General features: G+C 39.5%; 1 protein-coding gene across 3 annotated transcripts; it reads right to left on the minus strand.

Moving 5' to 3' along the window:
- Nucleotides 1-1189: 1189 nt before the first annotated feature.
- PI4K2B (phosphatidylinositol 4-kinase type 2 beta) lies at nt 1190-29098 on the minus strand. 3 transcript variants are annotated; one of them, XM_090267012.1, is made up of 10 exons: nt 28629-29098; nt 22437-22573; nt 20361-20561; nt 19632-19763; nt 18169-18322; nt 16884-16945; nt 13313-13412; nt 9471-9604; nt 8865-8924; nt 1190-2611 (listed from the first exon to the last, which is right to left on the minus strand). In XM_090267012.1, the coding sequence occupies exons 1-10, from the start codon at nt 28933-28935 to the stop codon at nt 2438-2440; spliced, it is 1461 nt and encodes a 486-aa protein (XP_090123138.1). In that variant the 5' UTR covers nt 28936-29098; the 3' UTR covers nt 1190-2437. The 3 variants fall into 3 exon arrangements, with proteins under 3 accessions (XP_090123138.1, XP_090123136.1, XP_090123137.1); XM_090267010.1 differs by having other exon boundaries at nt 18169-18307; nt 28629-28996; XM_090267011.1 differs by lacking the exons at nt 8865-8924; nt 9471-9604 and having other exon boundaries at nt 28629-28996.
- Nucleotides 29099-68233: the final 39135 nt, after the last annotated feature.

Genomic DNA, 68233 nt, shown 5'->3' on the forward strand with positions numbered 1-68233 from the left:
CTAGAAGTCGCATATATCACTTGTCCCCACCTCTCACTGTTCAGGAGCCAGGCACAAGGCCCCAAACTAACTGTAAAGTAGGCTTGAAAACAGAGAGCAAACTGAGCAGCTTTGCCACAACTTCATACAGGTGCCCAAGCAACTCTGGCAAAGAAGGCGGACTATAAAACATAAGATGCTGCCCGTCTCTTCATGTATCTATAAAGCACGCAAGACGTAATCTGATCAAAGAACATGCCATCATCATTTTTAAATAAAATTTTAATTCCATTAGTAGACTATTTTAAATTTATTAAAAATTGCGAATCAAACTGTTTTCAAGTATGCAAAACATCATGTTTCCACAGTCTTCAACTGCTGACAAATTTGGGGGAGAATAAGGCAGCATATAATTAAATAAAATTAAAATGTCTCCAATTATAAAGGTTCCAGTTAAATGTATCTTTTGGAATTATAAAGAATTAAACTGTACGACTAAAATATGAAGTAAGAAAATGGTGGTTTGGCATCATTTATAAACATAAACATATTTACAAACCTAAGTATTCAATATACACACTTCAGGAGAAATCTAGCCTTAAGACAACAATTTTTACTACTTTTAGTCTACCATTTGACACTATAAATATATTCACTGAAAAACATTAGCACAATACTTAAATAAGAATTAAGTTCATAAAAATTTACAAAATATAACCAATGTACTCTGACTTATAATCACATCTTAAATATTTCAACTTAGTTTTTCTGGCCTAGTCAGGCCATTAAAAAATATTCCCACACTATTTTAATTTTGGGATATAAAACAGTAGTAACTTACTATGATTTTCATTATAAAAATTAATATAGCAATTCTCAAAATACTGAAAAAAAACCATACTGTTTTATGAAAGCAGTACCCACATCATAACAACTTAGTTCTTTTAGAACACATCTTCAAAGGCACATTTCAATTACTAGTATGTATCTGAAGATAGTAGCTGGCGCTTTAAACTTCCAGTTTCCCATCATCTCAACATTAAGCTGATGAAGGGCCGGGGGAGGTAGGAGAACACTTCTACTTGGACAGCAGTATTCTCACTCATCACATCCATAAACATCGAGAGAAAGGAGGGAAGGAAGGGAGACCTGCAGACCCGTCTTCCACCCTAACGTAACCTTCAGGAAATACTTTTTACATGATACTATTTAATAAAAAAAAATTTTTTTTAATCACAAGACAGAAAGCTTAAAAATTTGGCAAGAGGCCAAAACTACAAACTGTCCAGTTCAGTCTGAGTGGTGGTGTTATTTGTTTGGAGCCTGAAGAAGAGAATGAAACTTCTGCTTCTTCAGAATCACATCTTTACACTGGGTTCATCATAATTTAAATCACTTAGTGAATTAAAAGTGCTACAAATTCCCAGAATGTCAGACATATTGACATTCAAAATCAAATATAAATGATTTTATGGTTATCTCTGCCAGGGGTTGCTGTAATTAGGGCTGATGTTCTAACTCTGACTGTAATTATAACACTGGGAATTTCAAGCACCTTAAAATACTACTATTATTTTTAAGAGTTTATATCCTAGGACCCCAAAATCCAATCCAATATGCACTTTGAGGTATGGTTTACTTTTCAGTGATGTTTAATACTAACTGAAGTATTAAACTGAACAAGAGGAGTATTCTGGAGTAGTGATCATGTAATTGATTATATGTGAGGAATAAAAGGGAATTTTTAATGCTATTCTGGAATTTCAAAAACATTAAAGATTACCTTAATTTTATATAATGTTCCTCAAGTCTTAGTTGAGTGTTTTCATTTTTTTAAAAAGGGATACCTTTAGATATTCTTCTCACTATAACAAAATAATTATTCTGAAGTACAAAAAAAAATGTCATCTAGGGACTTATTCAAGTTCTAAAATAGCAGCTTTTTAAATTAAGGCAACATTACGTTATTCTTACCTGTTTTTCTATTAACTAATCTACTAAGTTCATAGAGCAGATTTTTATACTCAAAGGCCTTTTATAATGTGAGAAGAGTTAACATGAACATTCGTCTCAATGTTTAAAAAGTATATAAAGTTATTTTATTCAAAGTCAAAAATACCTTATTTTTTTATTTGAAATTCTAAAATAATTACAGTCATTTCAGAATGTGTAAACCATGAAATTACCTTTTGAACTAACATCAATAACATAAAGTACCATTTTTCTACAAAAATACATTATAGGAGATATATCACTTCTTCCCTGAAATAAGAATTTAATATTTGGACAAAAAACTGTAAACTTTTGATTACATTCAAAACATAACCTTATAAAGACACATTATTTGAGGTTTTGGCAACCCGAGTACTTAACAGCAGATTTACATTACTATAATGTAATGTAAATATATTTTACATTTTAACAGCACAAGAATGCCAGTTTGTTTCTCTTACATCAGCTACCAGGAGGTAAAAAACGGCTTCCTGCAGTGGAATGTCTGCGTGAAGGAACTGCTGAGGTGGACAACCTGACCCTGAGTTCTCCCTTGACTGTGTTCCACAATCACGCACGGCATCTGTACCAGCTGGACAGGACTCTTCCCATCTCTCAAAGCCTGAGTAAGATTTAAGATCTGTGGAAAGAAGAAATATTTTCATCAATTCAAAAAAGATAAAAATCCTTCAGCTCACTAAGTTTAATCATTTATTCATAATTACAATTTTTATTTCATCCGTTTATGCCCAATAGATCGTGATGAGGAGTTAACTGCTATAAATATATATTATATAGATGTATGTATGTTTATACGTATGCACATATATACACACAAGTACACAAAATTAGAATTAAATAACTTTTGCCAATGGGTGCCTTTAAAATATTTTAGAATGTACCTTAGAAATGAAATTAGAGACTGAAAAAAGTGAATGGTTCTGCATATTCCATTTGACACAGAACCTAAATCAATACTGGTCTAAACAGTCTGGTTTTAACTACATACTCATTCAACAAATACATTTATTGAAAGCAAAACACATGCTGGGCTCTGTTCTAGTGCTAGGGATACAACTCCAGAAAAACCCAATCTCTGCCTCACAGGGCTTACATTTTAGCAGCAGGAGGACTCAGTAAACATTATGAATAAGTAAACTACACCAGGTATCAGGGGGTACGAGTGCCATGAAAAGTCATGATGCTGAGCCAGTGGGCAAGAGGGTTACAGATTCTGGGAAGGTAGCCATTTAAAATAAAGGTTTATTTAAGAGCTAACTCTTAAATAGGAAACATAAAGTTGGAAAAGTAAAATATATTACATTCCATGTTTACATATTCTTGGAATTGCTACTTGAGCATAAAAATAACGTTATGAAACTGAGCCCTGGCTGCTGTGGCTCAATGGATTGAGTGTCAGCCTGCAAACCAAAAGGTCCCCTGTTCGATTCCCAGTCAGGGCACATGCCTGAGTTGCAGGCCCAGTCCCTAGTTGGGGGCATGTGAGAGGCAACCACACACTGATGTTTCTCTCCCTCTCTTTCTTGCTCCCTTCCCCTCTCTCTACAAATAAAATAAAATCTTAAAAAAAGAAAAGGTTATGAAACTTAATACATAGCTTACAGCCTATTCTACTCTGTTCAGATAAAATTTAATAACTCATTTTATTTTTTCGCTAAATATCAAGCAAAAAATTCCCTTTGTTATACATTTAGTAATAAGGAAGTCTCCTTCAAGTATGTGGAAATATGTAATATACAGATGGTATGCACTTTACTGGTTCATTAAAGACTATTTAATAGTGATAAGCATAAAGGTTTCAACACAAACCCATACCAATAAATACACTTCATAATACTGTAAATAGTATAAACTAGATGGTTTAGATCCTAGAAGATTTTTTAAAAGATTTTATTTATTTATTTTTAGAATGGGGAAGGGAGGGAGAAAGTGAGGGTGAGAAACATTGCACAAGAGGTAAGTTAGTTTGGTTGCCTCTCCCACATCCCCAGCAGGGAGCCTGGCCCACATCCCAGGCATGTGCCCTGACCTGGAATCAAACTGGCGGCCTTTTGGTTTGCTCAACCCACTGAGCCACACCAGCCAGGGTTAGATCTTAGAAGATTTAAAGTATTTAACACATCAGGGAATTATTTCTAGCAACAGTAGTTACTCACTGCATTTGTTTTAGGATCCCTTTTAAATTCTTCCTTTAAAATCTTCTAGGATGGCATATTTAAATAACAAGACAAAAAAATTGTGAAATTTACACTTATAAACATTGTTTTTACCATCAAAATAAAATGTGAGCACCAGTATGGTTAAGGAATGAATGTTCTGGTTAGTTCCCTATACTGGCTGCAAAAAATCTGTTCTAAAAATGTTAGTCTAAACACACTAATTTAAGTAACGTCTAATATTTTCCTGACTCTAAAAACAATATATAATTGTTATAGAGATTCTGGAAAACAGAATGGTATGAAGAAAATAAAAAGTTATTCTATAAGATTAATAATTTTCAAATATATACTAGTAAAAATTATTCTATCCTAAAACTTTCCTAAATACTAATATTTCTTTGAGAGTTGAGAAGACACTTGATAATCTTGCATTTATTTACTAAAAAAAATATGTACTAAGCAAGCACTCTGTTGGGGAGACTCCTCCCCACGAGAAGAAGCACGTGAGCCCTAAAAATACCCACATTCTAGAAACAACAGCCAGTTGAAGAAATAATAGCAAGGTCGTGTGATAAACACTTTAACAACAGTAGAGCTATACTCTCACTTTACAAATCTGTTCCCCTTCCCTACATATCACCATTTTTTCATTTTTCAAAGAATGAGCAAATCTACTATTATATGTTTTTCTCCCATGACAACTGAGAAGAACCCAGTAGAGTTACAGCCAACCTAAAGCTCTCATGTGTTATATGTTGAAATTAGAGATTATTTTCAGAAATAGACTAAACATTGCAGGTAAAGGCAAACGCTTTAGAATTCTCCACCTATGCCACATTTGATAACTTGGTAGAGATGTGATAGTTATGTCAAGGGCAGATGGTATAAACTCAGAGACTTCTTTCCTTTAGACTAATTAATTTGCAGGTCCTTAGACTTTAGTTGGCATAAGAATTACTGTATTATCTCTATAAGCCACATATGTTCTACTTTATGGATTGTAAGCTATAACCCTCACCCAAGGATAGGTTTACTGATTTTGGAGAAAGGAAGGGAACAAAGGAGAGGGAGAGAGAGAAACACTAATTAGTTGCCTGTCATACACCCCCTGAGGAGGGCTCGAATCCGCAGCTTAGGTATGTGCTCTGACCAGGAACCAAACAGGCAACCTTTTGGTGTATAGAATGATGCTCCAAACAACTGAGCCACCCAGCCAGGGCTTAGGCTATTTTTTTTTTAAGTCATATGCCCAATATGCTGATTTTAACATCAAATTTCTGAGTAAAACGTGACACCAGTGGATTCCCAGCGAGTGCTGTGAACATCAGAACTCGCAGGGTAGCAGGAGGAGTCTAGGAAGACAGAGCTGGAGCTTGAAGGAAGGCAGTCTCCCGAAGAAGAGGAAAAGACACCGAGGAGAGACAGCAGCACAGCCACACAAGGGCACCACTGGGAAATGAAAATGGGAAGGAGGAGCATTTAGGAGCGGCAGGGCTTAGGGGAAGCAGCAAATGGCAGGAAAGAAAGGCAGGCGGACCAACTGGAGGCGGACTGTGAAGGGTCTTGCAGACTGCTCAAAGCTGGAACTTGAGCTTGTGCACACTGACGGATCGAAGAAGTTCGACATCACGAAAGATAGGATCAGATTTGCTTTGAGAGAAGTTGCTCTGGTCTAGTGTGGAAGAGAGAGAGGAAAAGAGGTAAGGACACCACCTAGATCATTAGCTCCAGAGAAGAAATGATAAAGGCCCAGGCTGCAGATTTGCAAGGCTGAGACAGACCCCCTTATTTTACAGATGTTATGTAACCCCTTTGAGCAAAGGGATTTCCTCCCTGCAACATGCAAATACCTATAGAGAGCTCTTTTGAGGATAAATGAAATGAAAACAAACATAAAAACATCTAGTAGAGTCAAATGGGGGTACTAAAGGGTTAAGTTCATTTTCTTTCTTCTTTTTTTTAAAAAGATTTCATTCATTTTTAGAGAGGGGAAGGGAAGGAGAAAGAGAGAGAGAGAAACATCAATGTGTGGTTCCCCCTCACACGCCCCCAACAGGGGACCTGGCCCGCAACCCAGGCATGTGCCCTGACTGGGAATTGAATCAGTGATACTCTGGGTCACAGGCTGGCACTCAACCCACTGAGCCACACCAGCCAGGGCTTAAGTTCATTTTCTTTAACATCAATTATGAATGAATCTGCAAATGAGGGTATGGCTTACAAATCACCCAAATACAAGTTCACTATGTACTCATAAAGCAGTTTTATTTATTAGTTCTGCCATTTTTTCAGATCATGTGCAAAATATATTTCACATGGCCCATCAATATTTTCTGAGGTCTAGTATTCCAAACTGGCACCAGGAGAAATGGAAATGAATGATTTTATTGAACCTCATATTGACCTACTACTCTTTAATGTAAAAGTTAAAACATGGTTTATCTTTAACTGTCATAAACATTATATCCCAGATTTTAAAAGAAATGCCTTCATACTAGTTTCAAGTTCCATTCTACACCTTTATGTGAAGAATTAGAGCATGTCACTGATTATATGTACAAAACTAAAGACTTACTATAAACTAAGGCAAAAACTTCATTGTATAAAGTACAAATCATGAAGTTAATTGTTAAGACTAGAGAAAAGGGGGATTTAGGGGATTATAAATGAGGGAAATAAGTATTTTGGCTCAATTAAGGAACTAGCTAAATGATGATTCTGTTATTTGGAACACTGGTTTTACTGTTATTTTTGTTTGTTAATCCTGTTTCATAAGCACTGATTTACTTTAGAATATAAATTACTACCTGATTTTCACAGCAAATTTTTAAAAATACTGTTAAAACTAGAGAACTACATAGTCATGTACATGGTCAGGGTACCCTACTCAATCAGAAAGGTCAAAACCAAAATTTAAAAAAAAGATAAAATTAAATTAAACCATATAGAGAAGGTATCGCTTTATTTTTTTCTTTCCCTAGATCTTGATCCTGTCATTTTCCTATTTTATTATACATATCTGCATAATGCTTTAAGTCCTTTGTGAATAAGATAGGATATGAATGAATAAAGCTAAAATAGCAGAGTGATACTGGTATAGCTTTGTAATAGAACTAAGTGCTGGAATATCTCCATATCTTATCAGATAAGCATTTTTTTCACTTAAATTCCTCATTTACAGCTTTTATTTTAAAAAAAATTCCTAATATAAAGGTGTATATTTAGGGATATGACAATTCCAGAAGATGGAGCATACTGATAAGTTAATTTGTTTCAAGTAAAAAGGTCAACTTAGGGCATACTTATCAATGCCTGAAAATTCAGCTCAAATACAGTAGGGACGGTGACACTCTACGACATAATTACAATCACTGACCATTTAAACCCTTCCTTCATGCCTGAGTTATTGAAAACACATCCGCAAAGGCTCCCTGAGTAAGCCTGCACCCCACTGTCCAGCCTAACCCTCTACGGTGGCTCTTAATCTTTGTTGGGACAGGGATGTCTTTTGCTGAGAGAGAAATCCAATAGCTCTCCCTGCTCCCCCATTCGCAAAGCACACTTATAAATGGAATTTAGCACACAATTTCAGGGAGTTCAGAGAAGAAACCCAGGATGAGGTCTCTTGAAAAATGTCAGTCTCACCAAAACCCCTTTTAATGCTAAATCTCTTAACTGTTCCAATCCCTTCTGTGTGGAATCTATATTCTGGTACCTTAGGCTCTCGTGATCTGTATCTTCGCTATTGCCCAGACAGTTCCCTTACTGTTTAATATTTATGACTCCAGCAAAGCACTGCATGAATACAGTGGAGCACAGAGATGCACAAGCTAATATCCATCCCCTTTTCCTGAGCTCCCTGAGAAACGGAACTGGGGTTTGCTCACTGCTTTATCTCAATGACTAGAACCGTTTCTGACACTAGTTCTGACAATAAGTATTTGGTGAATAAATGATTATCTAATTTAATTATATTTATTTATTATAAATTGTATAGTAGTGCAAAATCTAAACTTGTATTTTTGTCACAGGAATGCAGCAAACAGCTACTTTATATTAAATGTATATATTTTTAAAAGTTAATAAGTCACTAAAAGACATTGTTTACAGTATAATTTATTTTCATTTCAAGCTTTCCCTTTGGAATTTGATTCTACTAAGAGTGGAAGAACCAGGCATCATCTATAGGTCAGCCCAGCCTGCATGTCCACACCTGCAGACCTAATATTTCATCTCTCTCCTTAAAGGAGGTAGGAAGGGGTGAGAGGACTGAGTTACAGTTAGTACTCTTACGCCTCAATCAGTGCTCAACCTTGGTGACATGGTTATTTACTGACTGCTCCTGAAGGCCAAACATGTTCTATGAGGCAAATAATCAACGGGCAACAGTACATCTAAGCACGTGAATTTGAGGAGGAAAAAGATAGTAACAATCAGGAAAATAGTTACCAAAATGAGGACAAAGAATTCACAGTAAGGGGAAACTGGGTAACTCAGCAAAATCTGACAAAGTCAAGGATATCTAATTTATAAGACAACAGAGGAAAGACACGATTGAAATCAACTTCATTTCTAATCATCTGAGCTATTTTGGTTCACTTATAAAGACAGTGTCCAGAGTTGCAGCTCTGATTCACAATGGAGAAAAAAGTTGATTGCTGTTTCAAAGAGAGGTTTTTTTTTTCTTTGCAAGAACATAAAAAGGTGACCTACCTGACCCCTCATCACAGACAGCTGACTTTCAAAAGTGGCTTTGTTAAAACTTTTGTCAATCTATCACAAAAAGGAAAAAAACATCAATGTGATTAAAAAAATCAAGCTCTTTGAAACAAATATGTGAAACTAAATGAACTTTCAACTTAGCACCTAAGGTCATCAGAAAGCTTTCCGATTTGATAAAATAACATGAAAGAGTATTTTTACGTGAGGTATTTTTGTGCACCCCTAGAATAAGAACTTTATTTATATTCCAACTTGTTCCAGAAAGGATTTAAAATGACACTCCAGCCAATGAGTTTAGGCTTTTTTGAGAGAAGTGAATTATAGCATGTCACCAAACATTGGTTATAATTTTTAGTCATTTTATAAATATTCAACTTTGAAGAAAACAATTTCCCAAGTTTTAAATCTCACTTCAAACAATACTCATAGTTAAGTGTGACTCTACAAGTTTATGCTCCTGATCTCCTTCTGTAATGTCAAGTTCCACTGCACGCAGTGACACCAGAAGCGGTAAACTGCAAATTAGCTCTATTGAGAAGATCTCTTCTATTTTAACATTTCATTTTCTGTAATAATTAAAACTAAAAATTTATTTACCTTAAAAAGTTCATAAAGATCTTCACATAAATCTTGCACAAAGTTCAAGTCAGAAATAAATGGTAGAATCAAGTTTCTTGTTTCTTCAGAAAAAGGAACTTTTGCTTGAGGAAGCCACGCCCAGTGAAATGGATCTAACAGAAAAAAGCATTCTATTCAGTGGGGGAAAGGGTTTATTTTGACCCACGTTTATCTTCGTTCTTTTCCTACAATACTCAGGTTCTCAAAAAACAAACAAAAAACAGGAGAAAGAAGTTATCACAAAACAGTTATCCTGTGTTATCTAAATTATTCAGATTCCAAGTCTGGATGTTAATTAAGATGGCAAAACATAAAAAGCTATTACCTGAACTAGCTAGGTTTCTGAGTTTGTTTTTTTTAAATAACTTATTTATTTATTTATTTATTTATTTATTTATTGAGAGAGAGAGAGAGAGAGAGAGAGAGAGAGAGAGAGAGAGAGAGAGGAAGGAGAAAGAGAGGGAGAGAAACATCACTGTGTGGTTGCCTCTCACCCGCACCCCCAACTGGGGACCTGACGTGCAACCTAGTTATGTGCCCTGACTGGGAAATCGAACCAGCAACACTTTTCTGAGTTTTTTTAAAGAGTAAAAAGTTTTGATAATAAGTCTATTTCAAACAGCCATATATAAAAATGTGCATCTAAATCTCTGGTTCCTAAGTTTGGAAATTAAGAGATAGCTGTAATTTGGTCACAGCCCCAGATCAGAAATACCTTGGCTGTCATCTCCCGGCACTTCTAGCCACAAATCACCAGGATTTGGCCACCCAGACCCCTGCCCCAGCCCTGCCCAGCCCCACACACGATATTCTAAAATTTTCAGTCATTAATAGGTAAACAGGTGAGTGGCTTTAGGGATAAAAGACCCATCCATCACTGCGGGTTATTGTAGTTCTCTCCCACTTGGCCCATTATCTACACAGTTCCAGGACTGGAAAGATTTGTAAAGTAGTGGGACCTTCTATAGAGAGTGCATATTCAGTTTTCTGCACAAAAGTATACAGCTTATGACAACGTGATCACCCATAGAACTACTGTGGTACATCAAATGAGAACCCCCAGCTTTAGTGGCTCCTACCATTTGGAAAGCCCTGAGGAAGAAATCTGCCTTCAGAGTCCATTCCACAGGCCCACATCTCCCTGAAGTATAGCCAATGTCCTTTTTATCTTTCCCTGATCAATTACATAAAAGAAAAGTGTTTATTCGAATGTCTGCCTCTGCTTCCAATTCCCACTGCTCAACTTCACTACCATTCTCCCCCCAGGCCCACCAGTCATCACCCATTGGCAGTCCTCATCTACTTAATGTCCGCATCACGTAGCACTGTTTTCTATCATCACCTTCTTAAAATTCTCTCCTATGTGGCTTTGCAGATGCCACTCTCCAAGCTGACCGTCTTGTCCTTTAAGCCACTTCTCTGGTACGCTGGCTCTTCTCTTCTTCACTGGCACCACTCCCCAGGGGCCATCCTTACTCCCTTCTCTTATTCACCTACTGAACACTCATCACATACTCAGTATTCGTGTGCTTCGAACCACCCTAGTGATGGTGTTTGTTCATAATTTTCCTGGGTGATAGCACACACCAGCATGGCTTCTGTTACCAAGGTGACAGTTTAAAAACTATATCCTCTGTAATAGTTCCTCTTTCAGGTTTAAGACCTTCGATCCCCAACTGGGTGTCTGGTAAAATTTCCGAGATACGTGTAGGGACCTTAAACTGAGCACTTTTAAAGTGCAATTTGTATAAAGACTACAAATTATTAGAGGAAGAAGAAATGGAACAAAGACATCTCAACTCAGCTCAATAAAGAAAGAAAAGGAAAAAAGAAATAATTGGAACTTACGGTAAGCAAAAAAATAAGATGGCAGTAAAAGTTCACACGTACCAGTTTGTTTATTGAGACAAACTACATAGTTAAGTGTACCTATAAAAAGACTCTCAGGCTAGGTTTAAAAAAATCCAGCTAAGTGATGTTTATAAGTCATATACTTATAAAGTTAAAAATAAAAGAATAAAATAATAATAAAAAGAAATGAGGTACACCAAGTTACAACAGACAAAAAGGGAAAAGAGAAAAACACTGGAGAGGGATAAAGTGGGATGCAGTTCACAGTGATAAAGGAACATGCCACCAGCAAGATAAAATGCTGGACCTGCAAGAATGGGAGATACAGAGCAAAAAATGTATAGAAATGCAAGAAATTGACAAAATTGCAACCACATCGAACTTCAACTTTCCATCAAAAATTAACAGGTTAAATGATCAAAACCTAAGTCAAGAATGATTTGACTAACAACTAACAAGCTTTAATTAGGAGACAGATACAGAACTTGGTGTCTATTCTTCCCAAATATGTACAGTCCTTCAAACTGGTCATATATCAGATTACAGACACATTCACAGATCACAAAGCAATAAACCTTGAAAATAATAATACAGTTAAAAAACATCAACTGATCTAGAAATTTACAATCAAACAAAAACACTTCTAGATTACTCCTGTCAAAAAGAATTTCTACAAGTATGAATTTATAAAGCAGAACAACAGAAAAGCATTCCCAGTCTACGGTTTAGCCAAAAAGATACCTAGAGAAAAGCAAATAGGAACGTAATATAGGGCGAATACAAACAAAAATTATAATGATGGAAAACGTAAATCAATGAAAAATAAAAAGCAACCAAATAAACTGAAAATCTGATCAATAAAAGGCCAATTAGCTAAAAAACATACACACAAAAAAGTAACAAGGCCGATGTTTTATAACAGACAAGTATTTGGCAACTCTAGAAGGGAAAAGGCTACTAATAAAGAGTAGAAATTTAAAAGGAGCATAGTACTAGATACAGGTATTACTTTTAAAATTTATTACACATATTTTAAAATACACAAAAATTAAAAAACTAGTAATATGAGCTTCCATATTCTAAATAACAATTCAATTATTCCCAAATTTTTATAAAATTGATTTCATCTATCCCCAGTCTGGCTCCCCAAGTATTGTAAGGCAAATTCCAAACATTTCACTTCATCCTTAAATACTTAATATAACTAGAGGAAATTTTCTTACTTATAAGAGAATTCTATATAATAAATAACTTTATACCCACAGATCTATAAGACATGGACAATTTTAAGCAAAATAAAATGTCTAGCCCTGACTGGTGTAGCTCATTTGGTTGGGTGTCATTCTGTAAAGCAAAAGGTCACTCGTTTGATCCCTGGTTGGGGCACATACAAGAGGCAATAGATTGACGTTTCTCACATAGATGTTTCTCTCCCTCTTTCTTGCTCCCTGTCCCTCTCTCTAAAAATAAATAAACCTTAAAAAAAAAACGAAAAAGAAAAAATGTCTAAAATTGACTTAAGAAGATATAGGAATCGGACCTTTAAGACAGAAACCAAACTAGTAGATTTGTAAGGCATTTAAAATACCACTCACTAAAAAGGGGGGTAGGGGAAGTAAGACTTAAATTGTTTTATCAGTGAGTATTACCCAAAACATTAAAATAAAGCTCTACCAAAATACTAATTTTCATGTTATAATTTATATATATTTAAAATTGGAAAGTATCAAACTTACAAGGCTAACAACACAAGCCAAAAAATCAAAACAAGCCAGTTATCCAAAGCAAACAATACATGGCAAGACCCCTGTAGCACACATCTCTGCATCTAGTGACCAAAACAGTCCTCATGAACAATACTTACCCAGCTGTTTTTCTTTTCCTGCTAGTTTAATGACCATAAATTTTCTTCCCTTCCTTTTCTGGAAAAGGGGTAATTACAGAATCTCTAGAATGTTTTAAATACTCACATGCTCTCCATTCATCAGGATGTTTAAAAGGAAATGCTAGACCATTATCAATTGCAGCTACTTTAATAAGCGATTCTTTATCATCAATCGAATTTGTTTCCTAAAAAGGGAAAAATGGTCTGTTGATAAAAAAATGTATATAAATATTTTTAACAGATAAAGCATTTACAGTAATTATTGAGGTTTAAACTTTTATCTGAAGAGCCTATAAAAATAAAAAATAAGTTCCCAGAAAATACAAATTCACCGTTGAAGGGCAGAGACTATCTTAAACATAAGTAAGAATTTCATAATTAGTTGTTTTTTTTTAAATTTGATATTATAAGTTTACATAGTAATGGTCCCCCCCCCTTTAGGGAAGAGCACTAATAATTATTAAGACTTAAATTTGTTATTTTGGATAATTTGTTTCCAGATGCATTACTTAAATGTATGAAAGTTGCAAAACATGGATTTTTAAAGTATATTTTATTGATTATGCTATTACAGTTGTCCCAATTTCCCCCATTTGCCCAGTATCTCCCTTCCCTCTAGCAATTGCCCCCCTTAGTTCATGTCCATGGGTCGTGTATATAAGTTCTTTGACTTCTCTATTTCCTATGCTATTTTTAACACTTCCCTGTCTATTTTGTTCCTACCAATTACGCTTCTTAATCCCTGCACTTTTGCCCCCATTCTCCATCTTCCACCTCCCAGATGATAACCCTCCAAATGATCTCCATATCTACGATTCTGCTCCTGTTCTGGCTGTTTGCTTAAGTTTTTTTTTTTTTTTTTAATTAACTTGTTGATAGCTGTGAGTTTGTTGTCATTTTGCTGTTCACAGTTTTGATCTTCTTTTTCTTAAGTCCCTTTAACATTTCATGTAATAATGGCTTGGTGATGATGAACTCCTTTAGCTTTACCTTGCCTGGGAAGCACTTTATCTGCCCTTCCATTCTAAATGATAGTTTTGCTGGATAGAGTAATCTAGAGTGTAGGTCTTTGATTTTCATCACTTGAATAATTCTTACCAGTCCCTTGTCACCTGCAAAGTTTCTTTTGAGAAATCAGCTGATAGTCTTATGGGAACTCATTTGTAGGTAACTCTCTGCTTTTCTCTTGCTTTTAAGATTCTCCCCCTGGCTGGTGTGGCTCAGTGGATTGAGCACTGGCCTGTGGACCAAAAGGTTGCCATTCAATTCCCAGTCAGGGCACATGCCTGAGTTGCAGGCCAGGTCCCCAGTAGGGGTCTTGCGAGAGGCAACCAATCAATGTACTTCTCCTTTCTTACTCCTTCTCTAAAAATAAATTTTAAAAAATTAGAAAAAAAAACAATTTATCATTAACCTTTGGCATTTTAATTATGATGTGTCTTAGTATGGTTCTCTTTGGGTCAAACTTGTTTGGGACTCTCTGTGCTTCCTGGATTTGTATGTCCATTTCCTTTGCCAAATCAGGGAAGGTTTTTTTCATTATTTTTTCAAATAAGTTTTCAATTTCTTGCTCTTCCTCTTCTTCCTGCATCCCTATGATTTGGATGTTGGCACTATTGGAGATGTCCCAGAGACTTCTTATATCATCCTCATTTTTTTTTGAATTCTTCTTTCCTCTTTCTGTTCTGGTTGAATGTTTATTTCTTATGTTCCAAACTGTTGATTTGAATCCCAGCTTCCTTCCCTTCACTGTTGGCTCCCTGAAGATATTTATTTCACTTGTGAAATTTCTTCCTTCATGTTGTTGCCATACTCAATGAGTTATCTAAGCATCCTGATCACAAGTGTTTTGAACTCTGCATCTGATAGGCTGGCTATCTCCATTTTGTTAAGTTCTTTTTCTGGGGTTTTGTTCTGTTCGTTCATTTGGGCCATGTCTCTTTGTCTTCTCAATTCAGCAGCCTCCCTGTGTTTGTTTCTGTGTATTAGGTAGAGCTGCTTTGACTCCTGTCTTAGTGCTCCTGTTAAGTTGTATGGGGCAGAGCCTTAGGTAATCACCAGGGTGGGACAACACACTTCACTGCTTTGTGGCTCTGTGTGGGGGGAGGGCTCAGAGAGGGGACATTGCTGCTGCCTGACATCTGGAGGTTTGCCTGGCACTTGCCTCACTTCCAGTCACTTCACCTGCTTCCTGTATGTGACTGGCACCCTTCCAGCTGCTGCCCTGTGCCCTGGTAGTGACTGCCAGTATGTAGGTTTGCATATGTTCTAAGTCCTTGCAGGCCCTTTAGGTGGACTCTCCTGAGAAACCAGCAGTTTCTTCTGCTGCCCCAACCTCCACTGTTTTTTACAGCCAGAAGTTATGGGGATTTATCTTCCTGGTGCTAGAACCCTGGGCTGTGTGGTCTGGCCTGGAACTGGGATCACTTGCTTCCATGGTATCCCTCCCGATTTTTATCCACAAATTACTTAAGAGCAAAATAATGAAGTATTCAGTAAAATCTAATTGTTCCAAATATACCAATAAAATATACTTAGGAACCACTATAAATATGTATATTGATATTTAAGTCTGTATTTTAAACCCATGTCTGCTATAAATGGCATTTTATTTCTATAATTTTTTTATATTTACAATGTTATTGAGGTATAATTCACAAACAAATTTCACAGATTGATAGATGTGAAACCTTTACCCAAAAGGTCCTTGTGTCCCTCTTGCTCCCTCTACCCAATCCCAAGGCAACCAGTCTGCCTTTTGTCATAGGAATCAGTTTGCACTTTTTAGATTTTTATATAACTGAGGCCAGACAGTATGTTCCCTTTGAGTGCAGCTTTCACTGATTCTTTCATTCAGCAGGATTTTGAAGTTCATCCACATTACTCCCTATATTGAATTCATTCTTTTTTATTGCTAAGTACTATGAATATGAAGTTTTAAATTTCTCTGATAAACACTGAAAAGTACAAGCTTTCTAAACTGATGCCATAGCTTTAAGTGAAAGACTACATAGATTATAAATACTGGAGAAATTATTTTCTTAACTAGTTAAAACTTTCTCAAACGGATAAACTGTTTTAAACTAGTAAAATATCTAAAATATTCTAAAATATCTCTTATATTTAAAATTTGAACTTGGGTACCCAAAACTGGCAAAAATTGATCTAAAATCTATCATTCTGATGGCATAATAGGTCTTTGTAGTCCATTATATATATTAAAGCCAGCTTCTTACAAGCAGAAGTACATTTTTTTAAAGTTCAATGTATATGAATCACAAGTAAAGGACACATGTTCTATAATATTATACAACCTAATACTGAATCATAAGACACAAAAAGAAGTGAATTAGTATTATATAAACATGACCAAAAATATCAGAAGCCTTTATTACATAAAAGCAAAATAAATCTGGTGGTTGTACAAAAATTTCCCAAGCTCTATACAAAGTACCAAGCTGGTAATATTCTTCTATTCTAATGCAACATAAAAAGGAAAGCTGCATGGAGATTTTTTTTAAATAGAATTTTAAAATGTAATGTAAACAAAGAAAATGAGAAAATAATGAAGAACAACTTCAAGGAATCTTTTATAGAAATTGTATGTATGTGTGTGTGTATGTGTATACATACATATTCTTTTTAAACTTCCTCACCTTAGTTTCTGTTCCATGTTTCTGCTTCTCATATTTGATTAACCAATTGTCATTTCCCCTGTCTGTCAAAATAGCAAGAAAAATAAATTCTGTTATTTTATAGTTTTTATAGATATTATAGCCTAAATCAAGGGAGAAATCTAGTAACCTCTTGATTCTCAAGACTTTCTTTGGTTAGCTATAACATATGCTTATATATTAAAGGCTGCAATTTAACACATACAAACTAAAAAATACTTATGTTAGCTAACATTTTAGAGCCCTGGCTGGTGTGGCTCAGTGGATTGAGCAGCAGCTGACGAACTGAAAGGTCGCCTGTTTGATTCCCGTCAGGGCACATGCCTGGGTTGCAGTCTGGTCCCTGGTTGGGGGCGTGCGAGAGACAGTTGGGTGATGTTTCTCTCACATATCAATGTTTCTCTCCTTCTCTTTCTCCCTCCTTTCCCCTCTCTCCAAAACTAAATAAATAAAACTAAAAAAAAAAAAAAAAATGTCAGCTAACATTTTTGAGCATTAACTCTGTGCCAGACATTGTTGTAAGTGTTTAACATGTATTTATTCATTTAATCCTCATAACTATTCTGTGAGGTAAGAACAATTATTTTCAAGAACTATTCAATCAAGGTTATTAAAATCAAGGATATTTTCTCTTCACCTTAGAAAGAAAAAGCATCTAACCCATCACAAGGCAAATATCTGGATAGGCTCTCACCTAATGTCTATATAGGAGTATTCTAGACTCTACACTAACTTTTAACATTAACCTAAGAGCATGGTAGTTAAGTTGGTAATCTAGAGAAGTATATAATGCTTGTTGAGAAACCAGTATAAATGAGCAAACATTGATGTTTCCCTCCCTCTGTCTCCCTCCCTTCCCTTTTCTCTAAAAATACATAAAATCTTTTTAAAATTAAAGTTTAATGTATCTATACAATACACTGAGTTACCTACAGTCAAAATAAGCATGTAAAATAATTCATACAATCAAATTTTAATTATTCACATTTTGCAGATAACATTTCTAATAACTGGCTTTGTCCCGACAGGGACAGGGACTGACTGATCCCGAGAGCCAGGGCAGGAGCCTGTGATGGGTCGGGATCTCCAGTACAGGATCAATTCTGCCAGGAGAGGCAGTCCTGCACCTCTATTTTCTAAGGCAGGTGGAGAAAAAGCAGCCTCAAGACCTCTGCATGAAAACTTTATGTCTTTGATCTGGATAATGAGTTGAAAACAGTGTGAAAACTAACAAGGTTTGCGTGAACAAACGAGAGAACGTCAATACCTGTATTTCTGATGATGTAATCCAAAATCACTAATCTTTCAAACTGTGACTGAAATTGTTTTCTGATGTTCTCAGGCAAAGGGTCAGCTTCAAACCTTCTAAGCCAAAATTCGGCCTCCTTGTAACCTTCAACAAATAACTGAAAGGAACCAATCTATAATTTTAAGAACTATAGTTAGAAAAGAAAGTACAAGAACAAAGGGATTACTTTTTTAAATTGCTCAGCAGTATTGTCATAAACTATATAAACACAGTAAGAAAAATAGAAGTTAACATTAATTTAAATAAGCCACATTTATCAAGAACACTATTTTTACACATCAATTTGAAATAATCAGATAAAGAATACGTAGCAAATAAAAATGTTTAACCTAGACTTTCAAGCACAGCAGTTATTTTAGGATAAAAGGCATTTCTATCACTAAAAATTACTGGTTGTTAACATTAAAAAAGTTATTAAAGAAAATAAAATTCAAACAGCATATGACACACAGGTAATGGCTAACTTAGTTGGCTTCATAAATACAAGCAAATCACCTGTGGTGATTTCTTAACAATTTATGTCCTCATTGTTGGCATGAAATTTTAATGACTTCCTAAAGGTTTTCTCTAAAGCATTTATAACTAAGTCCTAGCAATAATAATGGGGAAATAATATCCATTTTTAGTCACAGTTATTTCAGTATATCCAAGAAGTAACAGGCCTTGTCAAATTTTTCCAACTTTTTGCTTACTTCAAGTATAGTTTTAAAAACAAGTTAGGCTGACCATGAATTTCTCCTCAAATTCTTTTATCTAGATAAATACATAACTACAACACAACAACAAAATTGCCTAAAGTTCTTCCTAAAATATCTTTCCCATTAGCCCTCCCCCATCCTTGCTTAGCTAGCTCCTAATCATCCCTTAGGTTTATTTAAAAGTGGAAAGAAAAAACAAAATTTAACATGTAGTGAGTAAACACAGTTACTACCATTTACTTGACTATGTGCTAGGGCTGTACCAAATACTTGACATCAATTTCTTCATTTTATCCTCACAACCCTAAGAGGTAGTTCTGATCATTTCCCTGTTTTATAGAAACTGAGGCTTGGAGAGTAAGGAACTGGCCTAAGGTCTTAGAGCTAAGTGGTAGAGAGGCTGGGAGTGAAACCTGGTCAGATTCTGGACCTCTGCTTTTAGCCATTACTTTATAAAGCTTTTGATGCAACCTCTTGCACACATTACCCAGCCCTCCAACGTGGGTTAGACGTCCCTCATCTATCCTCTCTGAGTTCCCTGCACCTAACCGTCCTAACAAGGTTATCATATTGCATTGAGATCGCTTCTTTAAGTTCTTTGAAGACAAAAAACTGTTTTCTTTACTATTATATCCATAGCCCACAGCACAATGCCTAGCGCATGGAGCTCAGGTAACAGGTGCTGAACTGCTCCCCCAAATAAAGCTTATCACAGTAACTTACCTTGGGAGGGAGTCCTATCCGATGAAATTTTCTACCCACTTTGGGCACTTTCTCTAAAGCATACTTTTTGCCTCTAGCTTTTGCACGGTCAATTGCACTGTAGTTAAATGTCTCACTGACAAGCCAAACCACCTAAAAATATGCGGTTTAGAGAAATGGTCGTTAGAATTTGCATGATAGTATTTATATCATGTACATCATGAAACTCCCTCAAATACTGTAAACTGGCAAAGTTTAATCCTATACAAAACACCTCAGAGAATCTAAAATAGAAAGGCCAAGGAATTTTGCAGTCAGTTAAACAACACATATTTCTCTCTGAGAGGCAGCCTAAAATTAGCCAGCGGAAGAAAGAATAGTCTTGAAATGTACAATTAGGAAGGACAATTCTGAGGAAGTCTTCAAGTGAAAATGCATAAAGGACAAAGAAAAAAAGTGCCTTTTGAGCACATAAGTTATCTCTACCTTCAACAGAATTTCTAGATCCCTGATCTTTATCTGTTTTCTAAAGCTAGTTCTTTTCCCTCTGTTTGTTGGCATCATTTCAACTCCTGTGTGCAACAGACATTCCCTTGAGGACTTTGTGGATCTACACTAGAATCAATCTGTTAGTTGCTCATGACTGGATTACCAAAGGGGGCTCAGCTTTAGGTTCTGTCCTTAGAAATGTGTTTACAGAGAAGTAGGCTGTAAATCATAAGTCCATGCTTAAAAACAAATTCTCCTTACCCTTGTTTTCGGTACAATGCCCAGACAAAGCTTTTCATCCACAAGGGAGGCAGCAGCTTCGGAAAGGTACCCCTGGTTAGGCACCAAGCAGCCTCTGCCAAAGCAGCAAGGGCAGCAGACCTTATGAACGTATTTGGTCCATTTTGGGTTCAGTTGACCATAAGGCTCTTCTGATTTGGGTTTAAACACACCAATAGTTTTCTATAGGGGAAAAGAGTAGAAATTTTATTAGACTTTTAATATAGAGCTAATAATCCATGAAGTTCATTCTGATAAATCTTTTATGCTTTGTCCCACCACAGACTAGGACATAGCCCAACGATATTAAGGGATTTAGTTCCCGTCTTATTTTTACATTCATTCGCATTCAGCAGTGTAAAATCAACAGTCCTTTGGGCTATTGGTTTTCAAAATGCTCTGAGAAACCTTAGGGAAGGTGAGAGGGTTGGTGCGGGCAGGGCTCTGAGGCCTCGTGCCACTTAACCAGACAGACTCTGATTCCACCTGGTTTATACTATCAGATTTCCAAGTGATTAAAGGAGTCCACTGATTTTAAACTGTGTAAAAATCACTGCTCTAGATCAAACAGTTATTATTTCATATCCATTAAATATCCAAGTTATGTTTGTTTATTGTCTACTTTCCTCACTAAAGGTACATTCTAAAAGGGCAGGAAGTTTCTTAGGACTGTATCCCAAGTACTCTGACAGAACTTGATACATGGTAGGCATGCAAGCATTTGTTAACCCTTTGAGTGCCAACGTCGCTGTGAGTGACGCTGACAAATTTTCCCAAAAGTGCCAGCATTGCTCCCAGCGACTCTTTTTTTGATGGCTATAAACATAATAACAATGGAATAATTCGTATTTTATGTTTTTTTCTCTTTTTTTGTACTTCAGGTTATATATTGATATAATTATTTCTCATGTTGATCCAAATTTCAAATTACGCATGGCACTCAAAGGGTTAAATTAATAAATGCAATGACAAAAAGTGCTCCCTATATAAAGATAATGACAAAGATAAAATACAAAGGTACTGACAGGGTATAATGAACACCTATATTATCAGATTCTCCTACCCTAAACTTTTTTTCAAAATCCTTTAAAGAACTAATTTTAAATTAATTTTTCTCCTCTTAAAAATTTTTTGTTCATGAGTGTCTAATAACCTATGATCTGTATTACTAGTCTGATAAAATATCGTCTATTAAATTCAGGGAGTGAATTATCCTTAGACAAAAAATAAAAATTTCATTATAATTTTAAGTATATAGTAATTGCTTTATAATGCAAAAAGTCTGACCCACTAGTAAGAAAGTCAACAGAATAAATTGAGAAAGCAAACACAAAATAAAGTTTGAGATAGACATTACCGATATACTTAAACCTCAAAAAAATTGTTTTAAAATACAACTTCAATCTTTGCAAAAAATATCTGAATGAAATTATAATCTTTCTCCTAAAAAACGAACTGCTGGCTATGCATCACTCAGAAAGCTTTTACAAATGGTAACATAGATATTTGAAAAATTCTAGACTGAGTGGAACAAAATCCTTTATCAGCTTCTCTTTTCTGCCCTAGAATTATGCTTTGGTTCATTTCACTTTGTCACATTCCAATGCCTTCAAACTTCAAACTTCCCAGGCTCCTACTCTGGTATAATGCAGGAAAAAAATATTCCTACTATAAAATAAACCTTTGAAAAAAATCAAGCAATTTGGAAATGACATTAATAGGTTTTCAATGTTTAAACTTCTACTTTGCTTGGCTAATATGGTTATAGACTGCTATAGGGTAAGGATTTATAATAAACTTAAAAAGCTACAGCTGAAAGTGAGTATTCAACAAATGCCTGAAACCAAATATTAAGAACAGTAACCTACAACTTCAAATTAATAGCTTGATTTCTAAATAGTAGTGCTTTAGTAAAAAAACAAAAAAAACTGACCTTTATTTCTGAAAAGAGGGGGAAGTCAGATTTGGAAACTATCTCAGAAACTCATAATGACATCACATTTAAATTAGTGCTTTCCAGAATTTCTGTTACAGATAGAAGGTCTATGAAATTCTCACCCTCTTAGGATCCTTCACAAAGTAACTTCCACTTGAACCTTGAGAGATTCTTTCTGGAAAAACTCCAAATTCTATTGCTTGCTCCGCTTTCAATACAACATCAGCAAACGCTGGATCATCCAAGAATGTATTCAACTCTGAAGAATCAACAATTATTGCATTAAGAAAATCAATGTTAACATAACACACGAAGAAGAAAAAATACCAGCTAAGAAAATGCTCATGATATGAACCTGCAATACTGGGTTAGGTTAATAGCATTAGGACATGAAAGTGTAAAACTATTATCAAGTATTATATGGGCTGCTTTGATCCTCCTTTTTTCTCACTACCCCACTTCTTTTTAAGCTTCAAGTAAGGACACAGGAACACACGATCCCTATTGGTTAACATAATCACACTCTTACATCACATTACCTTGAACTCCTCTCTTCCAGTAATTTTGTTTTCCATTCTACCGAAATCCCCAACTGCAGCCATACCTCATATGTCATTACCAATATCTGCAATCTCTCCATACTCTGAATTTCAAGCCCCTTATATCTTTCTAATTCACTCCCTTTGGCATCCTGCGCCCCTATATTCTTCCATCACACTACTAACTACAAAGCAGTGATCTATCAGCTTGTCGCTGATCTTGACGTCCTTTGTGCCTTTGGTCATCTTAAATTTTGGTCAATCATCATATAACCACTGTCCTCTTCTCTCCCCTCATCATGGTCACCTGGAAAAGTCCCAACCCTGGTTAAATTAAACCCAACTGTCAGCTGACTATGCCTATGCCTGGACAGCCGAACTTGACAAGAGAAACACACACAAACACAGTGCCTGGTCTCCCTTTAAAGCCATCATCACAAGCCTCAGGTGGGCTTCACGCTGCCCAGGAAGCATGCTCCATTCTGGTAATAAATTGAATGTTTGTCTCTCCCTAAAATATGCTGAAGCCCTAATCCCCAATGTTACTGTATCAGAAGATGGGTCTTTCTGAGTTTATTAGGTTTGGATGGGGTCATGAGGATAGGGCCCCCATAACATTAATGCCCGGAGTGAGCTCCCCGTCGCTCTCCCTCAGCCATGTGAGGGTTCACTGAGCAAGTCAGGGAGAGAGCCCTCAGAATGTGACCATGCTGGCTCCCTAACCTTGGACTTCCACACTCCAGAACTGAGAGGAAGAAATGACTGTTGGTTAAGGCACCCAGTTCATGGTATTTTGTGTTATCAGCCTGAACCGAGACGACTCCCTTGGTCTGTAGACTCTCCCACCCTTCTGAACAACTACCTCATACTACTCTCTCCTCTCCTCAAATTTCCAACACCTCCTCTCTCAGCAGATGATCTTGTTTCCCATTTCATTACGAAAAGAGAAGCAATCAGAAAAAAACTGTCACTAGTCCTCAGCACCACGTCTACCCCCCCCCCACATCCTCTCCACATCCTCTCCGTTCTATCACTACAGGTGACCTGTCCAAGCTCTAAGGTCCACACCTCCACTTTGCGTGCAGACCCTGCCTTAGGGAGCACTCCAGGGCGCTTCTTCAGTAACTCATCCTTGTCCCGAAACTTCCCTCTCTACTGGCTTATTTCCCTCACCCTCCACACCCAGGTTCTGCCTGAAATGAATATCCGGAATCCAACCGCCTCTCACCATCTCCCTAACCCTCAGCTTGCCCCATCTGTCAGAACTGTCTGCTTTAATCGGCCGGTTCCTCCATAAAGGAGGAATAAAGCTATGTGGGGACAAGGCTGGTGACTGGATATCCATTTCATATCTGGTTACCACTGTTTCCCCAAGGCCTCCATTTCTACTGGTACCCTTTAGACACGCAAACATTTTATGACTGTTGTATCTCTGCAACAAATGAAAAAATACAGAATATGCGTATTCTAATTACTGAGATAATCTCCAACTCACCACTGCTTAGTACCTTTCAAAAGCTCAGTTATGGAGAACTGTCAAGACACATAGGAAGGACATCTACTCTTCTAATACCTTCCTCTAAATTAAGCCAGGTTATCTGCGTCTTGACTCTAGATCCAGCAATACTGACAGCACCACCCATTAGAGCTTGTTTGGAGGTTCTAGCAGGGGAGCACGGCTACTCGTACACCCTTGACCGAAGACTGGTCCTCTCCTCTAGCTGGGAAGGTCATCCTTGTCAACCAAGTGCGCAGCTTTGGGAGGGATGCACATGGATCGGTGAGGGAGGAAGGGGACACCCACCTACCCAGCCTGATCAGCTGAATCAACCCTGGCGATCAATGGGGTGACAGATGTCACAGCCAGATCGCACCTCACATCTGTACCACCCATTAGAATTACTTCTATTGAAATGGGCTGCAGAGAAGTTATAAGAAATATTATAAAATCAATCACTTTTATTACAAGGGTATTATTTAACATACAGTCTCTTCTCCAAGAGAATACAAGACAGGTTATCATTTGTCAATTGTTTTGCTTCTAATAATCAGTTTGTTTTAAGTTTATGGACAGTGATAGTGTTTCTCTCAAGTCGGTGCTCAGTAATCTTAAAATCAAATTTGTGGGCTGCCTGCATCAAGAGTCTGATGTGCATTTTGTATACTTATTCTAGCTTCCGTCTTATGTATTTTATTTTTATTTCCCATTCCCATCTTTCCTCCTTATTTTTAAATTTTATTTTATTCCTATATTTATAAGCCACCACGAATCATTAAATGGCTTTTAAATACACACTTCCTTTTACTTTAATAGCTCGTTGTGAATTCTCTAATTGTTAGGTTCACTAACAAAATTGATAAATGCTCCTGGTTTGCATTAACAGAATCTTGGAGAAGTCACTTCATCTCTCTGTGCCTCCTTAAAATGAGAATAAAAAAAATAGTACTCACTTCATAGGGCTGGTTATGAGTAATATATGTGAAGCGCCTAGAACTACATCCTGAATGTACTGTTATGTAGGTATTAGTTATTACCATCTCTGGCTGGTTTGGCTCAGTGGATTGAGCGTCAGCCTGCGAGCTAAGTGTCGCTGGTTCGATCTTCCAGTCAGGGCACATCAGAGAAGGAAAACTCTGATTCCAAAAAACCTCCGCTGCCTTGCGGCATACCTCTTCAGGGGAAAGGCTAAGGGAGTAAACCCCGACAGAAAATCCGGAGCCGGAGTCCCTAAGGCGGTTTGACGTTGTAGTCAACACCGGCAACTCCTGCGGCGCACCTGAAGCCAAGCTGTATGGACTCCGTCTTTCCCTTGGATCCTTCAGCTGCGAAGAGAGGGGGGGTCTGCTGCATGGGCAACAGCAGACCCTCCATATCACCCTGCCCAGGCTCTGTAGCTTCAGCTTCACTGGAGAGGACACTCCAGCGTCATCGCAAGAGTCGATTCAACACGGGAGGAGACAGATACCGTGTCACTCCCGAGTCGGACTGCACAGCCATTCTCGGCGGTGCAGATAGACTCTTAAGAAGCTACACCATCGTCTCTCGAGACGGACGGCTGCCGACGACGAAAGTTATTACCATCTTTATTACTCTCCAATTCACTGATTAAAATGACAGAACAAGGAATGCCACGAATCCTTCTACTTTGACACTGATCCACCAACATTATGGTTTATGCTGGTTCTGGATGTTGTCAAATGTCATGTTAAAGATGAGAGTCACATGACATTCTTCCACTAGCCAAAACACATACGTTACATAAACAGAACAGTCCTAAATTAGGTTACTATTCATCTACAGGCAAGAACTTCTTGGAACTAGAGTGGTGGCTTCACGGAAATTGGATGGTAAAGGACAAAGGAAGTATTGTACTCTGAACAATAACTAAACTTAAAAATCTAGTTAAATTACTCAACTTCTTAGGAGACTGGTTTAAAGTTTATAAAATAACTTTTACAATTCAAAACTATTTTTAGATGCATTAAAATAAGACGTCCATAATAAAAAACCAGAGGTAACAATTATTTTATAACACTTGGGGATCTACAGCAAAAGGGGAAAAGTGCATGACATGAAAAAGAACTAGGCTCAGTCCTGGCTTTACCACTTCCTGGATACTTAACTTAGGCTGACTTCTGAGGTTCTATAACTAAATACTAGTCATTACAGGTTCTTTCGTTCATTCTTTCTTTCTTTTTAGTTTTTATTGTTTATTTTGACAAAAATATAATTCCAGTGATAAAGATGCTTTTCATTCACAACAATTCATTACAGTTTCTTATTCACTTTCAATCCTCACTACAGGGATGGGGGTAACTAACTTGCTGTGCTGTTGTGAGAATTAATAATATGTACCAAAAAAAAGATCTTAAATCATAAACTGTGATAGACGTTATTACAATTTAAAAAGGTAGGAATCCCCTTCAATGATATATTTGTATTGTAACATATCCCCATTTAAAATTTTTCTAGTCTTTATATTGTTTCTTTACAAAACCTCACTTTCACAGAATAAATGTACTTTTAAGGTTTTAGCCTCTTTTAAAATTTAGCTATGCAGATAAATTTGGGGTAGAAAAGGGCAAGCTAGCCACACGGCTTTTAGTCACTTCACAGACTGGATTCTAGGTAATACATAACCAAATTATCAACGTAGCTAGATGAATGTGGGCCCATTTGTGATCTGGTTCCAACTTCATGTTTGTTCTGTTAAATGTTGTAACCTCAACGCATCCATTAGCTAACATAACGGTAGCCAACCTGCAGGTCTGAGTGGTTTCCTAAAGCTTTATTACTCATGAAACACTTGAACTGCAAAGTTGGCTTCCCTTAGGCCTCTCTGATGTCTTTACTCTAAAATACGTAGGCCTCTTTACGTTCAACGACAACTTGAATAACCTAGTCTACCTAAAATTCCTTAAAACGTGGAAGGTCCATTAGTGTACTAGTAGCAACACAGGGAAAAATCTAACAATTCCAGAAAAACTAAGCAGTATTAATGAAAATTACATTTTCTGTGTTTTTTGTAAAAATTGAGTTGGGGGGGGGAGACAGGAAGAGGGAGAGAGGCGGGGGGGTGGGGGAGAGAATGAGAGAGAGAGAGGGAGGGAGGGAGAGAGGTTAGAGAGAGAGAGAGAGAGAGGGAGAGAGAAAGGGAGGGAGAGAGGGAGAGGGAGAGAGAGAGAGAGCGAGAGAGGGAGAGAGAGAGAGAGAGAGAGAGAGAGAGAGGGAGAGAGAGACTTTCCGCTGTCCCACCTACGGAAGCATTCATTGGTCGTTTGTCCTCCATGCCCTGACCTGGACTGAACCGAAACCTCTGAGCAGCCCAAGGACGCTGCAACCCTCTGAGGCCCCTGGCCAGGGCTCCGTGGCTTTTTAGAAAAGCCACGGCGTATGGAGTCACAGTCCAGGCGCAGTGCACACGCCGTCTCATTGAAACCACCCTAACCACTAGCGAGCAGGTGTGAGCACAACTTTACAAACCAGGCTGGCTCATCTTTTAGGCAGGGCTCTTACGAGTCTACTCTAGTTTACCACCCAATGAGCCCAACTCCACTTGACGTGCCCCCCAAATTTTACTAATTTTCAACATCATTACAGTTATCCTCTCTTTCACCTGAGGCTATCAGTCTGTTTGATAATGAAAATAAAAAAAAAATTTTTTTTCTTCTAATGTATAGTAATAGAAATGACTCACAGGCGGGAATAAAACTTTGCGGGAGGCGGCAGGCCCAGAAAGGCAACTGCCTCTGCCCCCTCTAGCCAACGTCACAATAACATTTAATAGCAAAAGTTTTTGAAACGTGTCCCAGGAGCAGCAAGTGGCTAGTCTTTGCTGTACATCTCGCAAATTCACAACTCCGGGAACTTTCTACACACCCACTCATGTCCGAGCTTGACCAAACAACTTACGTCATCTTACAGTGTTAAGTTTTCTTAAGTGTCGAGAGTCTAAAAGTTGAGGCTCCTTCTCAGGGGAGGCCTCAGGGATCAGAGCTGAATGACAACCACAGGCCTCAGGTGAGGTCGTTTACAGCCCCCGGGAAAGGTGCACCAGTTGCGGGGGGCCGGGGCCGCGGGCCCGGAAGGGGTCCGAGGTCTCCTGGATGCCCCACCAGCTGCCTTTCCTACCAGCCACGCCAGAGTGCGAGGCAGAGACTGGGGCCGGGGGCAGGGTGCGGAGCCGCAGAGGGGGCCCGGGGAGGGGCAGGGATGGGGGGCGCTCTGGGGCGGCCACGGGGAGAAGGGGGGAGAAGGGAAGAGCCGGATCGCACCTGAACCCACGGCGCGGTTCCGGTCCAGGTCGGTGGGCGAACTCCGCGGGAGCCCCACGCCCCCGGAGAGGCAGCGGGCCGCGTCCGCGGGACGGAGCAGCAGTTCCTTGTCGTCCGCCGGGCCAGGGGACGCCGCGTCCGCCTCCCCCGCCGCTCCCACCAGCCTCACGGCGGTCCCCGGGGTGCCCTTCCGAGACGGGGCCCAGGCGATCCGCGGCAGCAGCGGTGCCCGCTCCTCGTCCTCTTCTTCGTCCAGGCTCCTGCCGCCCGCGGCATCCCGCCGCCCAGGCTCGGAGGACTCCGCCATGGCCTCCCGCTGTGCCTTCCGCGCGGAGGCCGGCTCAGAGGGGCGGGCTGTCCGGGTCTGGTCTCGGCATCGCGGGGTAACTAGAGTCGCTACGTCGTAGTGGAGCCACCTCACTAAGCACGGTCGCGCTCGGTTCCCGCCCAGCGGCTGCCCGGCCCGGCCGCCCACCCCGCCCCGCCCCGCCTCACCGCGCACGGCCCGCGTCTGCGCATCCCGGCCGGGGCGTCGGTGGGCCGGCCGGACGCGGCGCAGAGCCGCCACCTGCCTCGGAGCATCGTGGAGGACGCGTGCGCTGGGCTGTGGTGGTGGTCAGACAGCCCTGCGCTCCCAGTTAGACTAACGCGGAGGGCCCCTGGCCAGCCTACATCGGCCTCCCGCTCCCCCGAAGATTTCTGCCATAGAGTTTGCCACAGTCTATAGCTGTACGTTTCCTTGGATGACTAACATTCATTATTTCTTCTAGGGGTCCGTGAGAGCAGGGACCTTGTCCTTTTTCAGACGTTTCTGATATCGGTAGCTGGTATTTTTTCTTCCTTTCTTTTCTTTTCTTTTCTTTTTTTTCTTTCTTTTCTTTCTTTCTTTCTTTCTTTCTTTCTTTCTTTCTTTCTTTCTTTCTTTCTTTTTTTGACTCATCTAGCTGGAACTATATAAAATTTGTTAATCTTTTCAAAAACTCATCTCTCGTTTCTAGTACCTTAACTTTTGCTCTTTATTAATTTATTTCATCCCATTAATTGTTGGGGTTTGATTTCCTCTTGCTTTTCTAGCTACGAAGAAAAGATTACTAATTCTTCACTTTTCTGTTGTTAACACAAGCTATTTTTTACACAAAGCTGTGCATTTTTCTTTAAGCACTGCTTTATCTGCATTCCGCAATTTTTGATATGTTATGCTTTCATTTCCATTTAGTTCAAATAATTTTTTATATTCCTTATGATTTCTTCTTTGACTCACTTCTTTGAAGTGTGTTACTAAATTTCCAAATATTTAAGGGCCTTTCTAGATAATATTATTGATTTCTAATTTAATTTTGTTGTGCCAACAAAGATACTCTTTAAGATTTTAACCATTGAAATTTATTGAGACTTATTTAATAACTCAAAATATTATTTACCTTGGGGAACATTCCTTGTGTGCTTTAAAAGGAGTGTGTATTCTGCAAATTGAGTGGTTCTATAACTATCGTTTCTATAAATAGCAATTCAGTTAAGTATTTTTAAAAAGATTTTATTTACTTTTTTATAAGGTTGGTGCAAAAGTAATGTCCAACTTTTTTAAAAGAATGTTTTAGATAGTATTTATTAAATTGTGCTTTTTATAACTTTTTGATGTCACGGTGACTACTTTATACCTTATTTTTTCAGATTATCGAAGTATTGTTCATAATTGTCCACAATATTTGCACCCAATGTTCGTCCCATCTAAAGACCGCATTAGAAATGTTTTACTCCATGAGTTTCATGAAGGTGCCAATGCATGTACAGCAGCAAGTCTATTCAGAGAGCTTATGGGGATGATGCAGTGACTGAAAGAAGCTGCGGGAGTTGATTTTCCCATTTCCGAAGTGGGCATTTCAGTTTGAAAAATGAGCCAAAAGAGGGTTATCCAAAAAAAACTTGATTTCGAAGTATTGGAAGCTATTGTCACAGAAAACCCCGCCATCACTTCTAGGGAACTTGCAGAACAATGTAACGTAGCCCATACAACCATGCTACACCAACTGAAAAGGATGGGAAAGGTTTCAGTAGTTGGAAAATGGATCACACACGAACTATCTCCAGAGAATCTGCAACAGTGTGTTGCTTGCTGTGAATCATTGCTTTTGGGACACCTTCAGGCACCATTTTTAGGTAAGCTTGTTACAGGTGCTGAGAAGTGGTCCTTTACCATAACATTAAATGCCACCGATTGTGGATCAGTCGAGGGGGAAGAAGAGTTCAACAACCAAGAGGAGGACTTCATCCGAAGAAGATCATGTTGAGTGTATGGTGGGATATGGAAGGAGTTGTCCATTACGAACTGTTAGACAACAATCAAACAATTGCTGCTAATCTTTACTGTGAATAACTTTGTTGTTTGAAAACAGCTTTGAACCAAAAGCAACCCTCCTTAGCCAACAAAAAGGGTGTCACCTTCCATCACAATAATGCTCGTCCTCACACAGCTCGACTCACCAAAAATTTCTTGAAAGAGCTTGGTTGGGAAATATTGCTTCATCCTCCATGTTCTCCTGACCTTGCTCCTTCTGATTATCACTTGTTTTGGGGACCACAGAACCATTTTGATGGTCTTAGGTTGACATCAAGAGAAGAGGTTGAAAATGAGTTGGATTCATATATTGCTTCCAAACCTAGAGATTTTTACAAGTGTGGCATTTATATGCTAGTTGACAGATGGAATGAGGTTCTAGAAAGCAAAGGAGGTCATGTTAATGAATAAATATTTTCATAATCATGGGCTTTTTCATTTTTAAAATAGACCTCGAAATCAGATGTTATTTTTGCACCAACCATATATTTTAGTGATTATGTTGTTACAATAGTCTCAATTTTTTTTTTTTTTTTTTTTTTGTCGTTTGCTTCCCTCCTCTCAGTACCTCCCTTCCCTCCAGCCAATCCCACCTCCCTTAGTTCATGTCCATGGGTCGTGCATATGAGTTCTTTGGCTTCACCCTTTCCTATATTATTCTTAATATGTCCCTGTCTTTGTTCCTACCAATTATGCTTCTTAATCCCTGCACCATTTCCCCGTTTCTCCCCCTCCCCCCTCTCAGCGGATAACCTTCCAAATGATCCTCATACCTATGATTCTGTTCCTATTCTGGTTTGCTTAGTTGGGTTTTGTTTTTATTTTTTAGATTCAGTTGTTGATAGCTGTGAATTTGTTGTCAGTTTACTGTTCATAATTTTCATCTTCTTTTTCTTAAATAAGTCCCTGGAACATTTCATATAATAATGGCTTGGTGATGATGAACTCCTTTAGCTTTACCTGGCCTGGCAGGAACTTTATCTGTCCTTCCATTCTAAAGCATAGCTTTGTTGGATAGAGTAATCTTGGTTGTAGGTCCTTGCTTTTCATCACTTAGAGTACTTCTTGCCAGTCCCTTCTTACCTGCAAAGTTTCTTTTGAGAAACCAGCTGGCTGTCTTATGGGAATTCCTTTGTAGGAAACTCTCTTCTTTTCAAGAGAAAAGATTCTTTATCTTGAACCTTTGGCACTTTAATTATGTGTCATGGAGTGGTCCTTTTTGGGTCTACCTTGTTCTGGACTCTTCATTCTATAGTGGTTGATTGTTTATTTCTTCCTTATGTTTCAGATCATTGATTTGAACCCTGGCTTCCTTTCCTTCACATTTGGTTTCATGTGGATGTTCCTTTGTTTCACTTAACTTAGCCTTCATTTCTTCCCATATGTGTTTGCCATACTCAAGTATACCTTTCAAGTCTGTGAACATTGTTATTACCAGCATTTTGAACTCTGTGTATATTAGGTTGGCTATCTTTTTATCTCTTAGTTCTCCCACTGGAACCTTCATCCGCTCCCTCCTTTGGGCCATACTTCTCTGTCTCCTCAGTTTGACAGCCTTCTGTGTTTGCCTCTGTGTCTTAGGTAGAGCTGTCGCACCTGTTACGTTATAAGGGGCAGAGCCTTAGGTATTTGTCAGTGCAGGGTGACCTGTTTCACCACGTTGTGGTGCTGTATGTGGGGGAGGGTTCTGAGAGGGAACAATGCTGCTTGCTCAGCACTTGCCCCTTTTCCAGGCACTTCTCCCAATGTATCTTTTGGTGAGATGAATGGTGCAATATTTTTGCCAGTAGTTCACATGTTAGCAGAGGAGTATTAGTTGTTGCTAGGTAAGACAGGATTCATTATTAGTTCTATTCATAGTTTAAATTTTTATAGACATAAACACTGAGAAAATCTGTCCAAATCTAAAAGTAAATATGGAAATCATTTTGCAATAACAATGTCACTAAAAATTTTACTCTCTTAGGAATACACTGAAAATCACATAGTACTCTATCAGTAAAAATTATTTTTTTATGATTTATCATCAGGCACCTCATTTAGGTCCTCCCTTGTTTGAGTTATTCACTTTCTCAATTTCTGGGAAGTACACCAAAAAGGCTTTTAAAAGACATTAAGTTATTAATGTAACTCTTTCATTCAAGGCACCTCATTTTTAAACTCAGAATTGAGAAAGTAAAGATACTAACATTTTAATAAACCTTTTGCTAATACAATATTATTTATTAAAATTATATATCTTATCATGAGCTTTAAATATATATTTTTCAAACATTAGAACTGCAGATTTGGCTTATTCATTGTATGTAAAACTTATAACTTAAAAGTTACTTGACAAAGCCAGGCTTCATTATCAAATCAACCGACCAAAACAGACATTTTTTCAATTCACAGGAACATGTGAAAATATACCCCTGTGTCAACATCTCAGTTTTGAATGCCAAGGCTATACTGCCTTCAGTATTTCCCACAGATAATTTCTTTACCTTGTTCCCATGGAATATTCCTTAGGAGTGTCTTCTTTGATAGCACTCAGGGTTTAGAAAAGGCAAAATCTTTAAATGAAACTTGTCATCGCTCTTACAACCTCGCTCTCAAAACCTATGTATTCGGAACATCCTAACACAGGCCTGAATGCACTATGCCCAGCATCACCATCACCTTTAAAATAATGCTCCTTTAATAAGAAAAGACATGAAGCACTGCTACTGCCTTACAGGGCCTCTGTTAAAGGAGGCTTTGCCAACACCACTATTTCAAAGCCAGTCTTTGTTGGGAGCCTTGGATTTTTCTGCACCCGGGAGCAAGGAGCCACTAGAAGATTCAGCATTCCAAAATGAACTAGTGTACTACAATTGAATTCTGGTACTAACTACCCAGAGTTAGCACAGAGCCTGAAAACTAAGCGGTTAATCTTCCATAACACTGCCATCGCTTCAGATGCCAGCCACTCTTTGGCAGTCCCCAAGCCACCCTCATTTATGACCAACTGGCTATGAATTTGAGGGGCCTGCAATCCCCTTAGGTTCTATAATTTGCTAGAACAATTCACAAAACTGAGCAAAGACGTCAAGGTTCTTGCCCTTACGGAGATCATGATGAGACGGAACTTACAAATAAACAGGCAGTTACAACACAGTATACCGAGAACTATGTGGAGGACATACACGGTGGTCTGAGGGCACACAAAAGGTGCTAAGGTCGGGAACGTGTGTTAAGAAAGAGATTACGGGGACAGGGGAGAGGCTTTGCTGATGTAAAATCTCACCTGAAAGTTTCTATCCTTATTTTCAGCAACCCAGCTGTTGCTTTTTGCTGGGCAAGTAGAAGGTCAGAGAAGGCCTCATAGGGCAGATGGAAATTAGGTGGAGACGAGCTAATAAAAAGAGTTGTTTGTGGGAACAATGGAGGAAAGAGCAATCCTGGCAGAAGGGACAGCTTGAACAAAGACCCTGGAGGTCTCTGGGGCTGAGCACAGTGTGGAGGAGCGGAGGTGGTCGCACAGCGTGGAGGAGCGGAGGTGGTGAGAGGCAGAGGCGAGACTCCGGGTCCAAAAGGTGGTCCAGGGCCTCACGGCGTTGCCTTTCAGGACAAATACTATGCCAATATTTTCAGTTCTTTCGCTGAAGGTCCTGACCACCCTGCTGCTCTTTGTCTACAATCCACAGGGTGGACAATGACACAAAATGAGGTGAGAGATTTAGGGGATTTATGAGGCTGGACTGTATGGGTTAAGCAGTGTTTGGATTGAATTGGAAATTCAATGAGTTCAAAAGGATAAGAACTTTTGCTTAAAGAGACATTTTAAACAAATGTGTGATTCCTCTAGTAAGTGAACTCAACAGATAACCATATAATACTGTTGAAGGTTAATCTTAATCTTAGATGCATATACATGCACTGAATGTTTTGGGAAATATATAGAGAAAAGTGATAACAGTGGTAGCCTCTGGAGAGGGATTGAGAGGAGAGAAAATGGGGTGGGCATGAGATATGCTCTTCTCTCTATACAAGTGGCAGGAGCATGGTGTGGCTTATTGGTACTTGTTGGGCTCCATCAGCAACCCTCCTCCCTCCAAGGCACCCCAAATGAATACACACTCTAAGTAGAAAACCATGCTTACCAAACAAACACAGACTCAAGAATGTTTCCTAGTTCCTCCATTCATTCATTTAACAAATACACTGTGCCAGGTGCTATTCTAGTACTGAGGAGAGAGGAGTAAACACATCTATCTCTGTTCTCATGAAGCTTCTATTCTCATGGTGGACACAAACAGTGACTTGCAATTAATAGACTATTGGAATGTGAAATGATGACAAATGCTATGAAAAAGAACAATGCAGGCTGAGGAGTATGGAATGATGGTGGTGTGAATGGGTGGGTGCTAGTTTATGTATGGTGGCTGTAGTGGGTTGAATGGTGGGTCCCCCTAAAGATGTGTCCATGTCAATCTCCAGAACCTGTGAGTATTATCTTATTTTGAAAAATAGTCTTTGCAGATGCAATTAAGGATCTTGGGGTGAGATCATCCCAGATTACCTTGGTTGGCCCCAAATGCAATGACAGCTATCCTTATTAAAGAAAGGCAGAGACAGATTTGAAACAGAAGAAGGGAGGACATACATGAAGACAAGATGTGAAGATGAGGCACAGATAGGATGATGCAGCCCCGATCCGAGGAAGCCAAAGAATGCCAACATCCACAAGAAACTAATATAGTAGTGAAACACTCAATGAGTCTTGACAAAATTGAAGGTTACAGTTGTGTCCGGTAAGCTACCTGGGAGAAGAACATTCCAAATACATGGTTACCTCTAAATCCCTTCTATGTAGAAGTTCTGGATCTTCTTGTGCTGTATATGTTTTTGAGCTGTTTGAATTTTTTTCCAAAAAAATTACATTAGAAATGATTTTAGTGTATTGTAGGGTTTTTATAACAATGGAAAAAAGAAACAAGAACTACGTGGATGAAATCATAATTCGATACAGTAGATCTTTACAGTTATGAGTCATCTGATTAGCAGTCAATGTGCATGGAAAACACATAATAACCACTGAGCTGATTATCTGTGTTGGATGTGGTTAGCTAGCTACAGTGGACTTTTGCTTCATGGGCACCTATTATTACCTTGAAGGAACACGGAGATCCTCCAGATAAGCCCTCTAATCTTTGTGTTCTGCTCCATTTCAATATTTACATGCATATGTTGTAATTTAAATGCAGCTATACTGAGGAAAAACTTAATTCTCACTTCTCTGCCATTTCCAAAATGTATATTATACTAATATTGGATCTTGCTTTAAGCAGAATCTGTTCCCAAAAACTTATGTGCAAATAAAACTCTTGTGAAATAAATGTTGCTTTAGTGTGGTAATAGGGAAGGCCCCAGGTTATTGAGGGCAGGTGCTGTTCCTTGTGCTTGGAGTTTATTAACCTATACACCTTCACAGCAATGCACTGAGGCAGGGTTCCTTATTATCCTCTTTACACATGAAGAAACTAAGGCATATAAAAGTTCAGTAACTTGTCCCAGACCATCCAGATATATGTGGCAGAGACAGTGTTGGAACACAGGTGGTCTGGCTCCATCCTCTTAGCCAGTCTGTTATGCAGCCTCTGTTTGCTTAGGAAACCAGTGGAAGGTCTTTTTTAAATCACAAGTCTGATCATCGCCACTAACTTCTAATGTGATTCTGTTGCTCACCAGAAAAACAAAAACAAACCTAAAAATTGACCGTGGCATATAATTCTTCCCACAGACTGGACTCTAACCTCTAACATAAACCTTGCTTCACCTTGTCCCAGCTGCAGCCACCCCAAACTTCTTCCTACTTCTAGAACCAGTTATTTCATGACTCCGTGTCTTTATTCTTGCTCACGCGACATCCTTACCCTGTTCTCGACTTGACCAACATCTACCTGGCCACTAAATCCTACTTTAACATCAATTTCTTTGGAACACTGTCCCCAGTTTCCTAAGCAGAGATCATCATGTCTCTGTCCTGTGTTCTCCCCAGATCCTTGCTCTGACCTCTGGTGGAGCTGTCTCCCACTGAACTTTATCTCCCTATTCGAAAATGCCATGAAACTGTGAGCCCATTGTCAAGAGGGAAGTGATGGTCTCTCCGTTATTGCTCTCTCATTCCCTCCCATTCCTAGGGGACTGACTAAAACATAGTGTGCGCTTGACAAAAGTTTTATAAGTTAATGAACAATACACGAATGAGTAAAATTATATTTAAAGGAGTTCTGTAAATGACTTTTGTAGTGATAACCATCAACCCCCCACCTCTTTTTGGTAATACTAATATTTGCTCCACAAGTATCACCAAGACAACCTGTGTTGGAGGTCCTCAAGAGCATGCCTTGGTTTGATGATTCTAGGACTCATGGTCTCAGCATGTGTCACCTTCACAGCTATGAGTTACAGCGAAAAAAACACGACATAGAACAAGCAAAGGGAAAAGGCACATGAGATGAAGTCAGGAGGAAATGAGGCACTTACTGCCAAGAGTCTTCTCCCAGTACAATTACACAGGATGCTCTTACCTCCCCAAACTACGAGTTGTGACAAACTACAGGTGTGAAATTTTTCCTACCAGGGAAGCACATTAGAGGCTCAGTGCCCAGACTGTATTAGTCAGTGTTCTCCAAAGACACAGAGTTAACAGGCTAGAAAAGATTTATTTTGAGGAACTAGCTCATGCAATTATGGGGGCTAGTAAGTTCAAAATTTGTGGGGCAGGCCAGCAGGCTGGAAACTCAGGCAAGAGTTGATGCAGTAGTCTTGAATTTCTTCTCTGGCAAACTTTTGTTTTTTTGCTCATGGTCTTTCAACTGGTTGAATGAGACCCACCCATGTTATTGGGAATAATCTTTACTTAAAGTTAACTGATTATAAATGTTAACCATGTCTCCAAAATACTTTTATGGCAACAACTAGTTCAGTATTTGATCACATAACTGAGAATACAGTCTAACCAACGAGGCACATGAAATTACCCATCATATGGACCATTCTTTTCTTCCTCTGTCTAGCTAGAGCACACCCATCCCTTACCTGGGATTCAGTGTCCCCAGAAAAGTTTCTGTGAGGGCCTCCTTCACCAACCAGATGACCCCTCCTCATTAACTCCAAATGAACTCTCTAAATGTAACACTAACATTATACAATTCTGTAATAACCCGTTTACCTATTTACCAACTACCACATAAGCCTGATGCATGGGCAACAGCAGACCCTCCATATCATCCTGCCCAGGCTCTGTAGCTTCAGCGTCATCACAAGATGTCGATTCAACACGGGAGGAGACAGATACCGTGTCACTCCCGAGTCGGACTGCACAGCCATTCTCGGCGGTGCAGATAGACTCTTAAGAAGCTACACCATCGTCTCTCGAGACGGACGGCTGCCGCCGACGACGACGACATAAGCCTGAAGAGCAAAAACTGTGCTTCGTTCAGTGTTCTGCCCACCAGCCAGCACACAACTTGCCACATAGAGTAAATAGTTACCAAGTGAACACATCTCATCCAACTCCACTTTATGGCTGAAGTAACAGATTTAGAGATAATAAGCCCCTTATGATTCCCACACAGGTTAGTAGCAGAGCTGGATTAGAACTCACAGCTCTTGCCTGTAACCTCAGGCTCCTCTCCACTTTGTTACTCCTCTTTGTTAGGGAAGGTTAAGATCCATTAGCTGAGTGGTGAGTTTTAGTTTTAGTTTTAGTTTTAGTTTTAGTTTTAGTTTAGTTTTAGTTTTCAGTGTGTTCAGCTCTTTTCTGTTAAAAAAGAGAGGCAGACTCAGGTTCCTGCAATAGGCTTTATATTTATTAACTGTACACAGGATGATAGAAGGTCACATAATGATAGAAGGTCACATGACAGGACCTGCCCTCCTGCAGAGCCTGTGGGAAACCTGACCAGGAACTAGGTTCTCTCCTGGCTGCTCAGCAGCCAGCAATCCCTGGTTTCCTGCCATCCTGCTGACTCAGCTCCAATCTTCTTTTCCTGCTACTACCCACCAGCACCCCCCCCACCCCCGTCTGTCCGTGCCTTCCTGACTGCTTATGGGTAATGTGGGCTCATTCATGCCTTCTCTATGCTGAAAGTTTTCAGTGTGTCTTTCTGTCAACCAATGGCCTCTCTTCATACTTCCCAAATCTAACTTCTGACCAAGGCCTTCTGGTTAGCTTCTTTTGTTACTATCTTTTCTGTTTGGATAGAGTTTTTCATGCCTGAAGGTTGTTGGTTGTTTGTTTTTAAATAATGGGTTTTTTGTTATTTTTAGAACAGTATTAAGTTCACAGCAAAATTGATCAGAAGGTACAGAGGTGTTTTTTATACCACCTGTTCCCACACGTGCACAGCCTCCCCACTATCAACATACCACACCAAGGGGGTACATTTGTTATAATCCATGAATTTACATTCACTTGTCATTATCACCCAAAGTCCACAGTTTACCATAGGGTTCACTCTTGTTCTTATATGTTATATGGGCTTGGACAAATATATAACGATATGTATCTGCCATTTGGTATCACACAGAGTATTTTCACTGCCCTAAAACTCCTCTGTGCTCCATCTATTCATCCCTTCTTCTTCCTGAATCCCTGATCCTTTTACTGTCTTCATAGTTTTGCCTTTTCCAGAATGTCATATAGTAGGAAACATATATGATGCATCCTTTTCAGGTGTCATGGCTACTTTTCATACCTTCACAGGTTGACCCATGAACTGGCTGTTTTTAGGTTCAATTGGCTGTGATAGAAGGGGTCAAGAGGTAGACAGATCACATGGGGGAGGCATTTATTTTCTCTTCTGGTGGCTGAGAGTGAGGCAGGTACTATAATTGACCTAACACGCAGAAAAAAAGGTGACCAGGGTTTTTGGATAACGGTCTAAGTGTTATCTCAGGCAAGGTACAGTATTTTAAAGAGGCTCCCTCACTTCTGGGATATGGTGGCTCTAGATTTTCCTTTTCAGGTTAAGAGGCTGGAAGTAAAACATGCTGGGGGCAGGGTGAAGAAAATGGGGAAAAAATGAATATTGGAAAGAAGTAAAATAACCCTGAGATTATAACAGTCTTTGACTTGGACAATAATAAGTGAATTTAAATGAAGCTAGATCTCAAAGTGATTTCTATAAAAACAGACAACTAAGTTTTATTTTTCTCTCTTCTCTTAAAAAAAAAAGATTTTAATGTAATCTGGTAGAGTAGAAGAAAATAACTCAATGTTCTGAAAATAAATTTCCCAGAGGAAGCTATTACGGCAGCCCTCTTGTTTCCTGTCATACTCTGAATCAGTTACAAGGACAAATTCTATTTGTTTGGGTACATTAATTTTGCTCAATGGCCTTTCTATAAAATGAGCATCAAATTGATGGGACTGGACCTCAGCAAAGAAGAAGTTCCAATTTTCTCTGGATGGATTGTTCTGGACATGCAGTGGAAAATTATTATTAATAGCGATTCATGTTTACTATCCAGTGAGCACGAGAGGAAGATAGAGTTTAGAAATGCAGCAATATCCAAGTAAGCACTCAGCATCATAGGACAAATTACTAGGGAGTGATGACCGCAGTCTTTGGTTCCTGTTTCTGTTAGGTCACATTTGGTGTGTAGGACCCTAGGTTTTCTCTGACTGTGTTTTGGTTTGGGAACTTCAGGGAAGCAAGATAGATTTTTGATCTGATGTAGTTATTTTAGTTGCCCTGGATGTATCCATGTTTATTTCAGTCATTCAGCTGGGCACATGGAGAGGGTCTGAACAGACATGTCCCTTCCCTTCCCTTTCCTCATGGAGTTGATGGTTTAGTGATTAAATGTGGCTCCTAGGTCTTCCTGATTCCAACTCAGCCTTCAATGGTCAAACCAAAACAGAAGCGTATGGTGGCTCTAGATTTTCCTTTTCAGAGTAAGAGCCTGGGGTTAAAGTATGCTGGAAGGGGATGTGAAGAAGAAAATAGAAAGAGGTAAAACAACTCATCTCCTGGGGCTTCATCAGAACCCGGCTAGCCCCTGTGGTCAGTGGGGTATGGAGAGCGGCTACAATGCTTATTTCTCGTTAACATATATGCCTTTGTCATTGCATTCTGTGTGCTAAGCTAATTCCCGAATTCATTTCTCTTTTCTCTTTTGTGGAAATAAATGAAGACCAACCAAATGAGAATGGGCAAGGCGTCCTTATTTAGAGCATGCTACAGTAAGGGCGTCCGCCACCATCACTAGTGTTTTGGCAGACTCACAGGCAGGCAGAGGAGTGGGAAGGTTTTAGAGTGAAATAAAGGGAGGCTTCGGGTGTGCCCTGATTAGAGGCTGTTGGCCTGGGGAAGCTGGAGGTGGGCTAACTGGAAGTGGGTCATATTATGTGATTGGTTAGGGGTGCATATTGGGCTCTGTCCGGTTGGTCCTAAGTTTAGAGTGGAGACAAACATTAGGGAAGCTCAGTTATTAATCAAGTCCTGGATATTTGGGGTCAGTTGCTACCAAAATTATTGTTTAGCTTCCTAGGCTGGTTACTATAGGTAATAGGTTGGGTTCCCAGGCTGGTTGCTGCAGGTTGTGGGTCAGAGTTATGTTTTTATATATGGTCTAGCCATTGTCTGTTTGTATATTCAATCTCTCACTTCTTATGTTACATAGGTTGCTTCATCTGTTTTAACTTTTAAATCCTTACTCTTAGTCCTATCTATTAATAGCAATTAATTCTGTGACCTCCTGGTACATTTTCAGAAAACTTTAAATTACAAAAATAATGCATTTTAAAAAATAAAAATGGTTTTAAAATAGACTTAAGCAAAAGAAAAAGTGATTTAATAAACTCCCACAAACCACATCCTTACTCATAATTTTTTGTATGTTCTTTCTATGCCTACATATCAGTGTAACCCCAAAGCCCTTTGAACATTCACAGCTCTCTTATAAATAGTTGTTCGTATGTATTTTCCCATTGGGGGTGTGTAGAGATGGAGAGATTTCTTATTCAACTCTTACTCCACCAACCTCTCATAGTGCATTGAACATGGTAGTATGTTGAATAAGTGTTAATTGGATATTTTATATTAAATTATATGAAGTTGCCTTTCTTCTAAGTCAAAAGTAACTAAATAATGCCATTTTCATGTGGTTAAACGTGGTGAATGGATAGATGAGTGGATGGATGGATGGACAGACAGACAATGGATAGATGAACTCTAATGACTTTTATCATTGTCGGTTCTATTCCATATAACTGAAGATTTAAGCATCAAAATTCTGGATGAATGTGTTGAAGTCTCTTGACAATAACAGGGAAAATTCTGACTTCTGCTCTCAACTTAGTTATTTCTTCCATTTGTTTATGACTGTTATTTAGCCAATTACCAAATGGCAATGTCAACCCTTTCTATACGTATGTGCATTCAACATTTTTATAGGACTGCAACCTCCCTGTCATGAGTAGATGGATCATTTTCATTTTTCAATTATTTGAGCTTCAGTTTAGGACTTTGGTTAATGGTTTTTGCAAGACACTGGTTACAGAGGTCTTTTTCTTTCCTGATTAAAAGCATGTATGATATCTTCTCTCCAGCTCTCCTTTATTTGTATCTAGTAATTGTGGATCTAAATATATGCCTATAGTAATCTGTCATATACTACATTATATGAATTTTTCAGGAAGCAAAATCATTTAGTTTTTTCTAAAAAAAATCATTTCGGAAGGTTGTCATTAGTCAAACTAAGGATTTTGGAAGTAAATCTTAAGTAAAATGAATTGTTTCAATAGGACACTGTAATAGCAAATCACCGCTGCCAACTCCTCTTCAATATGCCTCCTATTATACTATCTGTGTGTCATATCTAGAGAAGGGATTTCATGTAAATTATCTCTGAAGCTGTTGTCCTTAGGGCTTGATTTTTAAACCCAAATTCTATTGTTTGTAAATAAGAATTTTGATCACCACTTCTGTATTTACAGTTTACATAGGGCATTAGTGGAAATAACCTCATTTAATTATCATATCTCTTTGAACTACAGATGCACTGTGTAACTGCCTAGACACTTCTAGGAGATAAGGAGGCAGAAACCATTATTTACATTTTGCCCAGGAGGGGATTAAGAGGGAAGTGTTTGGAAGTTTTCCAAGATCAGATAACAGCAACTTGAACCCAAATATTCCTTTCCCCAACTATAATGTGCTTGTTTTGAGAACTGGCTTATATCTTTGTGTCACCAATGATATTGCACTAAGACAAAAGATTTCAAAAATACCTTGCCTGTCTTTTTCCCATTGCATCTTCAGAATCTGGAAAGCAAAGTGAACACATTTTGTGTCCATATTATGCATGAAATTGTACCACCCAATAATACTGCCAAGGACAGGCCTGAACACGTAAGCGGTTATTTAATGAAAGAACAAATGACTATATCCTCCAAGATAACATAACCCCCATTTGTCTTAATCCTTTCAGCCTGCTATAATAAAATACTGTAGACTAAATGGCTTATAAACAACAAGCATTTATTTCTCACAATTCTGGAGGTGGGGAAGGTCAAGATCAAGGTGCTTACAGATTCAATGTCTGCCGAAGGCTCACTTCCCGGTTCATAGACTACAGTCTTCTCCATGTAACCTCACATGACAGAAGGGATAAGGGATCTCTCTGGGGTAGCATTGATCAGGGCACTAATCCCATTCATGAGGGTTCCACCCTGTGACCTAATCGCGTCCCAAAGGTCCCACTTCCTAATACTATCAAGTTAATGGTTAGAATTTAACATATGAATTTTGGAGGGGGGAGGGACACAAACATTCAGCCTGTAGCACCATTTTACAGAGGAAGTAACTGAGACTCCGAGAGGGAAGATACATGCCCGAGGTAACAGAACTTGTAAGAGACACAAATGGAAGGAAAGACAACTCAGGAAGCCAACCTTGTCCTCCTATCCCCGATACTAAGTCATCAAATTTAGAAAAGTTAAAATAATTCATTTACCCATTCAACAGATGTTTGCTAAGTGCCTAATATCCACCAGGCGCTGTTCTAAGTCTTGAGATAGAGGGGATTCAGGGATAGTTAAATGAGAATTTGAAAGATGTCATTAAGGACAACTTTTCCTTTTCACCATCTTTACAGTGTTTTAGAGCATTTAACTTCATCTTCAGGTTTGTACCCTCATAGTTTCAAGCGGGCTGCTGAAGCTCCAGGTATCACATCATTACAAGACCTAATCCAAAAACAAAAAGGAGAGGGAAAGAGGACTCTTCTTCTTTTTTAAAAAAATATGCTTTATTGATTATGCTGTTATAGTTGTCTCAATTTCTTTTCCTTTAGTTCCCTTGCACCCAGTGACCCCTTCCCTCCAGTTGTCCTCCCCACCTTAGTCCATGCCCATTGGTTGTGCATATAGTTCTTCTCAATGTCTTCCTGTCTACTCCACTCCCTTCTACTATGCTTCTTAATTCCTGCACCATATCCCTCTCTTTTCCTCCTTCCCCTTCCCTACTGACCTGCCCCCATAATGTTCCCCATGCCTATAATTCTTTTCCTACTCTCATTGCCTACTTAGTTTGCCTTTGTTTTGATTCCCTAGCTTCTGTTGTTGGTTGTTGTGATACAGTTTTCACTTTAAAGTTCATAGTTTTGATCTTCTTTCTCCTAAACAAGTCCCTTTAACATTTCATATAACAGTGGTTTGGATCTGATGAACTCCTTCAGTTTTACTTTGTCCTGGAAACACTTTCTCTGCCCTTTTATTCTGAATGACAGCTTTGCTGGATAGAGTAATCGTAGTTGTAGATTTTTGCTTTTCATTACTTTGAATATTTCTTGCCTGTTCCTTCTTGCCTGCAGAGTTTCTTTTGAGAAATCAGCTGATAGTCTTATTGGGACCCCTTTGTACACAATTCTCTTCTTCTCTCTTGCTGCTTTTAAGATTCTCTCTTTATCCTTAATTTTTGACAATTTGATTATAATGTGTCTTGGTGTGGTTCTCCCTGGGTCCAGTTTTATTGGAACTCTCTGTGCTTCTGGGAACTGTAAGTCTATTTCCCTCCTTAAGTTAGGGAAGTTCTGCTTCATTATTTTTTTCACATAACTTTTCAATTTCTAGTTCTTCTTCACCTTCTGGCAACCCTATGATTCAGATGTTGGTCTGCTTATAGCTGTCCCATAGGTTTCTGAGCCTCTCCTCATTTTTCTCACTTTTTATTTCCTCTTTCTGCACTGGTTGACTATTTGTTCCTTCCCTATGTTCCAATTTGTTGATTTGATCCCTGGTTTTCTTTTCCTCACCACTAGTTTCATATGTGTTTTTGTTCATTTCAGCAGGACTAGCCTTCATTCCTTCCCCATCTTGTTTAAGATCTGCTGTTAGGTCTGTAAGCATTTTTATAACCAAAGCTCTGAACTGTGCCTCAGAAAGATTTCCTATCTGCTGATTCATTAGATTAGATATTTGCTGTCTGCGAAGCTGCGTGATTGAGATCTCTATCATGATCTCTGCCATCCTGACAGTTTTGTGTTTACCTTTGTTTCCTGGGCGGGGCTGTCACACCTCCTACGCTATAGGGGGTGGAGCCCCATGCACGCATCACAACCAGGCGACCCTTTACACCACACTGTGGTATTTTCTGTGGGGGTGGGGGTCCAAGATGGATTCCCCGTTCACTCTCTGCTGAGCGACAAGGAGTCTCCTCCTCCATCCCCACCCTCTCCGGGCCTCACAGTCTGAGGCAATGGGGGTCTGCCTTCCCCGGCATTGGAATCGCGAGCTGACGGGTCTGGTCTGCAGCCGGGGGTGTCCCCAGGTGCTTCTCGCCTCTCCTTAAATAAGGGTGTCTGTGCTTACCGCTGTCCTACTGCCGTTGCTGCTGCTGCCTCCACCAGCACATCTTGACCTCTCTGCCCCGGCTTCACCCCGCCTACCCATCCAGATGAGCACCACTTCTTTATACTTCATACGTTGGACTTCCATTTATTTTCTGTAACTTCTGGTTTTGCAGTAGTTATATTCCTTCTTAGTTGTAGAGGGAGATGGAGCGTGTCAGTCTAGGCCTCCATCTGGCTGGAAGTCCGAGGACTCTTCTTATGTGTGTGTATTTTATTTTATTTTATTTTTCAAGAGGAAAATTTTCCAAAAAACACACAACAGACTTTTCCTCAGGTTCCACTGGCTAGAGTGGATTATATGCTCATGTGCTAGCAACAGAGAATTCAGGGATTAAGTGTGTTCAGCATTTTCAACTTTTTATTGAGAAGCATGTTTACCAGCAAAGAAGAAGAAAAACATTTATGAATGAACAACTAACAGTGTCTACCATGGCTATTTTATAGCTTTTTAAACTTGAGTAAAACTTGGGTGAAGGCTTTCCTATTAGAAAAATGGGGGCAATAACACTGCCCCAAAGGTTAGGGTTAGTATTCAATATTATAAAGTGAAATAACATGTGATGTAATAAGAACATAGTAAGTGCCAAATAAATGTTAATACCCTGCCTTTGTATTATTCTCACATTCATGCCATTCAATATTTGTGGAGATTTCGTCAAGAATTGTTAAAATGAAAGGCCAGTTGAGAAAGACAAAAAAGAGAAACAAAGAATTCATTTCATGTTATGATACAAGTCTATGCAATTTATAAATTATATGGCTAGAGAAATTGTAGCTTATTATTTTAAAGGGTGAAAGAGAATGTGAAAATCTGAATCAGTTACAAGATGTATTTCAGTATATTATATTTTGTTGCTTCACAAATACATGAAAGAAATGATCATGTGAAGGATATTGGAAACCAAATGGGCTTTATTTTTAACTGTTTGTTTTAACAGCTTATGAAAATATGGTGTTTTTTTAATAGCTGTAATGAATTTAAGGGATATGAAACTTCACTGCAGCTGGTACTAAATCTTTTTAGTGGAGAGATAAAATACTCAGTATACTGATGTCTCTCCATGCATCTCGGTGGTCAATTCCTTTTTCTGTTGCTATTCATGCTTTTCTAAAAATTGTAGCTGTAAATATGAGTATAGGAGTGATAATTTCAGGAGTTTGTGCCTCAGAAATTGGTATGATCACCCATGAACTTCATTTACTTTCTTTAGGCTTATTCTCATCTCTTAGATACACATCTATCTCTTTTCCTGTGTAAGGCATATAATGGCTTTTTTTGGCATTGGAACTTGAAAAGGGGGAAGAATATATATGGGTGTGATAAGATTCTTTGACATCAATATAAGAAATTTAGCTTAACTTCTTAGCCAAAAGAAAAAAAGAATATTTATTGACTCATAAAACTAAAAAGTCTAGGCTATACTGACCTCAGGTATGGCTGGGTCCAGGTGCTTGAATGTTGTCAAAGGATTGGTTTGTATGTTTTATGTATTCCCTGTTTTCTTCTATGGTGGTTCCATTTTAAGACAGGCTGATCTCTAGTGGTGAGAGGTTAGCTGCCAACATTTGTCTTCTCAGCAAACCCAGCAGAAAAAAAACCTACACACATTCTTTCCTTACTAGTTCCAGGAAAAGGTGTCCACTCTGGAGGAAGAGGGATAATGATAGGGCTGATACTGAGCCAGATAGCACTCATACACGTGAGACAATAGTTTATAGTTGTCATCAGATTGGGCAGTGCCTATCCTGTACCAGTTGCTAAGCTTTTTGAGGTAAGAAAAAGTGACAAAGAGTTATCCTATTGTACATTTTATAACCTTTCTTTCATTTCATTCATCTTCATTTTTTTCCTTCATCTCTTTTGTTCCGCCAAAGTCTTAATAAGGAGTAGGTTGGCAAGATTTGATCCAAGTGTGATATAGTTGTAACAGTGGTGATTGTTTGGGGAGTGTGGCCTGGTTATTCCAGTCCCTGTTTTCTACCACAAATCCCTTTGTTTAAGAAGAAAGTAGGAAAAACTTCAGCTTCACTTGGACAAGAGCCTAATGTCTCATTCACCATAAAATCTGAAGTAGTAAAGACAAAGCTGAAAAATTTTATATGTTGTGATTTCTACTTTTTATGTTAAAAAGCATGCAAGTATTTGAATAGAGAAAACATTTTGATGGACATACAAGTGATGTGGTAACAATGGCTATTCTGGGTGGTATATTTTAGGAGGTGATTCTTATTTTCTTCTATATACTTTACCACTGTTTAATCTTTTCTTTTCAATAAGCATATATTACTTTTATAAACAGAAGAAAGAAAACAATTTTTAAAAAATATGCCAATGTGACAGGGTCAGGTAAATATTATAGCTCTAAACAAGTAGACTTTGGAGCCTGGCAAGTCAATGGTGACACGTGGAAAAGCACACAGTACAAGGGTGATTCCAGATTGCAGACAGAGGGCGTTTGCTTTCTGACTCACGATATACCCCTCAGGAGAGGCTAGTGCTCATGTCTTCTTCTGTAATATGTGGAGATAAAAGAGATGTGAGAAACTGGCCCATTAAATGGAGGAGTGTTGTGAGCTGAACTGGATCTCCCTAAAATTCGCATGTTGAAGCCCTACCCTGGCACCTCGGAAGGAGGCTATATTTTCAGATAGGGTCTTTAAAGAAGTGAATAAGTTAAAATGAGACTGTGAGGGTAGGCCCTAAGCCAGTCTTATTCCTGGCCTTAAGAAGAGGAAATCAGGCATACAGAGAGATACTTGGGATGTGCAAGTACAGAGAAAAGATCATGTGAGGACAATGCGAAGGCTGCCATCTGCAAGCCAAGGAAACCAAACCTGTTGATGCCTTGATCTTGAACTTCAAGAAAATAAATAAATTTCTGTTGTTTAAGCCATCCAGTCTGTGGTATTTTGTTAAAACTGTACAAGGATATTATTCACAGTTTTAAGTTTTTGCATGTTTGCAATGTATAAACAGTTCAGCCCAAATATTTTCATAGATGATTTCTTTTTGCCTTAATTAAGAGTACCTTTCTTCAACAAATATTTCAAAAGAAAAACCTCATCAAATAAGTTGTCTCTGCTTATGATTCTGCATAATTACAGGCTTTCTAAATTTCATTTCATTAGAGTACAAAACATAAATTTATCTAATTAAAAATAGGTGCTTCAACAAATGACTCATCCTGCAAGTTGAGATATTCCAAAATGCAATTACAGGATTTCAATATTAATATTGTATACCATTTGAGGGCTCATATAGTTTAATTTGTTTGATATTTTCTGTGCTTATAAAAGGATAAATTGCTAGTCTCCCTGTTTGCAAATCTTGCTTCCAATAACTACATTTTGGCATTTCATTTGATAAATACTTTGATTAAAGTATTCCATAAGCACAAACAAAGATGTCCACCTTTATTGGTCATCAGAGTAATGTCAATTAAAATCACAATGAGAGACTTCTGGTCAAGATGGAGACATAGGTAGACACACTTCACCTACTGGAGCAACCATAGAAAGAATTACAAGTAGATCTCAAAATAAATAACACTTAGAACTGTCATAAAATCTAGTTCTATGGAACTCCAACAACCAAGGATTTAAAGAAGCCACACTCATCCAGATGGGTAGTACGGGCAGAGTCACAGAGATGCAGTGTGGCATGGAGAGGTGATGACAGAGGAACAGATGGTCCCTCATTCACGTATGGTGGATAAAAATGGAAAGGGATACCTTGGGAGCGAGTGATTCCAACCCCAGGCCAGACCACAGAGCCCAAGGTGCCAGAGCCAGGAAGATAAATCCCCATAACTTTTGGCTGTAAAAAGCAGTAGGGTTTGGTGTGGGGGAAGAAAGTGCTGGATTTTCAGAAAACTTCAAGTTCCTGCATGGTCTTAAAACATATGCAAACCCACCCACTCTGGGATTCACCACTAGGGCAACAGCTGGAAAGGTGCCAGTCACATACACAAAGTAGATGAAGTGACTAGAAATGGGGCAAGTGCTGGGCAAACCTCCAGAAGCCAGGCAGAGGCATTGCGCCCTCTCTGAACCCTCTCCTCACACAGAGACACAAAGCAATGAAGTGGGTTGTTCCGCCCTGGCAATTACCTAAGACTCTGCCCCACACAATCTACATGTGCCTTTTCTACAATAGGCCATGTTACTAAGACAGGGAATCAAAGCAGCTCTACCTAACACAGAGAAACAAACACAGGGAGGCTGCCGAATTGAGCAGACAAAGAAATATGGCCCTAATGAAAGAACAGAACAAAACTCCAGAAAAAGGATTAAATGAAATGGAGATAACCAACATATCAGATACAAAGTTCACAACGTTCATGATCAGTCTGCTTAAAGAACTCATTGAGTATGGTAACAACATAAAGAAATAAAATAAAGAAAAATGTACAGGAAACCATCAGTGGAGGGGAGGAAGCTAGGATTCAAATCAATGATTTGGAACATAAGGAAGAAATAAGTATTCAACTAGAACAGCAATAAGAAAAAATAATTTTAAAAATGAGGATAGTATTAGGACCCTTTGGGACATCTCCGAACATGCCAACATCCAAATCATAGGGATGCCAGAAGGAGAAGAGGAAGAGCAAGAAATTGAAAACTTATTTGAAAAAATATGATAGAAAACTTCCCTAATTTGGCAAAGGAAATAGACATACAAGTCCAGGAAGCATAGAGTCCCAAACAAGCTAGACCCAAAGATGACCATACCAAGACACATCACAATTAAAATGCCAAAGTTTAAAGATAAAGAGAGGATCTTAAAAGCAACAAGAGAAAAGCAGAGAGTTACCTATAAATGGGTGCCTATAAGACTATCAGCTGATTTCTCAAAAGAAACTTTGCATGTAAGAAGGGACTGGCAAAAAGTATTCCAAGTGAAGAAAAGCAAGAATTTACAGCCTAGATTACTCTACCCAGCAAAGCTATCATTTAGAATGGAAAGGCAGATAAAGTGCTTCCCAGACAAGGTAAAGCTAAACAAACTCATCACCACCACACCATTATTACAGGAAATGTTAAAGGGACTTATTTAAGAAAAGGAAGAAAATCAAAACCATGAACATTACAAAGGCAACAAATTCACAACTGAATCTAAAAACAAACAAACAAATAACAAGGACAGGAACAGAATTATAGATATGGAGATCACTTGGAGGGTTATCAGCTGGGACGGGGAAGGTGAAGAATGAGGGCAATGGTGCAGGGATTAAGAAGCATAATTGGTAGGTAGAAATAGACAGGGGAGTGTTAAGAATAGTATAGGAAATGAAGAAGCCAAAGAACTTATACACACGATTCATGAACATGAACTAAGATGTCTGTGTGTGTGTGTGGGGGGGTGTTGCTGGAGGGAAGGGAGGTGCTGGGCAAAGGGGGAAAATTGGGACAACTGTAATAGCATAATCAGTAAAATATACTTTTAAAATCCATATTTTGCAATTGGATTGTTGGAGGGAAGGGGGGTCAGGCAGAGGGGAGCAAAAGTGGGGAAATTGGGGCAACTGTAATAGCATAATCAATAAAATATATTAAAAATAAATAATAAAATCATAATGAGATATCACTATACACCAAAATGGATAAAGTACAGAAGACTGACACCATCAAATGTTCACAAGGATGTGATACAACTGAAACTCTTGGACTTTGCTGGTAGGAATACAGTCACTTTGGCAAACAGGATGGCATCACCTTATAAACGTAAAGATTCATTACCATACAAGCCAGAAATTCTACTTCTGGGTATTTACCCAAAAGAAATAAAAATATATGTCCAGACAAATCATGTACACAAATAGTTGTGGCGGCATTATTTATTATAGCCCCAAACTGGAAAGAACCCAAATGTTCATCATTATTGAGTGGATAAACCAAGGGCAGTGTATTCATACCTTGGAAAACTACTCAGCTGTAAGAAGGAAGTAAATATGAATATATACAACAACACAGATACATCTCAAAGATATTATGCTATTTGAAAAAAGTCAAACACAAAGATTCTTTACTGGGTATTTATATAAAATTCGATAATATGCAAAACTATAATGATAAAGAGCAGACCAATGATTGTCCAGGGCCAGAGTGAGGGAGATGATTGGATATAAATGAGTATAAGGAAACTTTTTTTTTTTTCAGATTTAATGTGTTTTATTGATTAAAATATTACATTTGTGCCAATTTCCCTTCCCTCTGCTCCCCTCCACCCGGTGGCCCCCTCCCTCCAGTTGTCCCCCCCTTTTAGATTATGTCCATTAGTTGTGCATACAGTTCCTCCCAACCTCTCTCCGTCTATTTCATTCCCTCCTACCATGATCCCCAATTCCTATATCATCTCCCTCCCTCTCCCCACTCCCCCTCCCTGTTGGCCTCCCCCCAATATGCTTCCCGTACCCACAGTTCCTTTTCCACTCTCGTTGCCTGTTTAGTTTGCCTTTGTTTCATCTCCCTAGCTTCTGTTTTTTAAACCAGTCCCTTTAACATCTCATATAACAGTGGTTTGGATCTAATGAACTCTTTCAGTTTTATTTTGTCCTGGAAACACTTTCTCTGTCCTTCTATTCTGAATGACAATTTCGCTGGATAGAGTATTCGTGGTTGTAGGTTTTGGATTTTCATTACTTTGAATATTTCTTGCCAGTCCCTTCTTGCCTGTAGGGTCTCTCTTGAGAAGTCAGCTGATAGTCTAATTGGGACCCCTTCGTACATAATTCTTTTCTTCTCTCTTGCTGCTTTTAAGATTCTCTCTTTATCTTTAATTTTTGACATTTTGATTATAATGTGTCTTGGAGTGGTTCTCCCTGGGTCCAGTCTCTTGGGAACTCTCCTTGCTTCCTGGACCTGCAAGTCTATTCCCTTCCCCAAGTCTGGGAAGTTCTCCTTTATTATATTTTCACTCAATTTTTCAAGTTCTAGTTCATCTTCCTCGCTCTCTGGCAAACCAATGATTCTTATGTTGGGCCTTTTATAGCTGTCCCAGAGGTTTCTGATCCTCTCATTGTTGCTTCCCATTTCCTCTCGCTGCATTGGTTGACTGCTTGTTCCTTCTCCATATTCCAGTTTGTTGAAATGAACTCTGGATTTTTTTTCCTCACCATCTGTCTCGTATGTGGTTTTGTTCCTTTCGTTATGAATGTTTTTCGCTTCTTTCTTATCTTTTTCCTGCTCTTTTGTGAATTCTGTAAGCCACCTGATAACAATGGCCCAGAACTGAGCCTCTGACAGGTTTCTTATCTGTTCATCTGTCAGGTTCTCTATCTGTTGCCTGGTGAGCTGCGCCACCAGGATTTCTATAGTTGTCTGCCTCATTTTGACAGATGCGTTTTGTTTTCTTGGGCCGGCTGTCGGGGGCAGTGCCTGTGTACGCGTCACAAGTCAGCGACCGGCGCCTGTCTGCGACCTATTTCGCAGCCCTGTGGTGCTTTCTTTGGGGGCGGGGTCCAAGATGGATTCACACAGTTATTCAGCTAGGAGACCGGGATCCGTCCTCCCGCCCCCCTGGGCCTCACTGTTCAAGGCGATGCGGCGACTGCTCTCCCCAGCGCCGGGGTCGCGCACCGCCAGGGGCTTGACCGCAGCCGGGATTCCTCACCGCCCCGCCGCTCCGGGTGCAACGGCAAACAGCGCTGCCCTCTTTAACTCTTACCTGCCCAAATGGCACCGCTGGTTTATAACTTCATACGTTGGGCTTCCGTGTAGTTTTATTTTCTGGAATTTCTAGTTATCCTTTGTTTTGAAGTAGTTGTATTCCTCTCTAGTTGTAGAGGGAGACCTAGCGTGTCCGTCTAAGCCTCCATCTTGGCCGGAAGTCAGGTTTCATAAGGAAACTTTTTAGGGTGAGAAAATCATTCTGTATTTTGATGGTGGTGGTGGTTAAATGATTGTACAAAAATCACAAAAATTCACCAAATTGGACACTTAAAGTTAATAAATATTACTTTGATTAACAAAAGGAGGGGAAAAAGAAACCCCCAACCATTCTGAACAACATACAACCAAAATTTAAAGGATTTGTTTACAACGAGTTAAATACAATGGTAGAACCCTTACATTGATTTACACAGCTCAAATTTTGAGGCTCAGATATTTTTAATATCAGATTAAAGTTATTCCACCAACTCTTTGAAGAAGTATGATCTTCATTTTGAAAATGATAAAGCAGGCTGAGAGAATACAAGTAACTTGCCCAAGGAAATAGCAAGTTAAGTGGTGAGGCTAGAATTTAAATTAGGTCTGAGTTCAGAGCTCACATCCCATCCACTACATGCCTTTGACTTCTTAATTGGACCCGACATGAGTGTTTAACATGGTCTTTTGGGGCCATTTGAACATGTTGTGATTACCATTTATGATAGACCTCATTTTTAACCTGTTTTAAATGCTTCCTATCACATCCTCCACCACAATCACAGTGCTCTCCCAGCAGTGGGAGAATGAGTCTCAACGTGCCTCTCCTCTATGCCTCCGTGTCTTCCATTTGAATCACCATCTAACATTCCCCTTTGCTCGCTATCAGTGGTTCACACTCAGGAAAGCATGGTCCTCTGGGTGGTATTTGGAAACCTGTGTGTCAGGGGGCATTTTTGGACCCACTGGTACTTAGTGGGCAGGAGTCAGGGATGCTGAATAGTATTTCATGTCATGTGTGAAGCATGAATGAATCATCCAGTTCCAAATCACCAATAGCACTATAGCACCCCCCACCCCCACCCCCAAATTTTGACTGAATCCTGTCAGTAGAAACCCAAATCAAATCATCTCTGTGAGGCTGTCTCTGCCCAGCCTGGCCCAAGATACCTCTCCCTCTTGAATGACATCACACTCTTGCTACCTCTGCTGCTCCCCATAGCTTTTGGTCCTGCATTCTCTGGTTTTCTCTTCTTCTCAGTGTAAAAGCCTGTCTGCTGAGGCACATGGGAGGCACTCTGGCTTCAGGAAGGCAGTCTGCATTTCACTTGTACCCAGCAGTTCAGGAGCACAGTGTCATGCTTGTTTCGTCCGTCACAAAATGCTTTAAAAAAGCTTCCTTGGCAGTGCTGTAGGAATTTCTTTAGGGATTGTAGCTAGAGAGACAAGCAGGGGCCTTCCTACAGAGCGAGTATAAATATGCATGCTACAGATACCTGGGAGAGCCCTGGCATGGGACTGGGGGTGGGGGGGGCTTCAGCGGTGGCTGACCTTTGCTCGGGACTCCAGGTGGCATCAGCGATGGCTCTCCTGAAACCTCCAGCTAGCACTTAATTCTGTGCGGGTAGCCATCGTGATTCATGTACCAGGCCATTAATCCAGTAAGAAGCTGCTAAATGGGCAGACGAACAAAAACAGGAGGCCCTTCTGAGAGCTGTAAATCATCTCTCGTAACAGCTTTATGTACTTGAAAGTGAAGGGTATCCGGAGCCCCGTGGAAAGTGCCTGGGACCTCGGTTTCTAATAGAAACCTTGGAAATTTGATGCAACCACTAACAAATTGGAGACTTATTTTGTACAAGTGGCTGGGCTGGCACAGAAATGAATAAAAAGACAGCCCTTAATCTTTCAGGAGTTCAAAAACTCAAGGGAGAGAATCTTGAATACTGTTTTTCCCTCGCCCACCCCCGTACCTAGAGCTAAAGTATTAAAGGCCCTTCAATACCCTTTCTGGACTTTTCCTCTCCTTCTCCCCTGTAGCTGGATGATGGCTACAAACAGCCTCTTAACCTGGTTTCCCTGCTGTTCCTGCCCCACTCAAAGCCAGAATCCACACACCAGCAGATGAACATTTCCAAAAAACAAGCTAATCGTATCACTCAATAACCAATGCCAAACTTCTTAACGGCACTCCTGTTTTGAGGACAAAATCTGAACCCTTTACCAAAGTCCTTCACCATTGCAGCGCTGTTTGTTTGTACCTCCAGCCTTTCTGTAATATGATTCCCCAATCCAGACATGCTGATCCTCTGGCACTTTCCCAGACCTCTGTGGTCTCACTTCTACCACCTTGCACCATGTGTCCCAACGTCTAGTCCAGATAAGCAAGCTTTTCAGCTCTGGTTCCACCTCCTCCGTCTCCGCCCCCTGGGTGAGGGGTGCCGCTGTTTGTGCTCCCCTCACCATCCTGCTTTCTCACCTGTCACATGCACCATCTCTGACTCCTTCTTGGTCTCTCTCAGCCAACTTTGATTTTCTCAACTAAACCACAAGAACGATACCTGATTCACCTTTGACGCCTCAGTACCTAGCAGTGCGCCTGGTAAGTATACGATAAATGCTTGCTGCATGTATTTGACTGAGGGCCTATGCAAGGCCACAATAAAGAAGACAAGAATGACTCATTCAGGGATGTCGTAAAGCAGTTTATCTCTGTGTGCTCCCACTTTGTTTCTGACGCTGCACTTGGAAAAGTTGTGGACAATGGAATGCCTCGCTGTTCTTGAATGATATATGGGAGTAGGGAAAAGACAATATTTGTTATGTTTAGGGAAATCAAAATATAATTCAATATAATTCTGCCTCACAAATGATAGGAACATTCATGTTCAAAATGATATATGCATAGAAGGTGTACAGTTTACTAGGGTGAGCATTTTGGTTAATTAGTTGAGTTTAAAACTTCATAATTTCATTAAACTGCCTAGTTTGGGGCTCAGTTTTACCTACTTGGACTGTGTATGAGTTTCCTAAGACTAGCATAACAAATGACACAGACGTGTTGACATAAAACAACAAACAACAAAACTTGATTCTCTTATTGTTCTAGATATCAGAAGCCTAAAATCAGCGTATTGGCAAGCTATGCTCCCTCCCAAGTCTCTAGGGGAAAATCCTTCTTTGCCTCTTCCAGCTTCTGGCAGCTCTAGGTGTTCCTTGGCAATGTGGCTACATCATTCCATTCTCTGCCCACATTTTCACATGGCTTTCCCCTGTCTTCTGACTCTTCTAGGGACACTTGTCATTAGATGTAGGTAATTACCTAGGCAATTCATGATGACCTCAAGTTGTGCTACTTAACTTGATTACATATGCAAAGGCCCTTTTCCAAATAAGGTCACATGCTCCAGAGATTAAGCGTGGACTTATCTTTTTTGGGAGGGTGTGTGGAGCGCAAGTCAACCCATCACAAACTGGAAATAGTAATTTTAAGTACATTTGTAAAAGCCATTGGGGTGAAATTCTAGGGGGTTACCTAATTACCTCCCCTTAAATAAATATAAATAAGTATTTTGAAAGCCTTGAAAGGGGTCCTCTTTCCTCTGATTGAAGGGGCTGCAGTTGGCAGGGCGTTCAGTGAATGTAGTAAATGACGACGCCACCTATTGGTTGCTAAGATCCACAGCTGGCAGAGCTCTGCGGTGATAGCACTGAACACAGAATTCTAACTGTGGTGGCAGAGATATTAAACGTAACATGTGGTACCAGTTAGCACATTTGAAAATGTGAAGTGGCTATACAGATACAATGGATCTGTTGATTCCACTAAGAATACTTGGAAAGTTTATTTTTCTCATAGGCTTTGAAGCTATGAGCTTGAAGGGGCAAGGAGTAGAAGCCATTTTTTTGCCCTTAGTGCTAATGATATTTCATGTTCATTAAGGAAGAAGCAAGGAGAAGCAGATTAACTCCAGGAACCCTTGAGCATCAATTCTAGAGTCTACAACCAAGTAAGTGGAAGAAGTCGTGCATAAATAGTACTACAGTGCCATGAAATCAGTCAGTTTACATAGTCCAGTGGTTAGCAAGCTATGGTCTCAGGCAAAATGTAGTCTACTACTGCCTGTCTTTGTAACTAAAGTTTTATGGGAACATAGCTGTGACCATTCATTCACATATTACTTGTGGCTGCTTTTGCACTCCACTACCAAGCTGAATAGTCAGGACAGAGACAGCGTGGTCCTCAAAGACAAAAATATTTACTATCTGGACCTTTACAGAAGAAGGTTGCCAACCCCTAATTCTGCTAGATGCTATGTTGCTTCATATGCATTTTTCATATAGTGCAATAGTTTTATTTCATTCTCAAAGCTACACGATGTATTGGTTATTATTATTATTGCTATTTTATAGATGAGAAAACTGAGGTTTAAAGGACCAAGTAACTTGCCTTGAATCACAAAGCTGCTACGTGACAGAGGTGGGACTTGAACTGTTCTCTGTGTGATGACTGAACTAGACTTTCCATTTATCAAACGAAGTGCAAACTTTTGTGCTTCCTAATTACCTAAATTACCACAGAACCAAAAGGAATATAGTGTATGTTGGCATATATTTGTTGTGCTTTTTGGAAAATACAAAAACGCTTTTTAAGCCTTATTAGAACAGTATTTAAAAAGAAGCTATAGCTTATTTTAGTTATTTAGTTACTATTTAATCATCTAAGCTGTCTTACATGCAAAGAGGCAATGAATTCATCAGTGAAGTGAGCCCTCTGCTCTTGGTTATAAACGTGATGAAAATGAAGGTCTCATTTAAAAGCTACACATGGGATGTAAACTTGACCAACAGATTTCATATAATATGGTGCTTCTATCGGGAAGATTATCTTTGCAGGGGGAAGAATGCCTCAGGACATTTTATCTGAGGACCACTATTAAACTTTCCCTACCCGACTCTCCTCCCTCTGGTTCTATGTTCCACAATGAACCCACTAGTAATTCAGCGCTGGTGTGCTGAACAATTGTGGGGGTGGGGGAGCCCTACCATTCACATTGCAGTCCACAGGAATGGCAGATGCTGGAGTTCTGCATTATGCAGCCTGGAATATCATGGGTAGGTGGCTCTGAAAAGAATGGGCTAGTCTTGCTGACACCTGTAGTTTAGTGAGAGTTATGTCACTCATTGTAAAACAACTTGGCATCCCATTGTATGCATTGCTATCTGTGAGCCTGAGTTAATGTGAGTCCACCACTGGGACTGGTCTATTTTCCCTGTGCTCCCACCATCAGGGTTTTGGAGTTGGCAGACCGAGAACCAGTCCCCGGAGGGTTGTAATGTTGCCAAGGAAATAGATGCCACATTATGAGGCCTCTGGGTAAAGAGCTATAGACTTCCTTGGCATTACTACGACTAAGCCACATGTCCTCCCATTTGTGGAAGACTTTTTGCCGTGCCGCTCAGAAGTGAAGGACTGACTCCCCAGCTGTTGGGTGTGCTGTTGGCAGCTAGCCCTGAGCTGTCTGAAGGGATCGCATCAGCTAAGAGGGCTGCCTTGTTCCGCTGCTCCAACTTTTAAGCTCCAACAATTCCAAAGGCTCAATCTGTTTTTAGAATTCCCAGTAGAGTTGGCTGAGTCTCCTGCTAAGACTGTGCTGCAGCTCTCCTTGTCCCGCAGCCCAATCCTGCTTTCTTCCCTTCCTTGTACAGAGATGGATACACCTCCTGCATGCAGATCTGCATCGCAGAATCTGCTTTCTGGGAAACCTAACTGTGGTGCCACTCAAGCTTCAAAATCGGAGACCCCCCGCCTTCAGGGATTGTCAATCCATAGAAATGACAACAAAGAAGTCAATTCCACTTATTTATCCAGCAATTAATTATTGAGTATCTGTTATGAGCCAAGTACCTTCCAGGCACTAAGAATAGAGCAGTAAATAAGAAAATTATTTCTTTCCGGAGAACTTTCTAGTACAAGAGGCAGACAAAAACATGTAATTTCATGTCAGGTAGAGACACTTACTTGAAGAAAAATGAAGCAGGGTGAAGGGGTGGGAGGGGCTGCCAAAGGGAAGGCCTTCCTGAGGCTGTGGCATTGAGCAGAGACCCTAAAGAAGTCAGCATTGCAAGGATTTGGGAGAAGAGCATTCCCCAATGAGTCGATTAATATGCCAAAGGCAAGTCCTAGTTTGGGGACAAGCATTGGGTTTTCGAGGAATATCAGGAAGGCCAGCCTGCCAGAGTGGAGTGAGCAACGTGGCAAATGGTAGGAGGTGAGATCTGAGGCCTAGACAGGTGTTTTGTATGTTGAGCACAATGGGAAGCATTAAAGGGTTTTGAGCAGGAGAGCAACAGGATATGACTTATGTTTTTAAAAGATCTCCTGGACAGTAGTGGGGGAGAAAATGGGAGCAGGGGGACCAGCGAAGAGGCTTTGCAATAGTCTAGATGGGGGATGGTGGTGACTAACACAATCATGAGGGATGAAGTGATGGGAAGTGGCTGGATCCGGGACACATTTTGAAGGTGGGGCCTCAGGAGTTGCTGATTGTTATGAACTAAGTGTTTGTGCTCCCTCCCCAATTCATATGTTGAAACCTAGCCGCCCATGCCCCCCCCCTACCCCCACCGTGTGATTGTAGTAGGAGGTGGGGCCTTTGGGAGGTAATGTCAATTAGATAAGTCCACAAGGGTGGAGAACTCACAATGAGATTAGTGCCCTTACAAGAAAGAGACACAGACCTTCTTCTCACCGCCACATGAGGACACAGCAAGAAGGAAGCTGCCTGCTAGTCAAAACAGGGTTCTCACCAGAACCTGACCACGCTGGCATCCTGATTGCAGATGTCCAGCCCCCAGACTGTGAGAAATAAATTTATGTTGTTTAGGTCATCCAGTCTATGGCTAAGACACTGATGGGTTAGATGAGGGGGTAGGGGTGGGGCAAGAATCAAAGTGGCTCATTTGTTTCTGGTCCGAGCTCATGGGTGAGAAGCAGTTGCATTTTCTGAGATGGGCACTCTCCCCATTTAAAGATTTCTAGAATCTCTTGTGCACAAGTCGGAGGGTCCATATGATGATCTGCATGTGCAGAGGAACCCTTCACTGAATGCCTGCGGAGACTCATGATGAACGAAGCAGAGGAGAGGGCATTTTAGTTAACACAAATATGCACCTATTGTTTTATAAGAAATATTCCTGGTGGGAGAGAAGTGGTCAGGGGATCATAGTCAGGACAATCTGCTTTTAGTATCCCTGGGAGAAGTGTCATCTCTGTTGTAAAAGAGAATTAGGATGAGGACTAAGCTTTAAAGCCCGAGGAGTGCTGGGTGTAGTTTGGCACTTCTGGTCAGTTCTGCTGGCATCTATTGATATAAACAGAGTTTTCTTCTTTAATGTGATGTAGTAAATTTCATTTATGTATTTCATAATGTTGAATTATTCTAGCAGTGATGAAGTAAAATCTACATGGAAGTGGTTTACCATCTTTTCATTATCCTACTGGATTAGATTTGCTAATAATTTATTAATTACCTAATTTATTTATTAACAGTAACTGTATTCTTTTTAAATTCTTTCAAGTGCTGAGTCTGTTTAATTGAAAGTAGAATTATGAAATTATAAGACTGGTTATCACTTGCTACTATTAATGCATGTAAGTATTAATTTTGCTGCTCTGCCATCTTGACTAGAACCTATTCAATGTTCTTTTAAAAATAAGCTTAGGGTATTTTCTTTCTATTGTCTTTTATTTTCTATTTTATTAGTTTTAGCTTTAATTTGTTATTCTTTGTTTTACTTTATTCTCTCTCTAGTTTCTTAAATTGACCATTTTTATGTTTTTACATTTTAAAAATAACAGTATTAAGTCTATAAGTTTCCTTTTGTGTATATTGCTACCTGTATGCATAGGCTTAGGTATGAAATATTTTCCTTGTTAATTTCCATATTTTTTTTTCAGTTTTGAGTTCTTTCTTTGATCCAGGTTGTTTAATTTTGTTTTATTTTCTAAATATAGTTTTAAAATTCTCAGTTACTTAACTTTTTTTGACATCATTTTGTTGTTGACATAATTTTATTACCTTATGGTTAGAAAAATCGATGTATAGAAACAATATATTTCATAAAGATTGTCTTTCTGCACAACTCTATGACCAATTGTTGTTTAAATGAGTAAAAAATTCTAAAAGCCTATAAGAAATGGGCAAGAAAATACCTTATTTGTGTGGCATAAATGTTATTTAATTTTTCTATATTAGTTGAAAAATAAAGGATGCTGGTTAAAGATGGAAAATTGAACACATAATTCTACTCTGTTCTCTACAAAGTCTTCACTAAAAACTACAATAAATGACTTTAAAAAAAAATGTCCATCCACAAGGAGAAAGACAATAAGAAGAGAGAAGACTGGAACCTAATTTTGTGAGCTGAAATGAACAAAGATGAGTGCTAATTGACTGGAAGCTGTTGCCGTAAAGTAATGAAACTGTCAACATCTTGAAGCCTACAGAAGTGAGACGACCTTCCCATGGATCTTTCACCATTCCTAAAAAAGGGATTGGCACATAGCAGTTTACTAATGCATATTTTTCAATTCTAAAAATACAGGTTAGAGAGGGAAAAGTAAATACTGGAGGAATTCCAAAGTCTAGAACTTTCAGAAAACTAGGGACTAAAATAAGGGGGAAGTGTTGTGAATATACAGAAACTCGACCAAGCTGGCAAAACTAAAGCAAACAGAGGAAATGACCAATTAAAATACTTAATAATATAAAATGGGGTGGAAGGAATGAAAGCAAGTGAGATATCTTAATGAATAAAATGATGCCCCTGACTTAAGGTGAAGGCACCAGCAGGAGGTAACAGAGTTAAACACATCATGTGCACTCCACAGGGGATCACAAGAGTTTTGGAAAACCCCCAAGTTTCCTTTCCTTTCCTGCACTTATGTTCATGGCATGTTTACAAAAACACTAATAGCCATGAAGAAGACTGGAAGTCAGTACCCAGGCAGGTTTGCAAACCAATTTTTCTAAAATACCTCTTACCTTCTATTAGTTTTTCTCATATTTCCCAATCGCTTTCCCACATTTTCCCACCCCTAACCTACACCCTTCCCCTTTGTCTTGTCATATCTCCACAATTTATAATATTTTCTTATATATATAAGTTCTCAGGCCTATTCACTTCTTTGGGTCTCCATTTGTTTGGCAAAGACCAAATGCATTAAGAATAAAGCTTCCTCCTGTTCATCTGTCTTGTAGGTCTAATTTGCAGGGCCTTAGTCACCAGACATAAGAGGGTAGAGGAAAAGTCTCTCCTCGCCCCTTATATTAGTTGTATCTTCTCAGTATAAGAAAAGAAAAAAAAGGTCCATGAAATTAAGTAGCTGGCCTGATTTGGTCAATGAGACCCAGCCTCTGGGTATAGTTTTTTATTGTTGGGCATAGTATCCCTGTAGGGAATTCTCTGGAAGCTGTTGACTGTGAGGTCAAATATGTTGGTGATGATTTGCTCTCGAAAGTAAGCTTTCACTGTGAATGGGGAGGCTGAGTCTACCACCATTTCGGAAGGAATCAGTGTGTCCCCCTAGTTGTGACTTGTTAGTTGTTGAAGAAACACGTTTATGCAGGAGATACAAATGACCTGGTAAACGAGCCCCAGAATCTTCGCTAAGCATTGATGCTCCGTTGTTATCAAACCAAACCATGCCCTGTCTACGGAGATGAAGTGAGTGACTGAGGCTGTGTGATCAGTGTTAGTTCTTCAGAAGGCAGGCCTTCACCTCACAGCTCTGCCACTGCCTGGCTGTGCCACTGGGGCAAGTTTCTTTGCCTCTCTGAGCCCCAATTCTTTCCTTGCAAAGGTGGAGATTCACTCACTCATCGCTTCATTTATTGAGACACTATTATTTGGGCATCTACTCTGTGGTAAGCCCTGGCTGGTTTAGCTCAGTGGATTGAGCGTCGGCCTGCGAGCTAAGTGTCGCTGGTTCGATCTTCCAGTCAGGGCACATCAGAGAAGGAAAACTCTGATTCCAAAAAACCTCCGCTGCCTTGCGGCATACCTCTTCAGGGGAAAGGCTAAGGGAGTAAACCCCGACAGAAAATCCGGAGCCGGAGTCCCTAAGGCGGTTTGACGTTGTAGTCAACACCGGCAACTCCTGCGGCGCACCTGAAGCCAAGCTGTATCGACTCCGTCTTTCCCTTGGACCCTCCAGCTGCGAAGAGAGGGGGGGTCTGCTGCATGGGCAACAGCAGACCCTCCATATCACCCTGCCCAGGCTCTGTAGCTTCAGCGTCATCGCAAGATGTCGATTCAACACGGGAGGAGACAGATACCATGTCACTCCCGAGTCGGACTGCACAGCCATTCTCGGCGGTGCAGATAGACTCTTAAGAAGCTACACCATCGTCTCTCGAGACGGACGGCTGCCGACAACCGACAACAACTCTGTGGTAGTGGCTGGGGATGGAATGATGAGCAAGCACAAACACAGTCCCTTACAAATAATAATTTCTATTTCATAGGATTGTTGTGTAGATTAAATGGAATAATTCAAATAAAGGGTCTGGTGCAGCAGTTATTGTTATTAATAACTTTAAGTTATATTTGATCCAAATGTCCAGTTAGAGCAACCTGCCTTAGGACTTGGTCCTATTTTTGAAGATCTCCAGCTTTTTACGGGAGTACTCACAGGTTCTTACTCTCCAACTGCTTCCTCTGGCCTACAGAATTCCCACCCTCACTTCATTTACCTTGGCTAACTGTTTGGAGCTGAATAAATTATTAGGAAAAAGGGAGAAAGGGACCAAAAGATACTTTCCCTTCCCCTCCCCTCTTTCCATCCCATCCTGAATTCCCTATGATTAGTGCCTTCTAGAAAAAAAATTTTCATTTTTTCAGCATTATTGCATATCTTTTATATATTGGATCATGTACTAAATGTGGAAAATACAAAATTAACAGATTATGGTTCTTGTCCTTGAGAAGCCAAGAATATTCCAAACCCAAACTCTAAAAATGGACTGGACAGGTCCCAGAGTCTCCAGGAGTATAAGAAGAGGGGTATTTTTCAATTAATGTTCAGAACACTGTTTGGTAAATCACAGTTCTCATAATTTTTATAAATTCAGATGCTACACAGTGTCAGGTGGGCATAAAATTTCCCTTGATGTCTTAACCCTCTGCTAGCCAGCTTCCGGCATCAGTTCACACTGACTTTTATGTCAGCTGGACAACTCCTAACATCCCGAGAAGGAAATGTCTCTAAGCTATCAAGAACTTGCAATGTGTTTCTCAAAAGTGTTTCAGCATTCAAGGAATTTTAAGAAATGTACCATTTGCCTCAGGGCATATGATTGAAAAGACCACTCGTGTGATGGCTTTAAAATAAGGTGGTGATTGGGAGGCCGATGCATGAATATAAGGCATTATTATTCTACATTGAGGCTTCAGAGGAGGAAACTCGTCAGGGGAATATTTTCCTCCCTAACATTTTATCCCAGCTGAAATAAGTCAAAACACCCAGTGTTCTTTGTATTCAGAGGTGACACTGGTACAATCACGACTGTCAGCTGCTGTCAATCCCGGGCGTTGGAGGCAATGTCACGGTGCTTTAACTTGCTTTTCAGTTTGCTCAGCATGTCTTTGAAGCACTGCCTCTACTCATCTCTTCCACAGCTCACTGTTCAGCCAAATTACACTATTTCAGCAGGAACTCAGCTAAATACTTAAAAGGTAGTGGGCCAGCCTCCTCCTTGTTGAAGATTGAGTGCTGTGTTTTTTAAAGAGTGATCTTCAGGTAGGCAGCATCTACATGCCTGGGGTGGTTGTTACATTGCATATTCCTGGACCTCATTCCCAGACCAATGGATTCAGAGATTCAGGTAACCTGCATTAGCCCGGGTGACTTCTATGCACTGATGATCAAGGCCTCTGAGTTAAGGGCTTTTACAGGCACTGATTATGTTTTGGCTGAGCCTGTTGTATTCTTTTACACACAGGGACATCAACGACCTGCAGAAGCTTGTTCCCAGGAAGATGCCTGGGTATCACAAAGGGCAGGTCTCTTCATAGGATTCAAGTCTTCCCAGGAAACTTTCTGTCCCTTAAGTATTGTATGGCTTATATTTTTAAAATGACTCACATCCAATTAAGTATAGCTTTCTAAATGGCCGGGTAGAGCCTAGACAAAGGCAGAAAAACAAGTCAAATTCAAAACATTGACCTACTTTGAAAGAAGGGAAAAAGCCCTCAGCTTGGCTGATATACAGGCTCAGAGCTCCATTTCTATCTGCATGGTTTCTACAACCACAGATGGCAGTTCTATCCGATTTTTTTCTTAACTCAATTTTGAAATAATTATAGATTTGAAGGAAATGCCCAGGAATATTCCATGTACCCTGCATCCAGTTTCCCTAATGGTTGCATCTTGCACAACTGTAATACGATATCACAGCCAAGAAATTGACACTAGTCATCGATACGATTCATAGAGCTTATTCAGATTTTGCCAGTTTTACATGCATTGTGTGAGTCTGTGTGTGCACATGCATGTGTGTGTCTGTAGTTCTGTGCAATTTTATCACATGTAGATTAGTACAACCTCCGCCACAACTAAGCTACAGAACTGTTCTATCACCACAAGCCTCCCTGTGCTCTCCCTACATGGCCATACCCACCATCCCTAACCCCTAGCAACAGCTGATCTGTTTTCCTTCTCTATATTTTCCCACAATTCTTTTTAATAGCATTTTAATAACCTTGAGGCAACCTCCAACCATGCTGAGCTTTCTGCCTGACTGTCCAAGTTGTCTCTCAAGGTATCAATGATTGTTTTTGTCAGTGCTCTAGTTACAAAGTCACATACATTTTTAGTGCTCTGGACTATAATCCCAATATTCCTAAAACCATTCTTTTGAATGTACGGTTTTGCTGAATGTGTGGTTCTTTCAGCAATGTCTATTCCGTGTCACGGCAAAAATAACTGTATAATTGCTCCAAAATAATAGAAGTGTGTTTGTTTATTTGTTTGTTTTGTTTTTCTACAGAAGAGTCCAAGGAAGATATTCTGTCTTGCAAGATTTCTTCTTTAGTTGGCTATCAAGTAACCTGGACTACTTGTTTTGTGACTCTACCACCTTGATGGCTGATTTTATGTGTCAGATGGACTGGGGCATGGATGCCCAGAGATTTGGTAAAACATTATTTCTGGGCGTGTATGTACAGCGGTTTCTGGATGAGATTAACATTTGACTCAGTAGAATGAGTACAGCCCTTTGCCTCTGCCCCACCCCCACTCCAATGTGGTCAGGCTTCATCCAATCTGTTGAAGGCCTGAGCAAAATCAAAAACCGAATAAGAAAAGTCTTCCTGTTTTACTGACTGTCTTTGAACTGGGACACTGGTCTTCTTCTGTCTTTGGACTCAGCCGTCAACTAGAATTTATACCTCCTGCTCTGCTGGTTCTCTGGCCTTCAGATTCCAGTTGGAACTAAAGCATTGGCTCTCCTGGGCTTCCAGCTTGCCAGCTGCAGATCTCAGACTTTTCAGCTTCCATGGACAAGTGACGCAATTCCTTACAGTCAGTCTCTTTCTACGTATATATCCTGTTAGTTCTGTGTCTCTGGAGAACGCTGACTAACACAGTCTCCCTCTGGGGCCACAGCAGAGCTGCCGCTCTATCTCCCTAGTGGATGGCACAAGAGAGAACAGAAGAAGCACAGCTGCTTCTTTGCGTTGACTAGGAAATGACACATACAACATTCTTTTAAGTTCCATGGTCTAGAACTCAGTCCCACGGCCATCCCTAACTGCAATAGTGACTGAGAAAAGCTGAGATCAAAGGACATCTCTCTTCTAACTTCTAAAAAATGAAGGTTTCCTTAGGAGGAGAAAGGGGGAGAGTCGATGGCTTCAGACTAGGCAAAATGTGGTCTGAAATAAGAATGAGTGCAGAGATGGTGCTGCAAAAATTTTCATCACAGAATTGTTTATAATGGTGAACATATTCTCCCAGCTTAAATAAGCCATTAATAGGAGATCAGTTAAATGCATTATGATGGGTTCATACAACGGAATAAAGCGCAATGTTAAATATGGTATTTTGGAAGAATACCTGATTTAGACTGATGTGGAAAATGATGATGATGCATTGTTCAGTGTAAAAAGCTGGTAAAAAACACATATACAGCATGTTTCCTTTTCTGTGAAAACAACAACAGAAAAATAAATATGTGTACTGAAGAGATAGTGAATGGATATACAATATATCACAATTTTACTGTGGTTATCCCTCTGGGAAATGATAGGTGATTCTTATTTTTTGTAATGTGTAGTTTCTAAATGTTTGGAAATATAAAAATGTATCACACTTGAAATAGAAATAATAAAACATTTAAAAATAAGATGATGAATACTAATGACCAAGGATAAAAGACCCAAGGTTGAAAGAAGGAACTGGTGACCTGGATTTGAATCCTTGTTCTACAGCTTATTAATTATTTTACTTTGGATAAATTATCAACCTTTCTAAGTCCTGATTTCCTCATCCATAAAATGAGAACACTGGAAAAAAATATTGACCTCACTGACTGCTATGAGGCTTAAATAAAATATTGTTCTTCTAGCTCAGGACTTGGCACGAAGTAATTGCTCCAGGAGTTAACCATTGTTATCATGAGCATTATTAATAGTAACAGAATACTGTCTTAGGGCAACTTAAGGTCATGGGATA

Source organism: Furipterus horrens, unplaced genomic scaffold, assembly GCF_987537825.1.
Source record: "Furipterus horrens unplaced genomic scaffold, mFurHor1.1.pri manual_scaffold_2, whole genome shotgun sequence".
Lineage (NCBI taxonomy): Eukaryota > Metazoa > Chordata > Mammalia > Chiroptera > Furipteridae > Furipterus > Furipterus horrens.

Bases quoted from the DNA above. Each gene is read 5' to 3' on its own strand.
- PI4K2B (XM_090267012.1), bottom strand. From the start codon at position 28,935: ATGGCGGAGTCCTCCGAGCCTGGGCGGCGGGATGCCGCGGGCGGCAGG. The intron at 16,946-18,168 runs GTATTGACGTTC...CTATTTTGACAG, and splicing joins TTACATCATCAGAAATACAG to ACAGGGGAAATGACAATTGG. The intron at 8,925-9,470 runs GTAAATAAATTT...TTTTTGTGATAG, and splicing joins ATCTTTATGAACTTTTTAAG to ATTGACAAAAGTTTTAACAA.